This window comes from Terrapene carolina, unplaced genomic scaffold (assembly GCF_002925995.2).
Source record: "Terrapene carolina triunguis isolate 2854851 unplaced genomic scaffold, T_m_triunguis-2.0 Scaffold247, whole genome shotgun sequence".
NCBI lineage: Eukaryota > Metazoa > Chordata > Testudines > Emydidae > Terrapene > Terrapene triunguis.
In genome coordinates, this window is record NW_020664598.1 from 17428673 (window position 1) to 17500524 (window position 71852).

Sequence of the window (71852 nt, forward strand, 5' to 3'; positions counted from 1 at the left end):
TGTTAGGTGGAGAGCTCTTCATGTAGGTTCCTAGATTGTTGGACTGAATTTTTAGAACTTCTTTATTTGACAAGAGAGACTGACAGGCTGAGAAAGCCGATCTCCTTAATAACATCTTCAAAACGCCTTAATTTAAATCCTTATAGAATAACGTTATTAACTTTAATAGGAATGAAAGCAATAGCATTCTGGAGAAATGAATAGATTTCTAGAGAAGCTACTCCAAAGACCTATGAAATGTAGTGGAGATGGGCCTCCTTTCTAGAGAACTTTTAAACAATTTCATAGAATTTAATAGAGAATTATATCCCTGCTGTAGAATCCTAAGGGTTGATTTAAAAATTCTATCAAAAGATTATCATCTATTAAATTCCATAGACCTATTTGTCAGGATGGGTGTAGGTGTGCTCCTTTTTTTTATACCGTGAAACAAATTAGGGGTCCAATCCTGCTTGTGCTTCCTATTAGGTGTAGCACTTATTATTAACCAGCTGAAATCCTGTGCTGTCACACACATGTCATTTGTACAGTCCTATGAAGTGACATGAGAACTTGAAACCTGGATGGTAACAGACTGCAAATCCCAGTGAGAAATGAACTTGATGTTATTCCAAACAAAAAGAGCTCCCAACCGTGCTTGTAGGTGTTTCCATTGTTTCATGCTGACTCAACAGAGATTGTAGGCTTCAGAGTGACAATCCTGGAATCTTCTTATAGAAAGTATTTGTATAGCTGTAGCACCGAGGGGCCCGAGTCATAGACCAGAACCTCATTGTGCTAGGCACTGTACAAACACAGAACAAAAAGACAGTCCCTGCCACAAGGGGCTCCCAATCTAAATATAAGACGAAAGACTACAGATGGCTATAGACAGATGTGGGAGTACAAGTAAACAATGAGATAACATTGGTCAGTATGGTAGGTGGTTTCTTTCTTGTGTAGGGATCATGGAAATGGAGAGTTTTGAAGAGGCATTTGAAGGTAGCTTGGTAGATGTTTATGGGGAGCACCTCCCAAACGTGGGGGGAGGCGCAGCATGGGAGAAAGCACCATGTTTGAAAATGTAACAAGTGGGCAGTGGAGGCTGGCATCACGGGCCAATGGGAGGCGAATATCGACTGCTCAATAGTGAATAAGCAAGAGTTTGCAGGCGCAGGCTCTATGATATTAGTTGCACACAGAGCTAGTTGCTGCATTTGATCCAATCTGCACCAGGGAAGGGTCACTTTTCTTCTAAGACTTGTCAGCTGAAAATATATAATTTTCTGAATGTTAGGTGTACCTAAGTAGCTGGTCCTGCAACCTTTATTAACACGGAACACCCAGTGCTTCTGTGAGTAAGATCTGCTGAATTGATCCCTGGATAAATATTTTCCCAATTAATTACATATCTACTCGAAACTAATGGTTTTTTTCTTTGGAGTTTTAGGTCACTCATCATTTCTTCCTAAAGGAGCCCCAGTTTATTTCTGAATCCTGATCATTTAGCTAATAAAGCAAAACTTTGACTCATTTTATAAACAGTATTTTACAACAAAATCTTCTAACAGCTATCAGATTCTGATTCTGACAACTGCTTTTCACCAGCAATAAATAGCCCATTTGTGTTTGTCTATTCATTAATATCAAGCAATATCTGACAAGATCAGATTTCTAGCTACCATCCTGCCTTGTTGTTTCCTCCGCTGTGATAATTTTGGACAGGCCCCTTCCATCATAGTTTTCATGTCATACATCTTCTATTAAAAAAAATAAAAGTGGTTGGTTCTATTATTGTAACATTGGGACATTTTGGTCTCCCAACCAAAAATAGTAATAAAGGCCCCTATGTACCAGAGCTTTTAAGCACATGCTTAATTGAAACACAGGAGTAGTCTCCTTGGTTTTAACAGGACTCCTCACATACTTTAATTGAAGCATCCTCATTATTTTTTTTCTCTAGGTTATCTGAAATTCTTATCTAGTCCCACATCCTAAATTCATACAGCAACTGACCATCATCTTTATGATTTTATGAAACCCCAGTTGTACTTAGGATTGGGATGGCACCAAGAGCTTTGCAAAACGGAGTTGTAGCACTAACGCTAAATCAGGACTATGAATTGGTTTTATGTTCTGGTTTTTTTCAAATTGAACTCCCACTTTATTCCTTTGGCCTTGTAATTACATTAAGGAACCCCTCCTCCCCATACACCTACAATGGGCCAACTTCTCCTTTCCAGTATATAAAGGCAATTGCCACTAAAGTCAATTGAAGGGATCACGCCAATGCTTGTAGAGTTTGTTCCTCTCACTGCATACTCTTAAATGACCACTTTTGAGGATGATTTTCAGCCCAGCTGTCAGAGTACTTCTGAAAGGTGATCATTTTGCCTAGGGGATGCACAAGATTGTATCAAATGGAAGTTATTGTCAAAGCATGTTCACAGGGGATGATAACCATGGATCCTCATTACAGGAGCTTTATTCTCTCCTATTGATGCAAATGACTCAGTGAAGCTCAGTTACCCATTATCCCTCCCTGGTTTTGTTTGGTTTGCCCACCTATTAGGTATGATCTTAATTTAAGAGCAGAGCCCATTCACATAAATTAAGCACATGGGTAAATGTTTGCAGAATCTGTGAGCTCTTTGACAGACATAATTCATCAGTTCCTCTTCAGTGCATGTTCTCTCATAGGGCTTCATCTGAGGTCTAGGCTAATTTTCAAAACAACACTATTTACATACAGCATGGGTAGCCTCTTGTGATGGTGTCAGGAACACAAGTACTGTATCTCCTCCGTGGTGGTGGTGATAACAACTGCTGTGGCTCAGTAGCTAGATGAAGGCATTTTATTTATTAGCAAGCTAGCCAAAAGTCAGCACCGAAAACTCAAACCACTGTCCTACGAATTGGCTAGCAGTGCAATGTTCTCAGCAAATATCCCAGGGAAGATTGGGACGTTTTAAGAATCAGATTTTTTTTAAGTTTAACTTTAAATTTGACATTTGAACTTTTGTGGATAGGAATTGTTTTCCTTTGGAGGGGTAGGGAGGCCAGAGCTGCTAATTATACAATAGCCAAAGTAATACAGTGGTTGAACATTTGAATCCTCCCTAAGTTACTCCATTAACTTTTAAAGTACTTTCTTTTAAATAAAGGCTTTAATTGCTTTATTATGTTTTGGGGTTTGTATATTACCCCTTTTTAGCGTTAGGTTTTGCAGACATGTTTCAAGTTGGAGGAGTAAGGGTTTGATTTGTACGATGAGCCTAACGAGACACAATCAAAGCTGTGAGGCTTAAAATTAGACAACTGGGCTTTGCTTTGGTTTGTAGGTGACTGAATGTCCCACCATCTGATCAGCTTTGCCTTGGGAAAGGGCAAGTTGTTTGAAATGCAGAAGCATTTTGCTCTTGAGGATTTTGTGCATTCCCCTGTTGGCTCCTAGGGGACCTGAGCAAGACAAGCAGTGCCCTGACAAGTACTGGAGGTAGCCCAGTCTGGGTGGTTGGTCAAAAGAAAAGTCATCATGGGATATTTTAGAGTCAGAGAGAGGAAAAGTAGAGAAATGCCAAAGAATCCCTCTCCCTCAAAATTAACTCACTAAAAAAATAAAATAAAAATGGAGTAGGCATAGTGGAAAGATATAGTAACATGTATGTTATGCAAATACACTGTATTGCCCCAGCTTTATTGCTGATTGGTCACCCAGTTGAGTAGTTATTTTTAGCATGTTGCAATATGCATGGTAAAGGCTGGTAGATTCTCCAGCCCTTCTTTCCCTCAACCTGGTAGAAATTTAAATGTTTTGAAGGTAAACTTGACATTAGTCAAACTTGAGTGTCCCTTTTAAGTTCTAAAACCATTGTGTTGAACTAGCTTTGGAATTAAATGATTAGAATAAAAGGACACGGACATGGAATATTGGTCATTTAAAAAATTCTTGCTTATTGATAAATAACCCCTGAGAAACCTAAAACTGAAATCTCCTTACAAAAAATGTTCCCTTTCCTTGTGCACAAGCTGTTTTGTTATTGTAGGGTCACATTTGTTTTTATGGGGGAAATGGCATCATAGAATTATCAAGACTTTGCAAATGGATGTAGAAAGACAGGCCATTGCACTGATGTAAAGAATGCACACACAAAGAAGAAGAATGTTAGGTCTTCCCAGTGTCCCTTTGGAGGTCTAATCCTGCTCGCATTTAAATCAGTTGAAGTTTTGCCATTGTCCTCAATAGGAGCAGGGGTAAGCCCCAGTTCAACAAAACACTTAAGTATATACTTAACTTAAAGTGTGTGCTTAAATTATTTGCTAAATGGAGGCCTCAATTATAATTATATTTAAAATGTCACTGGCAGGTTAAAATATATTTGTTAAAAATCCTCATTTCCTTACTAGTGTTAATAATATTAGATCATTAAAAGCAAAAGAATTTTAAAAATCCAAATTACTTTTCAGATGTTTGAAGTTCCTGTACTTCATCTTGGACAAAAAAACAGGCTAGTCACTTTCACTTTTGGATCTTATTTTTGGTTCCTGTGCACTGTAATTAACACAATTCTGTCGTGTTTGGGTTGAAAATATTGGAGGAGCGTACTTAAATCCAAATTAAAAATGGTTTTCAGTGAAATAAAAAAATCATACATTCCATATTAGGTTTTGTAATTTTAGTTTGAACAAAGCACAACTTTTGGGCCTAAAATATATGCATATATTTTTGTAATATTCATTGTGTCAGGATGCCTACAGCTTGGTATAGATTTCCCCCCATTATTTAAATAAAATAAAGTAAATAAATAAAACGTTCAGTATTAGGGTTTGATTCAAAGGTAAGATTTTAAGGGAGTAGTTTATAGTTGTATTTCTAATTTTATGTAATCATTTCGCAAAGTGGTATATGCTGGTCACTCTCTAAATGGCACATAGAGCTTTCTGACATCATAGCTATTTTAAAAATTAAATCGATTTCAACACAACTCTGCAGATGTTGTAACATGGGGCAGCTGCTCCTGAGCTGTGCTAACAATGTGAAGGAGGAAGATTGCAAAAAAGTGAGTTTTTAAGTGTCTCATTGAAAGGTAAAATTGTTTTAGCTATATTATTACTTTTTTAAAATACATTAAAGTGAATCGCACATGCAAAAGTCTTTCCTCCTCCTTCTGCCAAAGGGCATAATCTTTCACCAGTGAATTTGTGAGTTTTATCACTGGTGTCAAAGGTGCAGAATCAGTCAGAAATGAGTGAGAGACTTGAGGGAACAAACCTGGGTTACATTTTGCAAAAGGCAAAATGAGGAATAATCATCCATGCTGCTATTTTTAAATGGCAAAACATGCACGTCAGAAATTTAATATTTAAAAAAGGAAAAAGAGCACAAAAGGTGCTGGAACTAGGGGTGCCGAGGATGCTGCTGCACCCCCTGGCTTGAAGTGGTTTCCATCATATACAGGGTTAACAGTTTAGTTCAATAGCTCTCAGCACCCCCACTATACAAATTGTTCCAGCACCCCGCATAGCACACACTTTTTAAATGTAATATTAATACGTTTGCCCTGAGAAATGATGAGAAAAGTCATGCTCTAGCTATAGAAAAAAGACAAAGGTCACAAATATATAAACGAAAAAGGGAAAGTAATTTAAAACAAAATATCTATTATTTTACCAAAAAAGCTTTAAGCCATATAATAATTATTTACTAATAGTTTAAACCCATTAAAAACTTCACACTCCTGTGCTATGACTAGGGCTCTATGATACAAGTAATAATAACAACAACTGGACAATTGTAAAGCCACATTTGTAGTAAAAGCCATGAAGGAATGGAGTCCTTTTGTCGAATCTGTCTCAGCCATGGGCTCACCTGTCTGACAAAGACCATGGCTTTTAATGGAAGCCAAACCTCTAAATTCCCCAGAATGTTTATCACGGAAGTTGGAGCCAGAACAAACCTACTGCCAGACCTTACCAACTTCCGACTTTTGGACTGAGATTTTGGCATGTGGGGAATTTCTCAAAACTGTCTCCAAAATCTTGGACTTTTGGTAGTGGTGCTGAGGTTACAGGTGCTGGGCAGAGGATGTATCCAGATCCAAATGTGAAATAGACTAAAGCAGAGGTTCCCAAAGTGTGGATCTGAGAAAACCAAGTGATCACAGAGTATTTACTTAACTTTCCTATGATTACTTTCTAATGTAAGCAATTGCTTGTAACAATCTCTATTAAAATGTGGTCCATTTTGCACAAAAGTTTGGGAACCCTGGGCCAGAGGTGCAAGAAGACAGCTGAGTTCCTGTCTAGCCAGGCCCAAAGGGGACAGACCTCACTATTGTCCTTTTTAAAAAAAGGGGCAGGTATTGTTTTAGACCGTTCAAAAAGTTCTGACGTCAATTCTTTTTCAAAGGATAGTGAGCAAACTGGGAGTAGCCAGCCAAGGGGTAGTAGTGGTGGCTGGTTCCTCAAGGGGAAAACCTCAGGCTTTTCAGTTTCTCATTGTAGGCAGGTATCCACAGAGCCTCGGCAATCCCAAGTATTTCACTTGAAAGATAAGCAAAATCCTCCCGCACAGGCAGCAGTGAGATTCTTTTACCCCACAAACACAAAAACCCACCCTGAAGTGAGTCGTGAGTGAGCGTGACATTTGGCAGACGGTCTCCTAAGTAACTTGCAAAGGAAAGATTTGCAGCACCTGGCACCGTTCCCCCCACCAGGTACTGCACAACAGCAGCAGCAGCACTCATTGTTGTGATTCCATTTGCTACAATCTCCTCCTACTCCATTGAGAGGGGGCGGGGAGTGGGTTGTTTGTGTGAAGTCATCGCTACCGTCACAATGGGCCGCACCACCCCCTCCTCCCAGGCTTCCCGCGCGGGCCTTTCTCCCTTAAAAGGACAATGGGGCGCGTATGCAAAAGAACTCGATTGAGTAGAATTGAGTCGTGGGAACGACGCTTGCGCAGAGAGAGGGGGAGGAAAGCGAGCTATGCAAATGAGAATTGACTCTAGGAGCAGTTGCATGAAGACCCGGGGAGCTACACAACGAGGTTGCGCACTCCGTAGAGGAGGGGGGAGCTCATCGCACACAACACACCACGCTATTGATTTGTTGGGGGCTGCAGTTCAGAGGTAAGTGATTTCATGTTTTTCTCCACTTGTGAATTTTTTTTACTAAACCAAAAAGTGAGAAACCCTCTTTGATAAAAGCAAAAAACCTGAAACCAATCAGCCGTTCTAGTCAATGAAACAAGTTATTTTTGGAGGCGGCCTTTTGCTGCAGGGAAAACACTTTCCTGTCCGAAACAGTTTTGACACCCACTGCCCTGTGTGCGGCATCGATTTTTCGTTCATTTTTTGAAAGAATAACTTGAGAACTATTATTTCAAAAGCTAACAGTGCAGTGAACATGCCGATTGCATTGTTCCAGATCCAGCTTCGTACTGGGACTTTCTTAAAGTGAAATCAAAATGTTCTCTTCCAAAGAGAGGGCGAGTTAATTCCTGAAGATATCACTGGAAAAGTGATCCCAGGCAATTCTGTTGGTTAGAGAAACTGTGTGCCCAGTTCAAGGTGTTCCCGGGAAATATCAGTTTAAGGGACATTCTTCCAGGAGCCGTAGTAAGGGGGAGTGTATCAAACCGTCGCTTAGTGAATGTTTTGAGTGGCTCGAGTGCTCTTTGTAATGAGGTGGAAGCTGGAAGATGTAATGTTCCTTCCAGTTTGTAAATTCAAGTTAAGTGATTTTGAAAGAAGAACGTGGGCTTGTTTGGTTTATTTGGGGTGGGGGAGTCAGTGGGGCTGAGATTAGCTTGGCCTGTTGGTGCTGCTTCCCAGGTCTGTTGCGGCCCGTTACTGTATGCACGCGGTTTGGCATTATTTGCTCAGCTTGGGCGAGAGATGCGGATGTGATAACGAGAAAAAGAAGGAATCCGGACGCCTAAATCGCTCGGGATTCCAGAACCCGTTTGGGCTTTGGAATAGTTACGAGAGAAAAGTTCCATTTTCGAACGTTCTCCGGGACCTTGTACATTTATGTTACTAATTATACACCTGTAGCTTTATTTTTGAGCGCACAGAAGTTGTTGCGTCGTGAGTGGCAGGAGGCAATCATTGCAGTGTCAATGTACGTTTTCTCTCTTTTTTTGTCGGGGGAGAGGAATGGGGAAATTGTTATCTTGACTTGGCTTGTTTTTAGAAGGGATGTCGGATTTAGCATTCAAGTGACCTGAAATGGACAGAAATTGTGTGTGTGCAATCTGACATGACACGTGCTACTAGGTGCGCAGGTTGCAGGCTTGCTTTAGTTTTTAACCTTTTCTATTGCAAATGCCTTGTTATCGATCAGAGTGGTGTCCTCTTAGCGTCAGGACAGTGTGACTTTATGGTGATGGCGTCCTACCACTTTCAAAGCAGAGTGCGAGTGAAAGTAACTGCTTTTCTTGTCTCCTCTTTGTAGTTAAACTGTTTCCATGTAGAACGCAACGAAGTTTAACTTGTAGTTACAGTCTCCATTTCGTGGGGGCTTGTTTTTTCTGGTCGATCAGGAATCTTACTAGTTAGCACGATCTTTAAATCTCTTGATGCATTTCGCAAAACAGTCGACATATCCTTGATACCGCACGTAGGCAAAACCAGGCTGAAAGGAAAACAAAGGGCTTGCATGTGCTGCAGGCAGTGCTAGCTCTACAACTGCGTGTCTGCAATCCAGTCTGCTCACCGAAACACGGACTGTTATTAAACAACAGGGAGAGGACGGCTGGCGGGGGAGTTAGGGGGGGGATTGATGCGACAGATTCGTGTCTTGGGGAAGTTTTGAGCTTGACTTTTTGTGTCTGGAAGACTTTTGGGGGAGTTAAAGTTTAGGTGCACGCACGCTCCGGTAAGGTTCCCATGCTGTGTGCAGGGAGGAGGCGGCGTGTTTGTGTGTCTAAAAGCCTGCAGGAGAGGAAGCGCCTTTCACTTTTCTGTGTAAAAACTGCAGATTATTCCAAGCATGGAATTGCCGCTGCGCCGGTACCGAACGCTGCTTAATGCTGGGGGTTGGTGCGGACGCTTTAAAGGGCTCTTTGCAGCGGTTCCTCGGCTGTGTGTGCGTGTGTTTATGGGAGGTCTGTAGGTTTCCCTTTGAAGTCGAACTGTTGCCATGTTTGAATTACGTCAGGGTGAAGCCATGAGGAACCAGCTCCAGCCTCTCAGTAGCAGCAAGCGGCAGCAGCTCAGTGTAGGATGAGGTGAGTGAAGGGCCCTGTTGGGCACCACGAGCTCTATGCTTGTGTGTGCGAGGGTGCAATATTCAGGAAGTGCTGTCGAGCTAGATGGTGGCGCGCGCGGGGGGGGGGGGGGGCGTTTTCGCCCCTTTTGTTCTGGCAGAAAACGCTGTGGAGTAACTTTCACTCGGGGGCTTGGCCGGCGGGTGCAATCTTGCCCGCTGCCGTCACGCACCTTTCCCTTGCTAAGGGCGCAGCCGCTAATGCATCTTTTCCACGCAGCCCGCGCCGTGGAAGACCGCAGCAAAGTAGCGTGAGAGAGGAAAGTGCGTGACTGCATCTTACGTGTCACTTTTCCGTGCGTGTGTGTGGCTGGCTTCGGAAAATCAGTGCCGGCGACTGTGACCCGATTTCTCCCCACCTAGACTGCAGCCAGCACTCGGGAGATTAGGAGCTGGCTCGTGGAAATGTCCCCTTTCCCAAACCGCTTTGCCATAGCAATCCTTCCCCCCGCTCCCTGCCTCCAAACACTGCTAGTCCTGGGGGAGGGAAGATTTTGCTTTTAAAGCATAATTTAAATTGCATTTACCGACTTTGCAGATAAAGAGTTAAAAGGTTGGGGCTGCCTGTTTAAATATCCAGCAAACGTTGCTGGGGTCTGATTCTAGTTTCCGTGCTTGCCTACTAGGGACTCTCCTGTGTTTCTAATGGCTCCTGCGTTAAATTTTGCCCGTCCTGAATAGTTCTGAATGGTGCCTCTCCCTTATTAAATGGCAAGCCTAGGCATTTTCGCTGAGTCCTCGTGACAGTGATTGTGTTTTGCAATGTGCTCTGAGGAACAGACGTCTCTTCCCTTAGCACACTTGATTTTCTCCTTTTTTAAAATCCTCTTGTTTACCTCTGAAAAGGACTTGGTCACGCTGGGGATTCCTATGCCAGTGTGTGCCTGTGACCCTCATGTTTGTTGTCTACCTGATCATCATGGCCTCTTTGAAAAGTAGGTCGTCCTTGCTGAGGTGACTGGGGGTGGCTGGTCTTTGTTCCAGCAGGCAGTGCTTGTAGAGAGCTGCTGTGCACTGGTGCTGAATGTCCTGCTGATATTCTCCCCCCCCCCCTTTCACCTTAACTCTAGTTTCTCCCTGGTTGGGGCATGGATGAAAGACAAAACTTTGCCTGGGTGTTCCTTTTGGTAGGCAGGCTGCAGATAAAACATCTGCAGTGAAATCCTGGCCTCTGTGAGATCAGTGGGAGGTCTGCCATTGACTTCAGTGGAACTAGGATTTCAGTCCTGATGAAGAATTTTGTTTTTTGGGGGTGTTTTGTTTTTGTTTTGTTTTTGTTTTTTTGGTCAAATTTTGAGGCTAAGTCCTCTTCAAATTATGAGTTTCAGTATTCTGTGTTAACTGGCAGTGTTGGTCCAATAACTACATAGTTTTCCATTTTGCCACCTATGTGTTCTATCATCAGATTTGGAGTGTCTCTTTACTGCAAGGGGTTTTTTTAGGCAGAAAAATAACTGTAGAACTCCTTTTTTGTGATACCCCACTTTGTTATCATGCCCATTACAAATATCTTCAGGTGGTTACCAGTTTAGTTGTGGGTTAAAAGCTGAAACAGAACTTCAAATTAAACTGATTTAATACAAAAAATTACAAAAAAGTGTGTTAATAACTTGGACAGGCGGTAGCCTTTCCAGACAAACCTACTTATGTCATTTGGCATAAATGTCTATCTTCTTTTCTTAGTATGTTCATCCCCCAGTTGTATTACTGAAGGGATTTCTGTCATGGCTCTTCTTGTTTACCTTTTTTGCTGTACAGTTCAGAACAGTACACTGGTAGTAAGCAGTGACTAAATCCTGAATTCCTTCTGTATCCAAAGCTTCCCCTGACTGTCTCACTCTCTGTGGGGAGTGTTTTGTTGTCATTGCCCCTACATATATTCTCTCTCTTTTTTCCCCCCCCCCCCCCCCCGACACCTAGATTTTTCCTCTATAGATCGGCAGTCCTCTGGGTGCAAATTAGGTGGTATTTGTTATGACTGCAAATGAAGAAAACGCTGTAGTTTCACTTATTTAACATAGTTTGGCAAGCAGTTGATCCATAACATGATCCAATTGCTTTGAGGATTTTAAACAGTGTAAATCAGCTGATATATGAAGTGTTGGAAGATAGTTGTAAGCGAGTTTATTACATATGCAATATGAGTGGCCTGATCTCAGACTTGTATGTATGTTGTTTTTGCATTTATAGAATGTCTTTCAAATAGTTTCTAGGTGCATTTCCAGTAAATATCTGGGGAGTGGGGGAGAAGAACCATTAAATGTTATGAGGCCAGACTTTCAAAATTGCTCAAGTGTTTAGCATCCACAGCAGGAGCCAAAGAGTATACTAAAAACTATAGTCAGAAATGTGTTTTTTCTTTTCCTTTAATTGAGTGCTGGTGAACAGTTATAAGATAACACCCATGGAGCTTACTGTTTATCTATACCCCAAGCACAGCCCAAGCAGTGGTAGTGCTGCTACATACAGCGCTCCCTTTGAAAGGTGAGAAGCTGTATGTAGAGCATATGCAGAGGTATTGTGGCTTGTGCGTAGCTAGACCTACTGTACAAGATCTTATGGGTTTTTGAAATAGTCTGAGCAGATTTCATGAGATCCAGAGTACAGTGGGTGCATGAAGTTCCTGATTGACTTCAGTAATGTTGACAGGATTTGGGGCCTGATCCAAAGCCCATTGGAGTAAATGGGAGTCTTTTTTATTTATTTTATTTTATATTATTTTTCTCTCTCTGACTTCTGAGAGCACTGGATTCAGTCTTTGCCACATAGATGGGGCCCAATTGTCCTCTTGTTAAAGCCGATGGCAAAACTGCTTTTGAAGTTAGTGGTGCAGGATCAGGCCGTAGGTGACAAGTGGTGGAATTTTCAAAAGCACCTAAAGACATTAGACCCCCCAGCTCCCACTGAAAGTCTGTGGGACTTGTGCTCTGTCACTTCTGAAAATCCCCCCCCCCCCCCAAAGTGTTAGTTGGCAGATGACTGTCATTTGAGAGCCTGGAGCCTAACATTTGTGGGGTTTTACAGATAAAAGTCTGTTATTTACTAGGCGACTGTGTGTGAAAATGTAACTAAAATTCATGTGAATTAAAACAAACTAACAGATAACAAAACCACCTTTAAAACTGTGGCAGTCTGGGGCCTTTTATGGTACATGCTGATGCTGAGCAGTTCTCCCTCTGTCACCAAACTGTTAGCAGGCAGACAAGGGGGTGGGTTCCCATATGCTATATAATCATTCATTTTTATCAGCACTCTGTGACTTAACACATTGTTACACTGGATGAGATTAATAGTTCTTAATATTGCCAGTTTCCTTTAAGTCTGAAGCAACAGTTGTTCGTGAGGCTTTTCACTGTTGGAAAACAGGTGCCAGAAGAAACAAGAAGTATGTGGTTGGAAGAGGTGGTTTGAAAATTGGGGGGATAACCGGAATGGAGGGGCAGGACTCCGTTTCACAACTCTCAAGACTGGCTCTCCGATTACCAGATAATATGTTGGTGTTTGATCTATCAGCTCAAAGTCCAAATGGGGGGGGGGGGGGGAAATTGGTCAGTTTACTCAACTAAAAAGGCGTTTGTATCATAAGTAAAGCTCTTTACACTTTTTAACACAATAAAAAAAATCTTCATTGTTAAAGTGTACTGCTTCTGCTAAAATAGCCACGAGATATTTAACGATCACAAGTGCTCATGACACTGATTTTCAAATCTCATGTAAAAGACTGCACCTCAGAAAGCACGTGGCCCCAGACACAGTGCTGAGCCATTGGTTTGGTACTGACTCAGATGAGCTTCACTAACGGAATCACCAGCACCACTCATACAGTACCGCATGTTTTCCTTGGAGATCTCCCATTCAAGGGTTGACTGGATCTGACCCTGGTTAGGTTATAGGAGGTGATAAGATCATGGCTCAAGTTGGAACGGCTGCAGATGGAACACCCCCACCACCACATTTTTTTCCCCTCTGAAAATCCTGTTGTTTTTGTTCTTTGCCCAGCACACGCCAGCTTTCCTGTAGTGGCAACTTTTTACAAACTCACCAAAGTGAGTTAGGCACTAAGTTGCATTTTCAAAATGGCCTAAATAATTTAAGTGCCTGTGTCCCACTGAAAATCAATGAGATGGAGACATCTAGGTGACTTTTTTGAAAAATTTTACCCATAATAGTTTTGACATAGCTAGTATACTACAAGTGGCTCAACCACCGTAAATAAATGTCAACCATTCTAATTTCATGACCGGGCCGTTGGTCTGCCATTTGTATTTGGTACATGTTAAAGTTTCATTGAGTTCTGTGAAACCTCACAAGCACGGCATTGTTGCAGAGGACTAGCTGCACAGGAGTTAGCATACATGTTCTTGGAGGTAAAAACATTCCAGGTGATCTAGTTTTAACTTTCCCTGGGCCACATTGATCATAAAGTACAACTTTCACAGGGTGAAGTTTCATTATAAAGTGCCGATACAGTACTGACTGCAGAATACCCTCGAAATATTTCTTGATCTTTTCACCAACACATATTGTGGGTTTTTTGTTTTTGTTTTTTTGGGAGGTGTGGTGAGTAGGTAGGTGGGCAGATATTAAGAGAGTGTGTGTGTGTGTGTGTGTGTGTGTGTGTGTGTGTATGGAGTTTCAAGGTTGCACACTTCAGATCCTAGTCTCCTCATTTTGCACTGGAACACTTTTACACTGGTATCTCTCTTTATGTGAAGATGAAAGTAGCATTTTTAGTTGACACTAGTTTTCTTGTTTATTTCCTTGGAGCCTTTCCACTTCAGACACATTAAAATACAATTGGTTAAGGCCCAGTTTTAACTTTATAACTCTGTAGTGAAGGTCTCCTTTTGGACGACACACCCTTTTGGGGTGAGTGATTTCTTTATCAAAGATTCAAAGGCAGATCTTCAGCTGGTGAAAATTGACATAATGCCATTGATTTCAGTGGGACTATACCAGTTTATTCCAGCCAAGGGAGAGGCCTGAAGTGTTTACTAGGGAGACTGGCAACTCCGCTCATGGCATAGGCTGTCTTGGAAGAAGTCATTGTTCTCATGTGCAGGTGTGCATTCCAGGGCTTATGGTCTTTCCTTTATTTCAGTGTCTTTTAAGAAAATACTCTTGGATATTTCTCTGCTTTATCCATGTGCAGTAAAAATCAGCGTTGTGAGATTTTGCTGACAGGAGCAGCCTGCATCAATATGTGTGGGCCAGATCCTCAGCTGGTGCCAACCAGTGTGACTCCACTTACTTCAGGGCAATTACGCTGCTTTACACCAGCCAAGAAGCTAGACCATTGTTGTGGGTCAGAGGAAGAAATCAGGTTAGCAGCATGGTTCCTTCTTACTCCGCTCTGCCCTTCCAAGGGAAGAATTTGGGCTGCGCAAAGGGTGAACGAGTTCAGGGCTGGAGCAGGGAGGCAGGAATCGAGCAGGTGCTGAGTGTTTGGAATGCCATCCTCTGCTTTTCAGATAAGCTGCTTTCTTTGTGAAACAGCCATGGAATGTTTCTCTGCAAGTGTCACAAATTTCAGGTGTATGTTTCTTTTTGTTTGTTTAGGTATAAAAATAGAATTATATACGTCTTTGAGTTTCTTTTCTCTTTTGGAGGTATTTTTCCCTCCAACCTCGGTGGTCAGGAAGAATGCAGAAGGAATCTGGAAAGGCAAAAGGAAATAGCCACCCTTCCCCATTTTTTTTAGAAAGCAACCAACTGAACAATAAATCCCTGAAAGTTAGCTTCTCCTTCCCTTGGAAAGATTAGAGTTCAGGATTCACGGTTTATTTCCAAATTGAGAGGATTTCATGCACATCTGACACAGAGCAAGCATTTCTGTGTTCCTGCTTCTCATGCAGATGTTCGTATTAGCATCAACTTTTGCAGAGGGAACTCTGATCCCCAATTCTTGTCCTGCCTAGTCCATAAAAGAGGAAATAACTTTGTGTGGTGTAGGCTAACTTTGTGCCCAGCCATGCATAGATGTGCAAGGAGTCTTTTCTTCCCACCTTCCCCTATCTCATGGGCTGACCCCAGATCTGTTAGGCAGAAGGGGCTCTGCTTCCTGAAAGTGTTTCTCATGATACTAGCAAAGGGGATGGGGTGTTGGCCCTGTACTCCCCTTATCCCTCCAGGATCACTGGCAAAATTGCAGAGGAGAGTGCACCCTGCATCCTTTCAGATTGTGGCAGAATTGCTGCTGAGCAAGAATTCAAGTAGATGAGTAGGGGGAGTGCAACTCCATCTTCTTTGCTAAAAGCAAAGGGGGAAACTCCCGCAGGTCCCCTTCCTGTGTGGCTGGTACAGTGAGCGCTCCCACACCTGCTTCGGTCTACTTCAACCACTGCTCCTAGAGTACAAGTGTGGTTCCCCCCCCCCCCCCGAGATCCAGGAGGAATCCTGTCTTGCCTCTGCTGGAATTCCCTGCCGCATAGCGTCCCCTTCTGACTCCCACGTGGCTGGTAGTTTAAAAGACGCAATCTAGTGGATTTAAATATAATAGGCCAAATCCTCAGCTGGTGAAAACTGATGTAACTCCCCTGAAGTTAAAGGAGCTACACCCGTTTACAGCAGCCAAATATCTGTCATTCAGAATGGATACATTTCAGTCTGCACGTTCAAGGCCAGATCCTCAGCCAGTGTAGATGCTGTGCTGATTTGCACTAGCTGAAGATCTAACCCAAGGTTTCTGATTTGGGATCTTAAGATACAAAACTTTACAAGATAAATCTTGTAAGGTCCTAGTTATGCAGTCTTTAAGCATGCCTCACTCTGATAGGAACTAGGTGTCAGCAATGATTGGGCACATAATTACGGCTTAGAATGGAAAAGTGTACTGCTTTAAGTATAGCAATGCTGGTCAGCGCCCTTAAACTCCAATGTGATCTATATTAGCTATTGAATTCATCAGCTGACAGTATGTTTAGTGTATAGTTTCAAATGGCAACTGTGTGGATTAAATGTGACTCTGTACTGACGCCTTCCATTTATAACACTGCATTTGGACACAGATGTCAAAGAGAAATCTGTTATACTTGTGGTTTCTCTAGTAACTTTTTCTCAATCCAAGAATGACGTATGGTGATACTGTTGCTGTCCATTCATCAGCTGGGAAACAGATGGCACTAGTTTTTCCTTCTATTGAAATTTGGTGCTGAAAGGCTGTGCCTGTGAGAATGGAAGCAACAATCCCACAACAGAATATTTACTATAAATATCTGATGCCAATCCTTGTTCAAGTGTTAATTGTAAAATGGTGATTCTTGTCCCACTACAGTATAAATACTTGGTAGTAGCTGAGACATCCCACATTTCCTAGTGACTCAAGCTTACAAATGTTCCCCAAGTGAACAATCAAGACAAATTTCCAAGACCAGTTCCATGCCTCTCCTGTAAAGATAAAGGTTTTTGTTACATGGGTTATTAGGTTCACCAGTGGGACAGAAGTACCAGCAGCTAGTACCAGACTTTGTAAAGTGAAGCATACCAAGCTGGAGGCTAAACGTTGAGTTGCCATAAACAAAACCTAAAATAACTGTTATATACTCCCAGGTGAATATGTTCACTGGCCATCTCAAAAGGCTTGGTAAATACCATACTGTCAAGAGACTTTTGAAGGGGCACATTGAATGGTAACAAAATATATAAGCAGACATGCAGAATATATAACTCCTTAGTGCCTGGAGTCATGTGTGTGGTGTGTCTTCCGCCCCCCCCCCCCCAATGCATTTTGTTAATCAGGGGAGACTAATTGGACCTACTTGGACATGTATAATGCCCATTGGCTCTACATTGTCATAGTGGGAAGACAGCCTAAATCTTTATTTGTGTTTGTCTTGCTGCCCTTCTTAGCTTCCTGACTCACATTTTGTGGAACCAGATTTTCCTCCCTTTGCCAGAAATTACCCAGTACTTCAACTGGCTAAATGCAACTGGAGACTTATTTGTGCAAGAACAGAGAAGTAGTTTTGAGCTTAACCAACCCGTGACACGCCATTCAGGTCACTTGTCCAGTTTTCCACAGACCATAATCCAGCGAAGTACTCCTGGATGGCGGATGGCCCTCTTGCAGTCAACCTGGGTGGCTCAGGAGTGGTGGGGTAGGATTTTGGGGAGCCTTCGCTGGCAATGTGCACATCTGTGAATGGCAGAGCCCAGCTCCTCCCAGGGGAGCTCCTGTTGCCAGCACACCAGAATTTGAGGACAAGGCAGGTGGATCAGCTGCTTCTATTCTTCCTTCACAGAAGTGAGTGAATGGCTCAAAGCCAAGTGCAGCCCTGAGGCTAGAGTGATGGCTGTGCAATGGGCTGGGTTGGGTGGAGAGAGCAGTGGAGACTGCTTTTGTTCTAACACTGGAGGAATTCCTCAGCATGCCGGCTTGGGCTGTGAGCAGGAACCAGGATTTGGGCCTTAGGCAATTTCAGGCTGTCTGCCTGCAGAGTCAAGAAGGCAACGCTTTGTAAGTCACATTTGAGGACTTACCTCCTGAGTGTAAGGGCTTGAAACCTCATCTTTGTTGAAAATGAATGCTTGGACTCTGTAGGATCAACTGGTGAAGTCCCTGAGACCTGGCAGGGAGTTTCCCCTTGCCACTGATGAATGGGCAAGTGGTTTTGTCAAACCCAGCTCTTTGGAGCCTAGATTCTGTCTTCTTATGTGTTTGTACAGCACCTATCACAGAGGAGACCTGAGTCTGATTGGTGGCATGGGGTGCTACTGCAGCAGAAATAATTAACTGGTTTTAATGAACTACACCAAAATATAAACCATTTTGTTTGGGTTTAAGCTGCTAAAAATCCAGTTACTGTTTAGGCAGTTTGTGGTGAGAGTGTTTGTTTTATACAAGACTCCAAATCCTGGTCTTCTCCATTGGGGTCTAGAAGAGCTGTTGGTTAGCTTAAACCCTACTGCGATGTCTTCCTCCAGATTCTTTAAAGAGAGAGCCCTAAGAGCCTATGTGGGGCTGGAACTACTTACAGGGGGTGAAATTCATCTGTGTGTAGAGAGCTAACACTAGGCCTAGGCTGACAGCTTGCAGCTCTTCAGCAGCACCTGTTAATTTGCCTGGTTTCTCCCAAACAATCTTCTGGATTATGATGGAGTCTCTGACAATGTAATCACCTGGTCTCTTGGTTTGATGATAAAAAAACAAACTATCAGACCTTGTCTTGTTTGTGTCACCTCTTTCTTTTTTTGGGTCTATACATTGACTTCTGTTCCAGCTGAGAGATCCTGTCTGTTGAACCTTCCTCCTACTAAGCAGCTATTCCTTTTCTGTGTAGTTTGGCTGCTGCTTGTCCTTGATGATAAGCAGCAGAGGGCAAACCTTGCTTACTAAACAGGGTTGTATAAGCCAAAGTTATAACACTATTGGTTTAAAAGAACTCTTTTTGAAATGGTACCTCAGTGTTTATGACATAGACTAGTTACAATTTTTGGATGGCCTGTAAAAACTTGTTTTGCATTAAGGCTCTGAGCCAGATAATAGCTTAAGCATGTGTGTAACTTTTGAGCACTGGAATGGAGCTACTCAAATGTTTAGTCATCATGCATGTTCTTAAGTACTTTGCCAGATCAGGGCCTAAGTACAGTTCCACTCTGGAAAGTAACTGGGGGATGAGGGCAACAACATCTTGGAGCTCCCCTTTTATTGTGTTGTGTTTTTTTTTCCCCAGGGACTTCAAAAATTGAACTTAGACATAAAAAGTTGTTTTCTAACCAGAAGCCAACAAATACCTCCATTGCACATTAACTGCATCTATAATGTACTTCAGGATTACTGGTTGTGGTATGCAAACCAGAGAGCCACAGCTTAGTTTGACGATATGGGCAGTTAGGAAAAACTTGTGAACTGAATATTTGCTATGGAGTCACTGAGCATCAAACAAAGAACCCTCCCCTCCCCCTCCCATGTCGTTTCTAAAGTGGCTCTTAAGTGTTAAAACAATTTTGTAGGTGACCTTGTCACATGTCTGGGTTTGCTTAATACCCTCTGCTTTGGGGTGCAAGAGACATCAACTATTTGTGCTTGACAAAGGTAAGCCTATTCTGAACACCTGTCCTCCTCAGATGCACTATGAAATAGTGACCATGCATACCTTAGCAATTCCCCCCGAGTGGTGTCTGTTCTGGACTGTGATGTAACATCAGTTTGCAAAGTTGCACATGAAGCTGCTCCTCCCTTTAAATTATCCTTGAGCTGTATCTTAAAGTGATAACAATGACTGTTTCTGCTTGTTCTACAGGCTCCAGCAGAGAAGAAAAAATGTTTGGTTTCCATAAACCAAAGATGTACCGGAGTATAGAGGGTTGCTGTATCTGCAGAGCAAAGTCTTCCAGCTCTCGTTTCACTGATAGTAAACGTTATGAAAAAGACTTCCAGAATTGCTTTGGGTAAGATCACCTGCTATTCAAAATTGGGTTTACATTTTAGTTAGTCAGGATTTCTGTCTCCAAGCATGAAAAGTTATCAACCTCACTCAAAGCGAGGTACTGAAGGCTCTGACCAGAATCAGGCCTAGTGTAGTCTTCAGCTTCCTCATACTTCTACCACGAGGGGCAGGCAACATTGGGCCAGATCCTCAGTTGGTGTAAATTAGCACCGTGCCATTGACTTTAGTCAGCCTCGTCTGATGATCTATGCCATCTGGTTCTCTATTGCAAAGTGCTATCAAATCAGAGTGGAAACACTTTGCACTCCCTTTTCTCAGGTGTAATTGCTGTACAAGGTGTAAAAGAATGCAGACATCAGGTCTATGGGAGTTTTTCTGAGGCCTTGGCTACACTGGCGGTGTACAGTGCTGCAACTTGCTGTGCTCAGAGGTGTGAAAAATCACCCCCCCCCCGAGCGCAGCAAGTACAGCGCTGTAAAGCGCTAGTGTAATCAGATCCTGCAGCACTGCACGCTCACTCGCAGCGCTGCAAGCTATTCCCCTCGGAGAGGTGGAGTACATACAGTGCTGCAAGAGCTCTCTCGCAGCGCTGGCAGCGCGACTACACTTGCACTACACAGCGCTGCCGAAGTCCCGAGTGTAGCCAAGGCCTGAGTTGTAAAACCTTAGATAGCTAAATAAATACTTCCCTAATAAATATCTTTAAAAGTCCAAACAGGTTTTGTAAGTAGTTAGGATTATCCAGAACAACATCTGTGGGAATGTTGCCCCTCTCAGTAGACTCCTCCCCTCCACTATCTTAATAGTAGTTTTCCAGCCCAGTGCTGTGTAAAATAAGCCTGAAGAATTAGCTTTCTGATTAAAAAGCATTGGAGATTAAGAAGTTTCAAAGCCCTGGTGAGGGACATTGTATAATTTTTAAAATAATTAATTAAACAGTAGGTTTAACAACTCTCTTTAGCATTTTGGAACTACCTTACAAGACCCTTGAAACTCTTTCAATCTTACTTTGCCTCACCAAATTGTCAAATTTCAGAGTAGCAGCTGTGTTAGTCTGTATCCGCAAAAAGAACAGGAGTACTTGTGGCACCTTAGAGACTAACATTTATTTGAGCATAAGCTTTCGGATGATCCTAAGAAGTGGGCTATAGCCCACGAAAGCTTATGCTCAAATAAATTTGTTAGTCTCTAAGGTGTCACAAGTACTCCTGTTCTTTTTTGCAAATTGTCAAAGATATGAGTTCCTGCTTGACAGCTCCTAATTATTTCTTTCATTACATTTAACACTTTTTTAGTGTTTTACTTTGTAATTAGCCATAGCAATTAGTGCAACAAGATTGAGATTCTAACTTTCCATAAAAGTATGTATTCTGGAGAAATGTCCACTTTCATATTTCTCCAACTTCCCCTTCTCAGCCCAGTTTGCTTAGCTATCATGAGATTTTAGGCCACAATCCTGGGAAGACTTACGACTGTGATTAGTTTTACACACGATTAGTCTCATTGGCAACACTGGCACTACTCACATGTTAAAAATTATTCACTTGAGTGTTTCTTTGTAGGATCAGGCCTCTTTGCCTTTCTTATATTTCTCTTTGTCAAGAAATAATTTTTCCCAATGAGTCTTCATAGTGACTTCTACTGACTGCTGTTTATTTATTTATTTTTTAAATGTAAAAGCTGCTACATATCTGCATGCTTGCTTGCTGCTGACCTTGGCTAAAGGAAGGCTGTGCCACAGTCCATTGCATTTTTATTTAAACTGGAGTTTTGAAGCTTGCAGTATGCTATATGCTTTTATTTTTTATGCTTTATTCAGTATGTTTGGCAAGGTAGAACCTGCAGTCTTGCACTGGGTCATCAAAGAATGACTTATCTAACCCCCCAGACATGTCATTCACTTCTACAGTATTTCAAAGTCCTTTACTTAACTAGCCAAAAAAAAATTCTATAATTTATCTCCTTCTTTCAATCATTCCAAAAAGATTTAACTGTAAGGGAAACATTTTTAACAAGCTTATTGAAAGCAAACCAGTGCAGTCTTCATGCCAATGTTTACAAGTTGTTAGGCTGTGCACAGAGCACCTATAGAGTTCAGCAGGAGTGCAGCACATGGAACTCTTACAGGGTCAGAACTTTTATTTGAAATTATATGAAAAGTTCAAGAGCTGAATGGAGTGTTCATCAGATCAACTGGGATTACTTAAATGAACTTTTAAAGGGATGAGGTTTGTTCTAATACAGTTAGGCCAAGATTCTCCAAAGTGTTGAGCACCTTTCTGTAGGATAAGCACTTTTAAGGTGTCTCAAGTTGGACATTCAAAATAAGTGAGGTACCAAAAATCACTGGACACTTTGGAAAATCTTTGCCTGAGAATCTATTGTCTCTCTTTATATTAATTGGGTTGATTACAAGAGGCTAAATAATAAACAGGGTCTTCTCTTGTCAGGCTCCATGAAGTCCGCTCAGGAGATATCTGCAATGCTTGTGTCCTTTTGGTGAAAAGATGGAAAAAACTGCCAGCAGGATCAAAGAAAAACTGGAATCACGTTAGTTGGCTATTTTTTCTCCTCTCTGTAATTCATGTTCCCCTTCTGTCCACTCCCCTAGAGAGAGACCATCAAGTGTTTTCTCTTCACTCCTCAGCACCTGTAAAAGCTGCTCTGAACTTTCTGAAGTGTGGCTATTCCCTGCCTTCAGATGGCTTATGTGTGCAAGATACAAGTGATTGTTGGAGACAGTTCTCTTTTTACCCCCTCATTTTCACATGCTCATAAATTTCTCCAGAATCCTCCCTTCAGACTAAATATTCCAGACTTGGCCTCAGCCCAAAGATGAATTCTTTTTTTTGGAAAGTTTTTGAACAAGCAAGGTGACTTGCTTAAGTAACATATAAATCAGCTTGGCTTAGTGAAATACTTAAAATGACTGTGTCACAGTTATTCCCACTCTCTGATTTGATATATTAATTTGCTCTGGGCCTGCGGTTGAAAAAAGAGCCAGTTTTGTGTGTGTGTGGGGGGGTGCGGTTTAGTCATCAATCTTTCCAGGAGAGTTTTTGACAGCAACAAGGGAGCTAAACCTGCCATTCATTGCTTAGGGCTTGCCTAAACACAGAAGTTAGCGTAAATTGATTTAAAAACCTGTGCAAACCCAGTGTGGACACTCTTCTGTTGGTTTAAATGGCCTTAATTAAAGGTGCAAGCTAAACTGGAAGCCTTTTATACACAAGAAAGTTGCAGTTGTTTAACTAAAGCTGTTGTTTTAAACCAGTTTTACTTTCTCACGTAGACTAGGGGCATGGCTACGCTTGCAGATGTAGAGCGCTTTGAGTTAAACCAGCCTTTGGAGACCGCACTAGGGAAAGCGCTGCAGTCTGTCCACACTGACAGCGGCAAGCGCACTGGCGTGGCCACATTTGCAGCACTTGCAGCGGCATTGGGAGCGGTGCATTATGGACAGCTATCCCACAGAGCACCTCTTCCCATTCTGGCACCGTGGGTTGTGGGAAGGGGGCGGGGCATTCTGGGTCCTGTCCCAACGCCCTGTGATGCATCGGTTCACATCCCAGCAATCCTTGTGCTTCCGTCCACATTTGGCGCCATCTTTCAACATTTTTTTGTACTGCGCGCACTGTCTTCCCTTTCGGTCTGCGGGAATGAAGCCTGAACTGCTGAGAAGTATGCTGATGAGTCTTGCCAGCATGTCACATTTGGCAGTCGAGTTACTCAAGATCCAAACTGACAGTGAGGACTCTGACGATGATATCGACTCAAATAACGCATACGACACGAGATTGCTTGTGGCATTCACGTACATGCTCACCACTGTGGAACGCCGCTTTTGGTCTCAGGAAACCAGCACTGAGTGGTGGGATCACATCGTCATGCAAGTCTGGGATGACTAGCAGTGGCTGCAGAACTTTCAGATGAGAAAAGCCACTTTCCTGGGACAGTGTGATAAGCTCGCCCCCACCCTGCGGCATAAGGTCTCGAGATTGCAATAGCCACCCGCTTCTCCACTGGCAGGGCAGCTCTCAATCTGGAAGCTGGCAACTCCAGACAGCTACTGATCAGTCATTAACCAGTTTGGAGTGGGAAAGTCGACCGTTGGAATCGTGTTGATGCAAGTGTGCAGGGCCATTAATCGCATCCTGCTCAGAAGAACCGGGACTCTGGGTAACGTGCAGGATATTGTGGATGGCTTTGCACAAATGGGTTTCCCTAATTGCGGAGGGGCGATAGATGGGATGCATATTCCACTTCTGGCACCAGCCCACCTAGCCTCAGAGTACATTAATTGGAAGGGGTATTTCTCTATGGTTCTCCAGGGGCTTGTGGATCACTGTGGGCGTTTCATTGACATTAACGCAGGCTGGCCCGGAAAGGGGCCATGACGCACGCATCTTTTGGAACACTGGCCTTTTCAGGAAGCTGCAAGCCGGGACTTTTTTCGCAGTCTAGAAGATCGCCGTAGGGGAAGTCGAAATGCCCATTGTGATCCTTGGAGACCCCGCTTACCCTTTAATGGCATGGCTTATGAAACCCTACACAGGGAGCCTTGACAGCAGCAAGGAGCGGTTCAACAACAGGCTGAGCTGGTGCAGAATGACTGTGGAGTGTGCTTTTGGCCATTTAAAGGGCTGCTGGCACTCTCTGTATGGGGAAGCTGGACCTGGCCGATGACAACATCCCCACGATTATATCCGCGTGCTGTACCCTCCATAACATTTGTGAAGGGAAGGGTGAACGATTCACTCAGGCATGGAACTCGGAGATTCAACACCTGGAGGCTGAATTTGAACAGCCAGAGAGCAGGGCTATTAGAGGGGCCCTGTGTGGGGCTGCAAGGATTAGGGATGCCTTGAGGGTGCAATTTGAGGCTGAAAGCTCCCTGCACGGGAGTGAAGTGCAGTGGTTCCAATGTTAGTAGGAAGCTGTTTTGCTACGTTGACTTGCAGTGCCTTTTGCTTTCCTTGGCTAAGGTATCTTTTACTTCATGCAATAAAGAATGTTTTCAAAGCCAAAACGTCCATTTATTGAAAAGAAACACAACTGCTTGGGAAACAAAGGGCAAGGGGGTGGGGTGGGGAACAGTACAATCACAGATTTGCATATGTCCTGTTATCATACTTTGCCTTCCTGTCTCGAGTGCTGCACTTCAGGATGGCTATACTGCATGGTGATGGGGACTGAGTGCAGTGGGTAAGGGTCGTAGTTTTCAGGGCTGGGTGGTGAAGCTACAGGTATTGGAGGCAGCTGGTGGCGATAAGAACCTGGATGTTGGGAAAAGTGGGTTGGAGGTGACATGGGGGCACAAGGGAAAGAGTTTTGGGACAAGGGCTGTGAGGGGGAGAGGAGGGAGAGGGGCGCGGTAGTGCTCCACCTGCATGGCTACAAGCGTCTGGATCAAGTCCGCTTGGCACTCCATAATGCTTATCAGCCGCTCCGTGCTTTGCTGCCAGAGCTCCGCGCTTTTGTGCCAGCGCTCCTCATTCTGCTGGCAGATCCTCCTTTAACTCTCCCGCCACTCCTGCACTTTTTGATTTTCATTAAGGGACTGCTGCATGACTTCATGCAGCATGTCTTCTTTGCTTTTATTTGGCTTCTTCCTAATTCGTTGGAGTCTTTCGGCCGGGGATAACACGGACAGCTGAGATCTCAAGGTTGCATCTGTAAAGGCAAAATGAACACTTAACAGAGGCAGCATTGTTCACACCAAACAGAGCAATGATTCCCCCGTACTTAAGGGAAAGCACAGTCTACACAATAGCATAATTTGCCCATCCCAAAGCGAGCGCGCACAACCCACGGGAGCCCCAAAATGGTGAGTAAGCACAGGGTCAACAGGGACTGATTGTTTCACAGCCGTACTGCCCTCTGGGTTTCTGTGCCTTGGGGAGAGCCAACAGCTGCAGGGGGCCCCTATACTGAGCACTCTCCCCACATTTTTCACAGGATGAGTTTGTCCTGGATGATATCTCGCTGCTGAGGGTGACCTGGGAAGCAAGGTCTTCCTCAGTGCGGCTTCTGGCCTGGCCCATGTGCAGCAATGGTTCCCCTGCCCCTCACGGCACAGTGGTGCAGATATGTTAGCCTAACTGGGACAAGGACCACAGTGGCCCTCCCAAGAAATCTGCGCAAGCATATTGCCCAACTTCTGGATGAGACCTTTGAAGAGATCACTGAGGCTGATTACCGCGATGTGAGAGAGTACATCAACGCCCTATCTAGGCATGCATGCAGCCCTAATCCTTCTCGTCCCAAGAGCCTGCACCGAATAACTTCCTTCCCAAAATAAAAGCCGCTTACCAGGAACCTCCTCTGGTGTTTCTCCTTCCCCAAGCACTGGCCGCTGCGACTGGCTAACTTCCTCCTGGCTTGAGAACAGCTCCTGGCTGCATGCATCTAGGGATTCTGGGGTGTCTTCCTCCTCCTCAGCACCCTTGCTCCCGCTTTCCTCCTCCTCCTCCTCCTCCTGCCTTGTTGAACTGGGCTCTGAAGTGTCCATGGTGGTACTTGGAATGGAGGTGGGGTCACCCCCCTGTATCGTGTCTAGCTCTTTGTAGAAACGGCAAGTCGCGGGGTCAGCACTGGAATGGTTGTTTGCCTCGTGGGCTTTGCGGTAGGCATTCCGCAGCTCCTTCACTTTAACCCTGCGCTGCAGTGCGTACCGGTCATGGCCCCTTTCCATCATGTCCCTTGATATCTGCCCGAAGGTATCGTAATTCCTACAGCTGGAGCACAGCTGGGACTGGACAGCTTCCTCCCCCCAAACACTGAGGTCCAGCACCTCGCCATTGCTCCATACTGGGGATCGCCTGGCGCGTGGAGGTGTGGTCACCTGGAAAGATTAGCTGAAAGCACTCCATTCCTGGCTGAACAAACAGGAAGGGGATTTTCAAAATTCCCAGAGAATTTAAAGGGCGGGTCTGACGGTTGGTCACCTGAGGGCAGGGCAGTAGAGTTCAAAGTGATGACCAGAGTGGCTAGAACAGGCATTGTGGAACACTTCTAGAGGACGATCAGAGCGCATTAACAGACCAGGATGTCCACACTGGTGCTGTGGCGCTCCAGGGGGGGCGCATCAAACGTTATTCCACTCGCCAAGGTGGATTACCAGGAGCGCTCTGGCTGCAGAGTCCGGGCGCTTTACATGCCTGGCCAGTGTGGATACGTCATGAGTTAGAGCGCACAGGGCTGCTTTAATGCGCTCTAACTAGCAAGTGTAGCCATGCCCTAGGCCTGATATAAGCCAAGTTGAAATGAGTGTCAACACACAAAGTTGCACAAGTGAACTAAATTGGTTTAAAATATGTTTAATTAGACCAGAGCAGCTCTATCTGTAGATCAGGCCCTAGTTCTGATACAGAATTGTGGGCAGAGGGAATTAAATGTATTCATGCTGTATTTCAGGTGGTGGATGCAAGGGCTGGGCCCAGTCTTAAAACAACACTGAAACCAAAAAAAATGAAAACTCTCTCTGGAAGCAGAATAAAGAGCAATCAAATCAGCAAACTGCAAAAGGAATTCAAACGGCACAGTAAGTGGACACAGAGTTTTAGGAAGGCAGTTTATTGCCAAAGTAGCTAATTGTTAACTGACCTAACTAGATACTGTCCAATACAGTCAGTGTTTGTGTGTGTGGGGTTGTGTTTTTTTTTTTTTTTTTTTTATGAGGAAAATATTTGTTTATGTAACCCTTTTCATCTTTGAATTATTTGAGGGGTGGGAGTGGTGGGAGACATGATGTACATCTGAGCTGGGTGGCTCAGGGTGGGGAAGTTGCAGATGCCAGGTGATGAGTTGAATTGAGGGAGAAAGCACTTTTATTTTAAGTCCCTGATTTCAGTGATTTGCAACTGTCCCAGAAAATAACTTCTTGGGCAGAAGTTTCATAGATGCTAGATACTGAAAAGACCTTGTTAAGGTATCACATTTTTTTTTTTTTTTCTTTAGTGCTTTGTGTAGTGTAATTTTAAGTGTCTCAAAGGATGGACTTCAGCCACTTCTAGGCAACAATCGTGATGTCAGCCCCATTGTGCTATTTACTGTATAGATACAGTCAGAAACAACCCTTGCAGTCCAAGGCCCAAATTGTGCAAAAACTTACCTGCACACCTAACTTTGCGCATTGTGAGTAGTCTCATTGATAAGCGCAAGTCTTTGCAGGATCAGAGTCCAAATAGATAAGAGAAATGCAGGGTGATGGGAAGGAAGTATTCTCCCCATTTTACAGATGGGGAAATTGAGTCACAGAGGGCAAAATCCTGGCCCTGTGAGAAGTCAGTAGTTTTCCCACTGACTGCAGTGGGGCCTGGATCTCACCCAGGAGATTGAAGTGACTTGCCCAGGGTCACACCAGAAATGTGTGGTGGATCTAGGAACTGAATCCAGAGCCTTCTGAGTCCCGCTCTCTTACCCCAAGATCCTCCTCGTCCTTCATGAAACGTTGACAAATGATCATCTCTGAAACCTCTTAAGTGCCAACAGAGAGCACCAATTTTCCCCGCCGTTTTTTTTTTTTTTTTTAATATTCTCACTGGCCAGAATAGTGCTGCTTGTATCCGACTTTTCCACGGTCTGAGGGGAGGAAAGACGCTAGTTACACCCAATGGATTCTTCTGTTTTTTCCCCCCCCCCTGTAGACTCTGATGCCCACAGCACCACCTCAAGTGCCTCCCCAGCTCAGTCGCCCTGTTACAGTAACCAGTCTGATGATGGCTCCGACACTGAGATAAGCCCTGGATCCAGCAGAACACCAGTCTTCTCCTTTTTAGATCTCACATACTGGAAAAGGTAAAAAGCAACCAAACACGCACCTGTGCAGCCAGCAATTCATTTGAATTACAAGGCTTTCTGTTCTGTTTCCTCAGCAATTAAACAGCATTCACAAACAGCTGGTGACAGGCATGGCATTTTAAGGGTGTGGCATAAGTAATTTAACAGTACAGAAGTATGGATTTGGACTTGGAGAGAAATAATTGTTTTGCCTTTTATGTTACTTTTGGTTTCTGCCTACCTAATGTCAGATGCCGTTAGTTCATAATGTCTTGTTGACCGAGAGACATTTTATAACTGACCCATGATCATGGTCAGAAGAAACTTGGGGGGCTGGAGAAACTGTAACATTTTTCCCAGTGTTGCAGAGATTTTTATGTATCAGAGGGGTAGCCGTGTTAGTCTGGATCTGTAAAAAGCGACAGATCCCTGTGGCACCTTATAGACTAACAGAAGTATTGGAGCATAAGCTTTCGTGGGTGAATACCCACTGCGTCAGACGCATCGTCTGATGAACTAGATACTGTAAATGCAGCAATCCCTTGTTCAGCTACCTTTCAAATTAAAATGGCTGTGATTTCATTGCCTAGCTAAATTCATGGAGGCTCGGGCCATCAATGGCTATTAGCCAGCATGAACAGGGATGGTGTCCTTAGCCTCTGTTTGCCAGAAGCTGGGAATGGGCGACAGAGGATGGATCACTTGATGATTACCTGTTCTGTTCATTCCCTCTGGGGCACCTGGCATTGGCCACTGTTGGAAGACAGGATACTGGGCTAGATGGACCTTTGGTCTGACCCAGTATGGCCATTTTTATGTTCTTTAAGTTGGCTTCTTACAGGTACATTTAGTCAAATACAGTTCGGCATAGAGCAGCTGTGTTTGTGTCGCTACTTGAGGTAGCAAAGTGGTAGACCTACACTTAGGCTGAGGTGTGTGTGGTTTTTTTGTTTTTGTTTTTTTAAGCAGTCTAGTGTATTTCGCACTCATGATTTTGTTTGTTTTTCTTAGTGGGCTTTTTACTTTGTGCTTGTAATTCTCCCCTCCCTCCCCCCTTGTTGTTGTTTTGTTTTATGATGGAAGGAAACTTCCCCCAGAACTGAAATGGATCCGAATCTCTTAGGCCCCGTAAAAATGCTTATCACCATGATATTCAAATGGCCCTGGAGGTTGTAAACTGTCGTGTCCTGGTCCTATTACATTAACTTTGTATTTCTGTAACTTACTTCTGGGTGTATATGTATGTTTTGTATCTAAAATAGTGTCTGCATCTCTCTTCCTACCCCACCCTTTCCTTCCCCTAGGCAAAAAGTTTGCTGTGGAATAATTTACAAAGGGCGTTTCGGGGAAGTCCTTATAGACACTCATCTCTTCAAACCTTGCTGTAGCAATAAGAAGTCAGCCACTGAGAAGCCTGAACAACAGGGACCCCAATCTCCAGCCATCTCCAACCAGGAAGAATGGTGACTTCCTTGGCTAACTGAAGGAAGGTGTATACGGAGCCTCTTATTGTGTGGAAAATGCTAGAAAGTGACCCTTTGTTCGCTATGGACACCTGCTATGCTGCCAAAAGACTATTCCTTAGAACTGTTTTGGTGTTTTTACTGCTACAATTCCACAAACGCTCAAGCCGGTTTGTATCTTTTTTCAGAAATACTACATAATATTTAAGATACCATGGAACACTTAGCAAAGCTGAATGCTGCTGCAAGGTTGTCTTTAAGGGTTTTTTGTTTCTTTCCCCTACCTATCCCTTCCATGAACGAACTTTTGAGGGTGGGTTTTCTTGTATAATAAAGTGTATGTAGTTAATATTTCTGTACTGAGAGAAGCAGTGGTTGTTTGGCATTTTTTAAGTTGATAAACCCCCTCCCCAACAGAGAAAATATTTCATTTGATATGTGTGATTCAGTGACATGGACTTATACATAGAAGTTTTTAACTCTTTACAATATTTTCATTTGTATGTATTTTAAAAGGTGTGGAGAGCTAAACCTGTACTACTGACATTTTAACCAAGACATAGTTTCATCATTCCTGTATGGCAAGGCCAGGTAATGGCAGACACCAATAATGTGAACAATGCTAGTGCAAGAAGACCTAAATGTTGAATATTCAAGAAGAGTGGAGAAGGAAGGCACACTCTGTCTAGACACCTGTAGAGACCCTCCCAGTTAAGAACTGAGTACAAGTGACCAGTAAACCAATAAATGGCAACCGAAAAGCAAGCACTGGGGCTTGTGCAGTACTGGCATGTGATTAGATTGAGAGATGAACCATGGAGGCCGCCTGGGGTCCAGGTTAGGTGTAGATTCGGGGTTGAAATCGTTGAATTCTCACAGGATGATCTCATAAATTTTCTGCCATTTCTAGGCCCCTTCCTGGTTTTGAACATGACCCAGAACAAAACCGTAGTGTGGGGGGGCCAGCATTCTGTCCCAGGAATTGAAACCAAACAATCCAAGCATGAAATTCAATGGAGTTACAATTCCTGTTATGGACCCTTCCAGTCTTGTGAACTTTACGCATGTTGATACTGCAATCCCAGGGCGTGATTTAATCCAGCTAGCTCTGCTCCCAGAGCAGTGAAGTTGTGGCAGCGTGACTCCACAGGGCTGTCCAACTGAGTAATTACCACGGATCCTGGGCAGCCTTGTACAGCCCTCGCTGAAGCCCATGCTGCCATGGCTACACTGCTATTGGTACCCGAGTTAGCTAGAGCAAAGCTAGCTGGGTACGTCCATGAGCTGCAGTCACACCCTGCGAGTGTGTTGTTGGCAAAACAAATCCTAGGCACATGCCTGGTAAAAACTTGTGTGCAAATGATTGTGGCATTCCTTTATGCTCCGGCTTTGTCTTTAGGGTAAAAACAGCTTTCTCGATGAGTGTGCTGCAGTTTTAGCTCCTGGTTGTTTCATGTTACCTTTATGAAGATTTAACTTACACAATGTGGGAAGTGGACACTTTTTACTTTAATTGGGGGTATTCTGCAATGGGCTGCTAGAAACTTGAGTTTTCTTCTGTTTGTCTTTACTATTAAATTTTGGTGGGAAGACTGAGGGTTGGTTTTGTAGGCAAATTTCAATGCAAGCTCACTTTCTGAAAGGCAAACAATCAGGGGATGAAAAGAGAGCTACAGAAAGATATTTTTTCCCCCATCCTCCCTCACCCTCAAAGCAGAAAGTTAGTAGTGTTGGGTTTTGGTTTCTTGTTTTTCCCTTCTATTAAATAAATAAAATTTCTTAGTGGGATGTCAGGGAAAATGGAGATTTGTTTTAGTCCCCCTCTTTGTTTTCTTTGTTTTGTTTGTTTTTTGTAAACACATTGACTAAATTCTAAAGGGAGGATAAAACTACCTAGTGTACCTTCACCTGCAATCAAATGGATAGTTAGAATGGCTGCTTTGCTAAGTCTGTCTCCAAAGACTCATGCAAGAGTCTCAGCCAGCTGTATCTACACACCAACTTACATCTGAGTTAGTCTCAATGATTTTCTATACGTATGGCTGCAGTACTGGTGGTAGGATGTGCTATAATGTGGATCATCTCTACTTCTGTATTTATTTATTTATTGCTAGACTTCAACCATAGACTGCTTCCCCTCCTCCTCCCATCTCTTCCTTTCCCTGTAGTAATGCAAGATGAACTGTCTGTAGTCATGCACTTTGTATTAATGTATTAGAAATCTATGGAACCTGTTTTGTACTTTTTTATACTGTCCATACACTTGTAATCCAAACTTTTTTTTTTACTAGGGTAATGAATAAATTTAGACTTATTTAGAAAAATAAAGCATTTTTCTTCTGGATTTGTTTGAACTCTGCCCTGTAATGAGATTTCCTGACACAGCACAGCCAGTGCATGGTTCATTTTAAGCAAGCTTACCGGAAAAGAGACTGAAAGAGAATTCTCTGCTCTGAAACAAGGGAAACTCTTATTGAACTTTAGAAGAAAAAAGTGGGTCAGGGAAAGGATTCAGTGTCTAGACAGGTACAGTTGGCTCAGTGCTTGATTGGCAGAACTTCCCTTCAGGGTCAGGTTTGTACTTAGTAGGAATCCCTGTGCTGGAAACTGGTGGAGTTGATGATGCTTTTGAGTTCCTAGTATGCTTGCAATCTGTATTGCTCACCAGGACTCAGAGGCCAGCTGAAAGGTATTTAGGCACTTAACTCACATAAGTTTCAGTGGGCATTAAGCATCTAAGTACACTTGAGGACCTGGGCCTATTTGCAAAACTCTTGAAACCTGGAATGTGATGCCCACTTGTTTTGTGGGAGGAGACCCTTGGCTAGTATGAATCATCATGGTGCCACTTTCTTCAGTAGATGTACACTGAGGGTCTGGCCATTTGTGTCTTATAAAAAAGAGAATGATGAAAGTGAAACATTTTGAGTGAAAGTTCTTTGGACTTGCTTGGTATCCCTAAGTAATCACTAGGAGATGAAGATCCTTGGGGCATATACATGTGAATTTCAGAAAGGAATAAGTTGATTATCTAAGACTAATTCTTACTAGAACTATATTGTCAAATTAGAATTGGTAGATAAAGGGCCCACAAGCTAATCCCCTAGTGGAGGTGTGTCTGGCAAAGGTAGAAGCCATTTCAGTGAGAAAAAAGGGGAGACAAGGCAGCAATAAAGACACAATGCCAAAGCGGGCCTTTGGAATGAAAGGTGAAGGAGTGAGACCGCATGCAAGACTTGATTTTTTTGTTTAAACGCCCTGGGGAAAGGGCTTTGAGATCTGAACAGTTACAGCTATCACAATGCAAATGGAAAGCCTATTCAAACACTATCCAATACGATGGTTATACAAAACAAAAAGCCCCACAACCCCAAAACACACTTTCAGGAAGTGTTTTTCAAGCCTTTTTTAAATGCATAACTCAGCCAATCGCTATGTCCCAGGGGAAGAGAGTTCCAGACCTAAGAGCCCTTGATTCTTACAAAATAAGGCCCTGCCCCCGGCAGGTATATGTTCTGGGGTAGTTAATGCTATTACTGATTTACAATTCACTACAAATTAACACCCTGCTCTTCTATAGCACTTTTCTCAATAGATCCTTTTTCAAAGGAACTCAGTATCCTTATCCCCATTTTTACAGAGGGGCAAGCTGAGACAGTGAGAGGTGCTGTGACTTGACCGGAGGTCGCCCAGCGACACAATTGGGAATAGAACCCAAGTCTCCTGAGTCTCAGTCCACCCACTGGGCCGCACTGCCAATGGGGGGGGGGGAACCCCCAAGACAAATACATTTTTGTATAATGATGCACATAGAGCTAGTTATTCTGGTTCATATGCTGCAAAGATGTTTAGATGCTAGTTACAGTACTGAGCCTGGAGCGTGCTTTCAGGTTAGAATGCATTTATCGTGGTGTGATCCCATCCACATTGGTTTTAACATGGCGAACTTGTCATTCTATTCAGAAGTGCTTTAAAATCCTATTTCAATATGCGTTAGGAAATGGGTTGAGGGCTCCATATAAATGGGTCCCATGGTGAGTAAATTGATCACTGTATTAAGCGTATCTAAAACGTGCCACTGATAGGCAAGTATCTTACCCAATGTTGTACAGTGCCTATCAGAGTAGCTTTTATTTTTTATTCCAGTTGACTACTTTTATATCAGCAGCAGAACTCAAGGGTGATATACTAGGTAAATCTACTGTTTGCATGGTGTATAAAGAGTAGATGTTAATAGGGGAAATATCCTAATATATAAAGCAGTTGCATTTTTATGAATTTTTTTATATATATACACGTGACAATAACATTTGATACAATTTATAGTGAGTTTTTGAACCCAGTATATTTAATTATGGGGTTTACTTTGGGGATTTTTTTAAAGATATCAACTAGTTGCCATTAATAACAAACTACTAAGAAAATCACCACTCATTGGCACTGTGTGAACTTCGTTGACTGAAACTTTTTATTCCCCACAAAATGCAAGCTTGGGTCAACTGAAACATTTGACAAATTCATGTTGAATTCACTAGATTGTTTACATTGAAAAACACAATATAACCCCCGAAAATCTGAAAAAATCAAATGCTTTGTTTTGACATTTTTGAAACAAATGTTTTGGTTTTACAATTCAAAACAACTTCTGAAATTTACTTCAATGTAAAAAAAAAAAAAAAAAAAAGTTAAAAAACTCAAAGCAGGAGAGATGTTTGACTCAAAGCAATTTTTTTTTAATGTTTCAGTTTGCTGAAGTTTTGAAAAGCATTGTTTCAGATCAACCCAAATTATTTTTTTTGGAACAGCCAACAACCACAAAAATCAGTTATTCTCACAGCTCTGCTCTTTACCCCCTTTCTTTTATTCTCCTGCGCAATAAGAGCTGTGTTGGGATGCAGTGGCAATACCTGCTTATATTTAGCTGTGAATTCTGAATAAAAAAGGCCAAGCAGCCGATACTCATTTACAATAAGGCCCCTTTACACGATCCTAGCAGTACGTTTACACCCAGTTTAAGGCACCCCTATACTATTAGAGCAGTGTAAGTGAGAATCTTTTCCTCTCATCACCTCTACATCAAAACTGAGTAGAGAAATGGTAGAACCTACCTCTGGAATTTCATCCATAGGCTTGGCAAGTTGCACGCTTCTTTTTTTTAAAAACAGAGCAGTTTCTCTTGGCAGGCTTTTCACTGGGACTCAGACATTTTGGATGTTAAGTGTTTCCAAAATGAATGCAATTATTACTGATTTCCACATAATTGGAAGTACTCTTATACTGGAGAAAACTATAACATGTATGGAGAAGATTTTGTGTTTCAGAGTATTTCAGAATATAAGCAAACTGCAGGTTGCCAAATAATTGACATATCAGGTAAGAGCAATAACCTCCCACTGTGAATGGGTGCTCTTGGTGCCATCAATTTTCTCCCTGCAAAAAGTAATTACAAACCTATCCTGGCCTAATATTGTCACCCATTTTCATAGCTTTTAAGTCCAGAAGGGACATTATGATGATCTGGCCTCATCAGCTGCATAACACACACCATAGAACTTCACCCAGTGGTTTCTGCATCAAGCCTAGAATTTCTGGGAACTTTTACTGAAATGGATAAATCAATTCATCCTTTACTGTGTAGTTCTCTGAAGCCAATGTATAGATGTTTTCAATATAAAACCACTTGCTTGGTTGGGAGGTAAACTGATAACTCTTCATTGTATGAACAGTAAATTGGGTGGCTGAGGAACAAAAGTGTGTGTGTGGGGGAAGAGGTGAAGAAGAGGGCTTTAACTACTATGTACATATAGCTACTGTGTATTTTCACTGTTTGAAAATCCCACCCGTGAACATTAAATCCCATAAACTGGTTATCAGTGCAATTCTACTAAAGACCAAAAGGTGGTGCTGTTCTCATAGAATCCCCAAAGTGCACCAGGGCTTTTTTCTTTTTCTTTTCTAATTTCAGCAAATTCTCCCAAGTGATTTGCCACGAGGTTGTTTTTCCCCTAAAAGAGAATGACGTGAAAAGTTTGAAATCAGAGTTTCTCAAACTATTAATTCCTGCACGGAGCTTTAGAAAAATAAATAGGCTCCCTCTGATGCAACACGTCTATACAGGAAAGTGTAGGATAGGGAAGACATGGCATATTTTGGAAGTATATTTTAAACATGGGGACAGGACAGCCAGCCTGTTAATTGTTCTTTCTGGGCCATGACTCATTTGCACTCAGGACTTTGCAAAAGCTGTGAGTCATCTGTTGAATATCCAGTACTATATATTCTGCTTTCAATAAACAGTTCTGCTTCTGAATGAGTGAGAAATAAAACGTTCCTTTTTTCCTGCCTGTCTTTTTCCTGGACTTGCCTCCCAAAGAAGCAGATTGAGCAACATTGTATTAGAGAGAGATATTGCAAGTGACGCACATTTCAAAGTCAGAACTGCATCTTCCTTCTGAATAGTCAGCCAGTCAGTGTCGATGGAGGCAGAGCTATGGCCCCACCTGCTCCTCTCCCCTCTCTGTTGTCTTTCCAGATCTGCTTCCCAAAGGCCCCAATTCCAGATAGCATTCCTATGCAAGAAAGAATTTAAGCACATGCTTAAATCCCATTGAAGTCAAGTGCTTTTCAGAAGAAAGATGGACATAAGCATGTGCTTAAGTGTCTTCCTGAATCAGTGCCAAAGCGATTCACCAGCTGGAAAATGGAAATAAAGCTCCAAGTCTCAATCCTTTTAAAGCCCTTTCCTCAGGGCTTGCTCGTTATCCACCAAACAATCATTTTTTTAAAAACCCCAATCAGCTGACAAACACTGGTAAATAATTCCCAGAAGCCTTCCCTCCACTTTAGCCACCTCACAAAAGAGACGACACACCCTTCTCCTTTGAACTAGCTTCTCCTAACTTTCATACTCCCACCAGTCAGCCAGGTGACCAGCCTGGACCTGTTAACCCTTTCTAGGCTGCAGTGCTTTTCTACTCTTACAGGGTGCAACTTGAGCATAGCCTTCCTCACTTCCCTGAACCCAGGAGTTGTGATTGTGAACAGCCCTTATGCAGGTGGCTCAAGAGGCTGTGGGAGTTGTTCCTCTCTTTCACCCCACCTCTTGCAAGGCCACGTATGGGCTAGCTACAGTCTATCCCTTCAAGTGTGTGAGATCCAGGGATGAAAGACACTGCAAAAATACAAAGGACTATTTTATTTTCATGAAGATGGAAGGGCTAGGGTCATTAGTATAAAATAGTAATGATGGCATTTTTTAGAGCATGTTATCGTATAACATTCCATGTACAGCATCAAGCCATCTCCCCCAGGGCCTGTACATCTCATTAGTAGAGCAGGTCAAAAGTGAGACTGCAGAAGCTGTATTATTATAGCAGTGCCCCATAGCACCACATTAATTAAAGGGCCTTTTGGTGTTTCTATATAAATGCCTACGTTCAGATTTTATAACAGCTGTAAAATTCACCTCTTTGCTGACACTGGGCACTTAAGGTCTGACTAGCAGCACTTATGTCACTCAGCTCTTTGGTTAAAGTAGAATTTTAAAAATCTCCCCATATTTTCTGTTTTAAAAACACTGTTTTAAAGCTTTCAGTGCTTTAAGATGCCGAATGATGGGTGCTCTGTAAAGTGGGAAGTAGTCACATCTTCTGAGTTAAATACAAACCAGCCAAGATATTTGAATTTGAAAATGGCTACAGTGAAAGGAATCAAATATGTTTTGCTTTGTTTGTTACCACTCCAGCATTAAAAAATGTCTTGCTTATGCTCTAATAAATTTGTTAGTCTCTAAGGTGCCACAAGTACTCCTGTTCTTTTTGCAGATACAGACTAACACGGCTGCTACTCTGAAACTTGGTTGATAAAGGGTCAGATCCTGATTGATGATGAGGATCTGCAGCTTCCACTCATTTTTAATGGGTTAGAGGGATATTCCTGGGCCCCCACAGGGTTGCTTTACCCCAGCACAAAGGAGCCATTGAGTAGTAACCAAGAATCAGGCTCACTGAGAGGAAGGGCTAATCAGCAGAGGGTGAAGCATAGCTAGGTAATGATCCATTGCCAAGTCAGGGGGCGTACTCATATTGATTGACAGACCATGACCCTTTGGACAAACCTTTCTGTTCCTGCCCTTTAAGACGCATGCCATACAGTCCTTGCAGCTTCTCAAGGGATCCAGGATTGTGGTGAACATCTTCTACCGTGTGATGCAGAAACCGAGCAGTTATTTCAGCTGTTTTTTTCCAACTTATGGGCAAGACCAGCCAGAATTTGGCTATTGAGTTTATTAACAGAAAGTGAAGAGTTAAAAAAAAAAAAAAGAACAAGGAAGAGCCTGTGTAAGTAACTCCATGTATAGGCCTGCATTCTCAGTTACACTAGGCCTGTTTACACAGTGCCAGATGTAAATTACATGTACACTCACTTTAAGGACCCTGCACATTGCCAGAGTGGTATAAAGCACCGTTAGCGTAACAGTGAATCAGGCCCAGAGCAAATTTATTGCTGCAAGGCAATCATTCCAGATAAACTGGAAATAGTAAATCATCCTAAAATAGCTCATTGTTTTATATATTGTCCCAATCCTGCATTGCTTGACCACAGTGAGACTTTTGGTTGTGCTAGTAATAAAACATTATACTCAAGTATGGCTTTACACACACACACACACACACTTCTATTGCAGTCAATACCAATTTGCACCGGCTGAGGATCTGGCCCACTGAGAATAGTTGGAGACACTGAAAGAGACATTAATGCCAGTAGGAACTTTCAGAAGGGAAGGAGGCTTAGTAGTTGATGCTCGTGCCTGTGTTTTCTAATTCCTGCTAGAGCGTGATAGTGTTGTATGTATGGTAATGGTAACAGAGACCCATGTCATTTTTTGTTCTCAGTCATGGCTCTGGTACAACTTTGCAAAACCAGCAGTTCATTTGGCAGGCCTCTATTGTACGTACAGTAAAATAGCAAACTGTCTGTGATATAGAGGACCATTGGTGAATATGTCAAGCCTGTTAGCAACTCTTGGCAGGCTTGACATATTCATTACACCTAACACACTGTTGTCATGATATATAAGTTGACACGTAATATATCACTGGAAAGTGAATAATTCACTGATCATTAATATACTTGCAAGATGTATATATGGGGTATGTACAAAGAGGTGTTGATATGTATTAAAATTGTGTTCTTAAAATGTATGTAAGCAATGCATAAGCACAGTCTGCCTTAGACAAAAGAATGTCTATTTGTTTGTAGGACCAGCTCGGTCATCACACAGAGACAATGAAGGCACATGTGCATAAAAGGGAAATTAAATCATCAACCTAGTGAATGGAGGAGAAAAACCTCTTAACTATAAAGAAGATCTGAACCTTAAATGATAAGTAATTGAATTAAATGATTGTATTCAATATTACTGTATTATAAAAGTGTATCAAGTAAGGTCTTTTCTTAATATAATTAAGATTAAAATAATCTGAAATGTATGTATTAACACTATCTGAGAAAATATAGATAATCAATTATATTTATGCTTTAAAGTCTGTGACCAAACACAGGGAGAAACAGGTTTTCTTTCAGATAGGAGGGAAGGCAGCTATTTACTTGTCTTCAATGAAATTAAGCAAGGTGTGACCAAAAACAATCGAAGCCCCATTTACTTACAAATCCACAGGCAAGGAAGAACCGTGTGAGGTCATCCTGAGTCTGAGGACAAAACAGTGAGTTTGGGAAGATATAAGGAGAAAGAAGAAGCAGTCTTGGAATCCATGGATAGGCTGAAGGGGACAGATCTCTTGCAAACTGAAAAGGATGGTGTGATGGGGCATTTACCCCACACTGGCAGGGAAGGGTTTAATAGAGCCCTAGGGAGGCTGCATGGGAAGCAGTCAATAGGAGAGAGGCTGCAAGGAGCAGCCAATAAGGGCCCAGTGGGCTCACATAAAAGGAGCTTCAGGGCTAGAGTTACTCAGTTACTGTTAGGTGCTTGAGAAGAGAAAACTGTGTCCTGAGTAGATGGCAACCCTGTAGCACCTTGGACAGAGCAATGTAGGCAGGGATCTGCAGAGTAGAGAAGGTGGGCTGCTGAGAGTAAGTAGGGACCTGTGGCTGTGGGGAAGTGGCCCAGGGAAATGCAGCAGTACTTGAGGCAAAGAAACGTAGTAGGCAACTGGTTCAGAGGGTCCCTGGGCCAGGACCTGGAGCAGTGTACAGGCTGGGTTCTCCCTCTCTCTCTTCTTCCCCCCCCCCCCCACACTTGCTACTGGGGAAGTGGCTGGACAGCTGATGGCAGATCCCCTAAAGGGGGGCAGAGATGGTGACACGGCTGGAGGGCTGCATCATGAAGAGGCTGCTGTGGTCACTGGAGTGATGTGGGTACAAAAACAGATGTGACGGTGGGTGAGGCACTGTCAGGAGAGGGTGTACTGATCTGTGGAGCTAATCCCCAAGACAGCCAGCAGGATATGCCACTGTGGTGAGTCACACCCCATCACAGATGGGCCCTTCAACCGAGGGTGCTGAAGTTTCTGAGAACTGAATATAAGTGGAAAAACCTGCTTAGACAAAGATCTTTCATCCTGGAAGACAAGGGAAACCAGCACCTTGTACTTTTGTGGAAGGTCTTGACTGAGAGACAGTCAGCTGTGGCTGGAAAGAAAAAGATTGGTAAGAAATCTATCTTGAACCAAGGTTGTAGTTTCTTGAATTAATTCTTAACCACTAGAAAGTGTATTTTTACTGTTTGTTACCTGTTCTACTTTCAATCCCTTTTTACTTAGTATCACCTAACCTGTCCTTTTGTTAATAAACTTGTTTTGTTTGTACTCAGTGCTATGTTTGAATTGAAAGGATTGTTAATGCCAGTTAAAGTGATGAGCTGTACTTTTCTCTTTAAAGGAGTGACAAACCTTTATTACTTCCCTGAGTGTTCAGGAGAGGGTTAGACACTTCGGGGCAGATAGTTTGGGGGAAATTTGGGACTGGGGGTGTGATTAAATAAAGTGGATGGATAGCTCCCTTTGATGGACAGCCAGTTAGCTGTAAAATCCTTCTTGGTAGCTGTTCTTTACTTGCTTTACCTGTAAAGGGTTAAAAAGTCCCCTGGGTAAAGAAAGGAAAAAAAGTGGGCACCTGACCAAAAGAGCCAATGGGAAAGCTAGAATTTTTTAAAATGGGGAAAAACTTTCCTTTGGTCTGTTGCCTCTCTAGGAAAGAGGAGAACAGAGGGCAGCAGGAATGCTGTGTAAGGCTTGAACCAGGTATGAAAAATCATCAGATAATACCTAGAATTACTTATTTGAAACTCCCCAAATGTGGAAGTAAATTAGGAATGTTTAGGAAGACGCGATCAGGTTTATTTCTGTTTATTTTTTTTAAGGCCTGTGAATCTCCTCTTTGCTAACCCCAGATGCTTTTGTTTGCTTGTAACCTTTAAGCAGAACCCTCAAGAAAGCTATTTTAGGTGCTTAATTTTTGTAATTGTTTATTTTAAGTTCTAGCAAAAAGCCTAAATTCTAGATGTATTTTTTCCTTTTTGTTTTTAATAAAATTTACCTTTTTTTAAGAACAGGATTTGATTTTTGGTGTCCTAAGGGGTTTGTGCATGTTTAATTAGCTGGTAGCCACAGCTAATTTCGTGTGTGTATTCTCAAGTGCTCCTTTCTGGGTTCAAAGGTGTTTTTTTGCATTTGGGTGGTGGCAGCGTTTGCCAAGACAAGGTCAGAGAAGCTGTAACCTTGGGAGTGTAATACAAGTCTGGAGTGGCAAGGATTCATTTTTAGAATCCTTGTGGGCCACCCACCTTCTGCACTCGAAGTGACAGAGTGGGGATTTGGCCTTGACAGGGGGGGTGTTTCACTTTTTCACTACGAGGGTGGTGAAACACTGGAATGGGTTACCTAGGGACGTGGTGGAATCTCCTTCCTTAGAGGTTTTTAAGGTCAGGCTTGACAAAGCCCTGGCTGGGATGATTTAGTTGGGGATTGGTCCTTGAGCAGGGGGTTGGACTAGATGACCTCCTGAGGTCCCTTCCAACCCTGATATTCTATGTGTTGGGGTCACCCTGCAAATAGTAACCAAGGCTGGTGGAGACCAGGGTGGGGCTGTTGTGTAGTAGGCAGACAGTTGGGGTCAGCATGCTAAAATTGGGCTGCGCTGCACACAGACAGTCCTGGAACTGCATGCTTGTCTGCTGTCTTCTGTGTCTGGGCTGTGAGCCACAGTGGCAGAGCATTTAGGGCAACCAGGGTTACAGCATAGGTGGTGACACAACCCTTCCATGGTCTGGGTTGAACCCCAAAACTTTACACAGTCAAAGCCAGAGCTGCTTTCGGGGGGGGCATAGAAGGGTCAGTTTGCTCTAGGCCCCTTATTTGGGGGCCCACAAAATGATGACAGAGTGGCTGGGCCAAATTTGGGTGAGAGATATTGTGACCTGGCACAAGGGGTCACAACACCATTCATGTTTGGCAGCTGCCATCAATAATATGGGACGCAACTTGTCAGGCCAAGATCCTGCTGCTGTTGGAATAATTGTCCTAGGCCCAGGTGACCTGTGACACTGAGAGCTCGGTAAGAGCAGGGTCAGGGTACCACTCCCACTGGCAGCAGGGGCAGAGCCAGAGCTCAGGGAGATGCAGGACCAGGTCTGACCCCTTAACACATGCTGGGCATAGTCCCTCTTCCCCCTGTGAGGAGAGGGGTGATGCCACAGGCCTGGGCCCTCTCTGACCTCTCCCCGCTTTTTAAATTCTTTAGTCTCTGTAGTAATTTATTTTATTTTTTTGGAAGAGTGGGGTTGTGGTTTGCCCCAGACCCCAAAAATCTCTGTGCAGCCCTGCATAAAAATGTTACACATGTCAGTCAGCTTTCTTGGTAGTTGGCAAAGAGATGTCAGATACGTTTCTGCTGCCAGGTCTGTCCTCAGACGTTTCCTTTGAGACAATGCCTGATATTCTCTCCTAATGAGGGACTGATTTAATGAACTAGAATGTGTGCCGTGTTCTCTATGGGCTCAGTCATGAGATCCTTTCTCACATTACTGAGTTCCTGCTCTTGCAAGGAGTCCCACTGACTTCATCTGTGTAAATGCTCACTGAAATTAGGTAAGGTGGCACAACTGGGCACTAAGCATCCACTTACACTAGAAAAATGACCTGTTGCTGATCGTGGTCTCTGCCCCTTCCAGCCCCCAACTAGTGTGGCACATGGACCATGGTCTCCACTGTGCCTTCAGTAACACGGACAACAACAGTTTTTTGCCCTGTTTTTATTTATAGCCATTTTCAGCTCCACTTCTGGGAGATGTGAGGGGTTACCAGATGATGACAATCAAATAGAACAATGGGTCAGTAGATGCAGGGGGCCTTGTTGCTAGCTGAAAGTATTGAGTTGGGAATATCCTGGCTTCTCCCTAATCTGATCACAGCCAGTGGGTTATTTCCTGATTTTTACTGATGTGTTGATGTGAAGCACACAGACATCTGGATGTGGAGACAGCTGTGGGAGCCTGCAGGAATCATGCTTGCTGGGATCAGCAGGAGCCTGGCCGCAAAGCGAAGGCGAAGACTTTCATGTGGATGTCCCCTGTCTCCTGCAAACCCCTCAAAGATTCAGATCCTGCCCAAGCATGCAGGCCATCTTGTTAACTTCAAAAAGAGTCCCCATACTTGCATCTAAACCGATATTGTGCATGGAATATAGAAGTAGGTTTATCTGGCAGGTTCTTAATGTTCTATAGCTGTTTCTCATGCACTCCAAACTCTGCTCAATGGTATAAATGAATTCTATCATCCAGTGAGAGTGGAATAAATTTAGCTATATCTGAAGATGGGGTGTTTTTGTTTTAAGTCTTCTCTAAATAGGGGAACACAGCTATATTTTGTATAGAATTGGTAATCCCTCTATATGCCTAATAAAATATATTCGCGTCTGAGTTGTAGAATTGTTAGCAAAGGTGAGTAGCTTCACCGGGGCTTGATCCAATCTGTTACTAATGCCTTCTAGTGAGGTTTGCTTTTAACTGCAAGATCAATTTGGGAGGATTTGAAGAGCCCTGAGAAGCCAGGCAAACTCATTAAAAGCATACGTTCAAAAGATCTATTTAATAAAAATGGTAAAGAATAACTTTTCATCACTGATGTTTTTAAAAACAAACAAACACAGATGACTGGTTTTGAATGTACTTCCCTTCTTATTTCCAAATCCTCAGCCACTAAAGTCTGGATGCACTTTACTGCTGTGGTAGCACAGGTGTCATGGAACACATCTGGAAGGAATCAGTGTTTTTTTTTTTTTTTTTTTTTTTTCTCTTAAACCTACTATTTTATATCCTAAAAGGGCATCATATTTGATCATCTTCTCTTAATTTGGAGTAAGATAAAGTCTGAGGTGTAGGAACCTACATTGTTGCTAATGCCTGTTTCCAAAATTTAGGAAGTAATAGTTTTCAATGCTTAGAAACTTAGAAATAAGCACGAGCAGAGGTCTAGATTCTTGAGGGGGAAAAACTGAATCAGCATCATGTTTGAAGGATTAAACTTGTCAAACAGCACTAAAAATAGACATAAGATCACATTTACAAACCTCTTAATGTGCAATAACTAAAATGAACAGTTAATCAATAAGGGCTGTGGGTGGGGTGAAGGATTATGTAGCACGGGGGAACTAGCTGAATCCCTGACTCTTTTATTTATATAATGAATTTTTTGTAAAGAAAATGTAACATTTGACTCCACTGGAAAAAAAAATCCAATCCTAGTTTGTTTGTTTTTTTTGTTTTTTTTGTTTTTTTAAATCTTGATCAAGTTGTTTGTGTGGGTATAAAGTATTAAGCCACTTTTGAAGATTGTTAGCTAACGATTATACACAAGTAAAATTTTGATTTTTCTTCATTGTTGTTCCGACACTTTTTTCATGATCCCTAAATCCACTTAATTTAAACTGTTGTTTTTTAGATTACTTGCCCTAACAATTTATTTCCTAAACAAGATTTTCATTTTCACTTTAACTGGTTCTAGTATCTAGATAACAATAGGAATTTAAAAACTATTCAATGTGCAGTATATTCATACAGCAATTATAGACATCCACTGGTCTAAAGATACTTAAAATAAATTAAATGTACCACTGATAGCCTAGTGACTGTGCAACCAAATAAGCAATTTGCCTACAACTTATGCAATTTCTAAGCATGCACGTTAGTACAATGTTCTCTATCTAGTTAGAAATCACTGTCATAACTCTTATTAATGTATGATGTAGAAAATAAGATTACAATAATTTCAATCAACCCCATAATTTTCAAAAACATTGCTTTTAAGCTCTCTGTTATGTGCAAATTGATAAATGACTCCTCTGCTTAAAAATGGTTTTAGGTGTTACCATCAGCATCATAAATAGTTCATTGTTAAACAGCTCTAAGAATAACAAGCTTGACACCCTTTCCCCATCTCTCTATCCTATCTGCACACTACACATTTCAGACTGCACGGTAATTTGATAAAAGTAGTAAGTAGATACTCCTTGTTAGTACATAGGACTAGCATAGATGGGAAACTGTTTGTCAGTTATCTTCCCATATGGACAATGGGATATGATGGTGAACAGAAAGGGAGACAACACAAAATTAATCAACAAATGATAACGTATATTTTCTTAATGTTGCTCTTTAATCCATGTGATACATTTTGCTCTCCCTACACGTGGGAAACTTCTGTTGACAAGCAGGGGAATTCCATGCAGTTAGGGAGAGAAAAATAACAACGTAAAGATCCACCACATGGATTTTGCTCTTAGAGGCCCCAATTCAGCAAGATTATTAAGCATGTTTGTCTTTTGGCATGTGAGTAGATTGAAGTCAGTGCAACTACTTATGCATGTAAAGTTAGGAACATGTTTAGTAGCTTGCTGAACTGGGGTCATAATAGCTATATAAAACGTGATCTGCCAAGCAACCTACTCATATTTGTTCTTGGTCTACCAATGAAGAGAGTATATGCAAAAAGAAAAACAACATAAACTTAGTCTCAGATTTCCCCGCTCCTGCCCCCCAGAAACTTATGCCCTGTACAGTCCAGCTCTCTGCTGGACAATACAAATCTTTTGAGTTCATTATTGCTCTCAGGGAATAATATGAACATAACTTATCACCCCAAATGGAGTTACCCAGACACTTCAACTTAAACTTGTTTTATCTAATCCAGTATGTTCAAGTAAGTACAAGTAATAAGGCATAAAAGTCAGAAATGATTACAAGAAAAATAAAGCTAAGATGTTTACTAATACCTAACTTAAACTATATCCGATTCAAGCAAAGTTTCTCACCACATGCTTTCAGCAGTCTTACTAGCCAAACCCTGTAGGTCAGGCCCTCTTATCCCAGAGTCCAACAAATGCTTCCTTTGTCACTTCATGTGCAGTGAATGAGAGAGGCAGAGGTAGAGAGTGGGAATTCCTTGGGGTGTTTGCCCCTCCTTTTTATAGTTTCAGTCCCTCTCTTGAGAAACATTTCCAGCTGGGCAGTAGAAGACAATCTATGTGGAAGGATGTTCCCTGCTGCTTTTTTCTCACCTATTTGAGCTTTCTTTGTTTCCCTCCCTGTTTGAGTCTGTTTAGTGCTTAAATGCAAACTAAGCAGAGCACAAATTTCTTTGTTTACGAAAGACCGGTTTTCCAACCTCTGGGTAGGGCTGTGGGTTTTGAAATGTGTGTTAATAACATCATACAGTGGAATCTTATAACGTCACATACAGTGTTGCCACACTCTTTTTTTTTTTTAAGGACTATACTGACCAGCAAATCATGAGTTTTCAAATGATGCCTTACATTAATACCAGGCATGTCTTGTATTACAATAGTGTATAGGGTGTGAACACGAGTATATTTCTGTCATGGGGCAGACCCAGGTTCCCATACTAGTCATTGAGAAAATGACACAGGCCCTGGAGATGTAGAATGGAAGACTGTCTGAGTGTGTCCGGACAGCTTGTCCAGTGTGACTTTGTTACCCCAGAAGGTGGAACTATATAACGACCTGAGGGCCAAGTCACAAAGAGGGCATCATGGAGAGAGAGATTGGGGCCACAGCATGAGCAACCAATGGAAGGGGACTGCAGATGGGTTAAGAGCTAGTTCCCAGACCCAGCTACAAAGAGGCACACCTACCTTGAGTGGACCCTTTAACAAAGTGTTTTACATCTTCATAGTGCTATCTATACACCAATTAATCTTTGATTAGGATATGTAGCTTGAGCTCTGTTTATAACTTTTAAAAATCTATATAATATCAATAGAACAGTACAAAAAACTTCAAAAATCTTAATGAAAGTGTTCTACCACCTTTTTCCAATTAGCATACAGCTGCTACAGTGGGAAGCTGTCAAGGCCCTTGACCCAGCAAAACTCTTAAGCCTGTGTTTAACTTTCTGCACATGAGTGATCTCCTTGAAGCCATAATTTTTTTTTGGGGGGGGGGAGGGGTTTAAAAGCCCTGTTTTCCAAAGAAAAACAGTATTAACTTACCTCTTTACACCATTTTTGTTTTTATGGTATCCTTAATAAAGTCAATAGAATCCCTCAACTGCTTAAAGTTAAACAAATGCTTTGCTGGATCAGGGCCTAGAACAGCAGCCCGTGGGACCAAATGCCATCTATTGTGGCTCCTGAATGCAATGAAATTCCAGCCCTTGTACTCCTCTGAAAATCATCAGTTTAAAAATATTGCATTTCAAGATTGCATACTGTGGCAAAACCAATTAATACTCCAAGAAAAAAAATCAGATTAGTTTCTACTCAAAGAGAGATTGTAAGAGAGCCTTTGAACTTCTTCTCCCCATAGAGGCTGCCAGGAAATGAAAATAGGGGCAGGGGAGGGGAGAAGACAATTAAAATAACATCAATTTAATTTATTTTAATAGCTCAGAAAAATGTAAAGAACCAAGTTCTGCTTTCATGTACTGCAGTTACACAGATCCCATTCACCCCACTGGGAGTTGTGTGTATTGAGGGGCAGAATGCAGCCCTAACAATTTAGAATTGTATTAGTATTTTTATTCATGATAATTTATTTAAATGATTTTTTTAAAGGACATTGTTAGACTAAGTAACAACTTCATTACAGCTTTGATTTTCTTACACCAAGCATTAATGGATATTCCTAGACTAAAAATAGAAAGCCCTTCATACTTTGAATCCTACAATGAGTCTTTGGTGGTCTCAAGAAACACAGGCCCTGATCCTACAAACACATGCATATGCTTAATTTCCTGCATATGAGTAGTACCATTGAACTTCATGGGACTACACTCATGTATAAAGTTGAGCCTAAATGTTTTTAGGATCAAGACCATAGACATCTGTGATCCTATTAAGTAGCTTAATTTGATGTGCATCACATCTGACCTCTTCTCTACTCCTGCTATACCAAACCCAGAACTTTTGGGAACTTCTTGCTAATTTCTTCAGGAATCTTACTTCCAGTGACAAAGATTCAACTAGATAAAGAGGATGGATTGACAGAGGGGAGGGGAAGGATTGGTTTGGAGGCTTTTTAAAATCTCTCTGTACAGATATTGGGAAATAAAAATGAGAGAAGGAGACAAATAAAATATTTTTCAGTGCAATGATAAAATAAAGCTCAGAATATGGCCTCATATTTTAAAAGCTTAAATAGTTGAAAGCAAGCAGGAAGGTGAATGATAATTCTAAAACTCTGGTTATGTTCAGGAGGGGAGTATTGTCCTTTTAGTAAAAAATTACAACCTCAAAGGACTCACAACTCCATAAATTTCATTGCAGTTGTCAAAGGACTGCAGAGATCTGTTTTATTGTTTTGCCTATGACCAGTAGCTTACTCACTGGTCCTTTATTTTAGATTCACATTTAGCTCTGTCCCACATATAGTGCTATTTCATGTGTATTGTTATAAATTATTTAAATGATAAATAGTCATGAAACAGATTGTAGAAGATGCTCTTTATAATAAAAACCCTGCATTGTTCAAGCTTTCTGCACTAATAATTTTGCTTTTCTCCCTCCCAGATTAAATCTCTCATTAGGACTTTGAGGTCACAAGATCTGACAATGTATTCACTATCTTAAACTGGTTTCCTTTATACAGTAGGTATTTGAGTGGTTTATCACACTTTGCACCTGGAATCACTTGGATATTCATTAAAGCAATGGCCTTGCACACACCATTGCGTGTGATTTAGTTTAGATGCATGCATGTGCATAAAATTACTCAGGTGTGCAACTGTTTGCAGGATTGTGGGTATCTGGAATTGTGATAACACAGTATTTCAACTAGCTGTGTCAAGTTTTCGTTTATCATCCTATGGAGATGGGAGGGGGCAGGGAACATTGAGTGGGTTCTCAACCTGGGAGTCACAAGCAGGTCCAGAGCATGGCAACCACCCTCCCTTTCTTTGTGGTTAGATGGGAAGAGAGGGTTCTGGATTTTTTTCAGTTGTAGCATTGGGTGATAGTATGGAAAAAGGTTCATGGACTACAGAGATGACTGAGGTATGGTCTGGAAGAATCACTGTTAAAATGAATCAGAACTGAGTCTGAGAGGGTAGCTGGGACCTCACTTAGATTGAAGGGGGGGACACAAGCAAGGATACTTTCTCCAGGTCCATATGAAGGTCCCAGAAGATCCAAGCTGAGTGGGTAGTAATAAAAAGGAAAATGGATGTGACATTAGCATTTTCCCTGGGAGTAATAAAAATCCTATCCTCTTCTTTGGAGGAGAGAGAATAGTGCCTGGTCCTAGGATGCATGTCATGGCAGCATCTAGGTCTTAATCCTTACAGACAATATCTAAGATAGCCAAGTGGAGAGGGAAAGCGACCTCAGTTGTCATAGTGGAAGGTTTCTTTTGACTTTCACGTTCTTTGGGCTGTGCTTTAGGAGCTTCCATACCCATGGCAATGAGGATATGGAGAGTCCAGACTGGGAGATACTGGAAGATCATCTATAGGGATCAGTTCCACAGGGGGATCAGGATTGTGAATCTGGTCATATAGAAGAGCATTTGAACCCTGGATATCCTCCTTAAATCAGACTCTCAGAGGGAAAAGAAATGTTTAAGTAGGGGCTGCACTGGGGAAGATGGGGTAGAATGGGTCCCAGCCAGGGCAACCCCTCATCTGCCCTCAGTCTTTTCATTTCAGCTTTACTCCACACCTGCCCCTCCTACTCGCTCCTCTCCTGTCCTATCCCTCTCACTTCCTTCCCTTTTCTTTCCATCTAGCTGATACCCTCCTAACTGAACCCACCCCCAAAATAAATATATATGAAAATAAATCATAGTTCTAACATGCCCTTTGCTGCCATAATACTGTTCACTCTGCTTGTTTGTTCTACCCCTTCCTTCATCCTGTGTCTGTCTTGTCGATTTAGATTGGAAGCTGCTTGGGGCAGGGACCATTTACTATTCTGTGTTTGTACAGTGCCTTGCACAGTGGAGCCCCATTCTTGGCTGGCCCTTAGGCAGTGCCATAATAAATATGATTAATAATAATGAGGCCCAAAGGTAAGGAACTTGAAGCTTAGGGATATAGTAGTTAATGCTGCTTTAATGGAGGTCTCCAGATAGCCCTGAGAGAGAAAGGGGGAAGCATCGGGATCCCCATGGAAGGGGAGAAGGAAGGAGGGTCCACATGTGCAGTGGTTGCAGGAGCCTGCCAGGGAAGCTGGAAATAGTGAAGGAGAAATCAGAGAGGAAGGAGGGGCTGCCAGAGTGGGTCTTTCCACAGTCAGAAGAGGAGCTGTGGAGCAAACTCAGTCTCAGGCACTTTGCATCTGGTGATATTGCTATAAAGCATTGGAAGTGGAGGCAGGGAGATGCTCGCTGGGCAGTGAGACAGGCTATTTCATCTTCTCCTGTTCTTTACCTTTTTGTTTCAACCTTGTACTTTGTCCTTTTATCTTTTTTCTAGTGTGGTTTTTTTTTTTTTTTTTTTTTTAAGGAGGCGAGCTGCTGTGAGCAAGGTGAGCCTCCCCACCTAGTAGTAAGAGTCTGTGGCAGTGGCACCGGCACCACCTAGTGGTCTGGGAACCTGAGAACTCCCACTCCACTGGGTTCTGACCCAGCGGCCCTCATGAGCACCATAATGCAGGTGTCTGCTACCTGGGGGTCCAGCTAATGTTTTCCCTGGGTCTCCTCCTACTGTTCTGTCTCTCACTCCCCAGACATATCATGGCTTGCAGTTGTCCTTAGCAATCTGCTCTATGGGTCTCAGCAAGTTAGGGGGTCCTGGATCTGTGCTACAGACCCCACTCCTGGTGTAGTCCCTTTGCAGCAATGAGTGCAGGTCTGTATCTCTCTCCACCCACCACCCTGCTATGCTGGAGACACCCTTTTAAATCCCTCCTCCAACTGGAGCATGCCCAGCAGGCTTGTGGGGTTAGGGCTTCCCAGGCCCAGAATTGTTCCTGCACTCTTAACTCCTCAGTATGGGGTTTGTCCACCCTTTCACACAGGGACAGCAGAGGGACTGAAGCAAAGGTCCATGCTTCTGAGCAAAACAAAACTGGAGAAGGACAGGGGATGGACGCAAGCCTACACAAATAGGGCCAGGGTGTCTCAATTCTTTTGCCTCCTTGCTTCTCAAAAGGTGGCAGTATAATGCTGACTGTCCTGTCTTCTCTGCGATATGGTGGAAGAAGAGGGATGAATGACAATACTTACCATGCCTGCCTCGCTGCAGTGTTGTGAGAAAAATTTAGCTAACAGCTGTATGGAATTTTGAACACGTGAAGCACTAACATTGTTATTAGTACTAAACTCTTCAGGGTAGGGACTGTGCCTTCTTTTATATTTTGGAAGAACCTAGCACATTTTGGGCAGTACCAAAATTTAATTAATAAATAATTAATAACATAAATAAAGATGTGATGTGGAAAGAAATTAGTTGGTTTATATTGTTTCAATAAATAAACTGGGCAGTTTATTGAACTACACACAAAAGCTATGTTTAAAAAAAAAATAAGGATGCAAAGTCAAGCATTTTATAGATGGGGAACTGAGGCACAGAGAGGTCAAGAGTCCACTTTAGGTGTCTAATTTGATATGCTTAGGTCCTGATTTTTCAGAATATGTTCAATTGCATACCAATTTATATGTTCAAAGTACAGGTCCTATCAACTTCAATTGCAACTGAGTGCTCAGCACTTGTGCAGATCAGACCCCAAGGTCTCAGGGGGCCAGCGGGGGCGGGGGGTGTCACCTTGAAAATGAGGAACACACAATTAACCACCTGTGACAAGTTTGGTTTAAGGGATTTACCAAACATCACACAGGAATGCTGTGGTGTGTATATATAGGGATAAATCCAGTCCCCTAGGGCAGCATTCAACTGCTTTAAACATGAGACCGTCTTTTGTCTTCCTGAAATGACCTGTCTCACTCACTACAGCCTTCCAACTTCTGCAGCAAATGAGGAAGGGATCATACAGACAACAGCCTCCTTCACTGCATAACCTTGTTCAACCCTGGGGCAGGTCTCTCCTGTGCACTGAATGACACAGGGATCTTGTGGGAAAATAACATAAGATCATGTAGTTAAAAGCTGTATAATAATGCATATGCACTAGAGAGCTGAATAAGGTTGGTTGCACAAGCAATTTTTTGAATGTTTTGGCAAATTTCAGCCAAAATATGTTTTTGCCTGTGGTAAAATTTCCAGAAGTTTTCTTTGAAATACTCTAGCACCACTATACTTGGGAGCAGGGATCTGAAATTTGGCAGGGGGTTGGCCCTTGTACTAAGGATGTACCCTTTTCTGTCCCCATGAAAATCTGCCTAAATCTTGCCAAGTTATAAACTTTGAAAAAAAAAAAATCACAGTTTGCACAAGTAGACATAGACACTTTGATTTCAGCTAAAATCTCTGAAGAGTGCATCGGGTTAGAAGATTGCTCCATCCCTGCACTGCTATGTGACCAAACTGCATGTGCTCTCCCTACAGAGTGACGGAGCATGCTTCTTCCAGCCCAGTGCTACAGGGGTGAAGGTGGATGTGACCGGAGTCCCAGGGGCACCAACTGAGGTCACTCAATTAGGGTGAACTGCAAAGAATGGGGCAGACAATCCCCAAAGCTGGTCGATATTCCAGTACTTAGATTTACCAAGCCAGCACAAAGCAGCTTCTATAGTACCTCTCTGGTTACCCAGAACCCAACAACACTGTTTCCTTAAAGCAACCCAGCCTTAGGCCTCCACTCAGACCCCCAAGTCAAATATGATGAGGATTACTGAATATCTTATTCATCATATAAAAAAAGTTCTACCAAACCCAAAGGATCAGACACATTACCTCCCAGGTTAATGAATATTCCAGATCTTACCCAAATACAAGCTTACTGCCAATTCTTATTAATTAAACAAAAAATTATTTAAAAAGAAAAGAGAGAGTATTGGTTAAAAGATCACTATACATACAGACATGAGTATAGTTCTTAGTAGAGATGGTAAGCTTTGTAGTTGCAAAGAATTCTTCCAGAATTAGTTCATAGGTTATAATCCAATGTTCATATTCAGGGTGATTCCAGATTAGGACTGGAGATCTCAATTTTGGGCTTAAACTTCCCCTGCACGAAGCATCAAGCAGATCTGAGATAAAAAGGATCAGGACCCCAGACATTCTTATACAGTTGCAGGTCTTCTTTGACAGTTTGAAGTCCTCAGGCGAATAATAGGCAATTATGGAGTCTTGAAATAGATCTATTTCCTAAGCCTTGCCAGTAATTATCTACAGATTAACATAAGGCAATTGCCCGGTTTCCATCATTCTCAGGTAATTTGCTATATATTTCAAAGAGAGACAAACACAGCGACATCCTATGTTTACAGTTCATCTAAATGTTAATGTGTTCTTTTGATCGCTGAATCAATAGCTAGTGACAGACAGGAACTGTCTGTTTACATGGCTAACATTTAACAAGATATAAGTACACACATACAATTAACATCACCTCCAATTTTCTAACAATACAGGTTTGCATTCTAGCATGGAGTGGCCCTAATTACCATTCACATACTTTTCTAACTCTCCAATGGTTGACTTTGAGTCATTTATCCTGCAGGATGCTTAACCCTTTCTGGCCACGCATCACACTTTGTACAAGATTTGTTGCAATTATAGAACAGTGGTAGCCACAATGATTTGCATGGTCATATTTTAATCAGATAACATCACAGTGGACTTTTCCTATAATGACTGGTCTCAACTATTCTGGGCTGGTGGTGGTGGTGGGGTTGGGTATTGGAATTGAGAGCAGGAAGTCTATCTCTCCTGTGCACTCTATGACCTCCCTGCTGGCACCCAGGCAGCATGGAGAAGGAAGTTATCTGGTTTGGATGTAGAGGGGAGAAAAGCAGGTCTGGAGGAAGGGAAAGGAATAGCTTGGAAGTCTGGTGAGATGGGGACTGGACGGGTGAGGGGAGAGAACTGTGACTGAGAGATGGAGGGGAGGGACTGAAACAGGCTGCAGAAGGAGATTGGGAGCTAAGGGGAAGTGCAGGCTGGGACTGGGAGCTGCAGGGGGGAGACTGCGAATAGGAAATGGGGGACTGGAAGGCAATTAGCTGGGGGGGGGGGCATTGAGATTGGATGAGTAGGTGAGGGACCGGGGAAGACTGGGACTAGGAACCAATAGAGAGAGGGGTGCAGTAGATTGGATGAGAGGGGGACTGCGACTGGCTGAATATGATGACTAGGCTAGGTCTGGGGAGGAGGCCAGACAGACAATCAGAGGTGGAGTGAGACTCAGACAGTGAGCCCAGAGCGGGAGGCTGGGGCCAGGTCTACACTACAGACCTACATCAGTATAACTATGTAGCTCAGGGGTGTGAAAAATCCACAACCCTGAGCTTCTCCCATTGACATAGCTACTGCCTCTCAGGGAAGTGGATTAACTATGCCAACGGGAGTAGCATCTTCACTAAAGTGCTACAACGGTGCTGCTACTGGCCAACAGGGCCCGGGCCCAGGGCCCCAGCCAATTGGGGGGCCCCAGGAAAATGGGCACCTCTGCACCCCAACCCGCTCTGCCCGCCCGGTGCTCCTGCCGGGGAGAGGGTGGGGGGGGACTGCAGGTGGAAGGGGTGGGGAGGGGCCCCCCCACTTGCTCTGGCCCAGGGGCCCCATAAAACCCTAATCCGCTCCTGGCTGTAGTGCTGTATGTGAAGACAAGCCCTAAGACAGGCTGGGGAAGGAGACTGGAATGAGAAGCCTGAGAAGTGGAGACTAGGGATGGGTAGGCAAGGAGAATAGGACTGGGAAAAGGAGCCAGGGGCACGGAAGAGACAGGACTGGGACAGGCAGGTTGGAAGGGATAGGTTAGATGGCATCAAGCTTGGAAGGAAATGGGCAGAACAGCCTGTGTCCAATGGAGCACACTCCCCTCCAGAGCCTGGAATGGAATCCAAGACTCTTGAGTCTTGTGCACTGAATGAGGTGGGAGTCTTGTGAAACAAATAGCATGCAATTATGTAATTAAAGGCTGTATCATAATATATACATACCAAGGGTCCCAATTAAGGTCGCCGAGGCAATTCTGACATTTCCTAACATTTGAGTACTTGACTTGGCAACCTTAATAATGTTCTTGTAATACAGTTTTTTTTTGTGCTCAATATTATAAAGACTAAATATATGCACTTTAACTTCACAAAGAGTCTCAACCTCAAACAACCTGTTTGCTTTCCATTCATTTCAGAATGAAGTTCAAAACGTATCATTGGTTTTAAAATCCGGCATGGACTTATACCAGTCTTCCTCACAGATCTTTTTTCTCTTTTGTGCAATTTCCCAACTTCAAAGGTTCATTATAGGGTATTTTTTCCACCCATCCTTACCATTTCTAGGCTAATTCCAGTTGCCTTCCTCTGTATTAATTATTATTGTTATTGTATTATTTGAGAATTAATTTTATAATTACATTGCAGGGATTTGGACCCTTTGTGCTAGATTCTGTATAAACATATGCAAAGAGGTAGTCTCTGCCCTAAAGAGATTGCAATCTAAAGCCTAGCTTACATTTAAAACTTAGTTTGACATAACCTATGGTACTCAGGGAGTGTGCACCCCTGAGTTCTGTAGGAATGCCGCCTTAACGTCTGGTGTAGATGCAGCTAGCTTGATGGAAGAATGCTTAGGGAGGTGGTATTCCTACAGCAACAGAAAACCTCCTTCCATCACTTTAGGCTGCATCATCATAGTTATGCCACTATAGCCCCCATAGTGTAGACATGGCGTAAGTCTCTGAGCCTAGAAAGATGTGCCAGCTCATTTTTGTGCACCCTACATGAAATCCTGGCCCCATTGAAGTCAACAGCTAAACTCCTATTGACTGCAGTGGGGCCAGATTTCACCCTGTGCATAGTTAAGACTAATCATGGTGTAAAAACTTAAGCATGCCTGTAATTCTTTGCAAGACCAAGAAAATCATATAGTGCTCACTGCCAGAGGGAACAAGACTGAACATTGGTCTTATCCAGAAAGGAAAATCTTAAGGCATGGATCCAGTATTGCCAACCCCAAACATTCAAAAATCTTGAGTCAGGCTCCCCAAAATAATGAGATTGACTTAAAAATCATGAGATTTCTAACAATGAAAAAAAGGGGATCTTTTTATGGGTCGGGTCATATTTTCAAGCTTTTCTCCACAACCATGAAGGATAGATATTTGCTTTTTATTTAAATGACCGCTGAGATTCTCATGTAATCATTTGACTCCAGGAGCTTGGGTTCTAAGAAAAAACACCAAATATACAAGATGTGTGATAAAAGAGCTGGCAACTCTGCAGATCCTGCCATTGGATCTGTGTGAGCGGACCTCTTTCCAGGATTGGGGTCTATGTTTTCTATTCTCCTACTCTCTCTCTGATCATCCAGCACCAACCTCCTACTTCTCTACACAATCTCTCAGTTGTGTGATAGCCTCCTTTTCTGCAGTTCCTCTATATTAGAGAAACAAAGTGGCACCTGTCCAACATAATATCTGAAAGACCGGTCTGGAAAAACCTTCTTGAATCCTTATTGACTCTCCATCTTTTTTAAACAAATCTCTTGTTTATACCTCTTTATTTCACCCTCTCTCTCTGTACTATTCATTACTTTTTCAGGTGGTGCCGACAAAAAGTGAACCACAGAGAATGTAACTTCAGCTTATCCCTCTGGGCTTCCTGGAGTGTTCTGTCTTCTTCATTTTTCCTTGTCTATTCCATTGCAAGATTGCAAACTATATGAGGTAGAGGTTGGATTTTTATCCATTGTACAGCCCCGATCACATTGTCAGAGATTAACAAATGAATGTTATTTAACTTTGTGACTTTTATTATTTATTTTCAATTTTAATTTACTTGGTGGGGCTACTCACAATAATAAGCACTGCTCCAGCTAATTAGTGCTTGTATGATTGGGTCCTATGTATATAAGACACATCTATCCTTCCCATACAGATGATCAGCAACAGTAAAAGTTTCACTATGAGGCTCCATTCTGACCTGGATGAATCTCTCCTTGGTAGGAAAGCAATTTAGCTGCCATTAGAAATGGGCATGAGGCAAAATCCCAAATTCAAAGGCCCTCAGAGAGGAACTTTGTGCCTGGTCCCATCACTGTAATAGGCTGAACTTGTGTAGAAAGGACACCTCCATTTCATATTTGAGCCTTTATAGAATAGAATTGGAGTATATGTCATAATCTCCTGAGGTAAGTTGCTCATGCACATGGACTGTGCTATAGGGAAGGAGCCACTTGGACTCACACAAGAGTCATGAGTCCTAGTCATTGCATGACATTCAATTGTTACTTTTCTTCCCTGTGGAGGATGTCATGGAGCTAAGGTCCTTTTCTGCACTGCACAGTCCCTCTGTCCTGGGCGCTCTGCTGAGGCTGCTGCCAGCTAAGGGGCCATGCGTGCTGATTTGTGCAATACTGGGCAGCAGGCTGAGACCCACCCAACTCATTACACCCAGCTCCCACCAGCTGGCAGGGAGCAGAGCCAAGAGCTGTAGCCCCGCCCCCCACTACCCCATAGGAGATGCAGGGGAATGAAAAAGGTGGTGGGTGCCATGCCCCTCCCTCCGCCCCCCAATAACGGTCCACCCGTCACGTGGGGGGCGAGGAGGGCGCGTGGTGGGGGCCGGAGGGACGGGGCAGATGGGCGGGCGAGAGGAGCCGGCGATTGGAAGGAGGGCGGTGACCTCACATGTAGGCTCCGCCCCTTCCCTCGTTTCTCCCGGCCGGCGGGGCGGGAGGAGGGTATATAAGGGGAGAGGCGGGCAGCAGGGCGGGCCGGAGCCTGTTCGGCTAGTGAGGTGAGGGGGCGCGGGGAGGGGCTTATAGCGCCGGCTCCGGCGTCGCCGCAGCAGCAGCGTCCGCCTCAGCCCCGCGGTGGCAGCAGCGGACTCAGGCGGCGGCGCTGCTGAATCCCGGAGCCAGCTGCAGCGGCCGGTGCCTGGCGCTATGGGTGGGGATGGCGGCGGCGGCTGCAGAAGCATCTTCTCCCCGCGCCCCCCCCCCCCCCGGCGATCCCGGGGCTCCTGTCCCCGGACCCCCGCGCGCTCCTTCGCAGCCCCCCGAGCGTTGGGTGTCGCCCGCCCCGCGCGCACAGGGGCTGCTGGAGCTCGGCTCTGCCCGCCCCGCACCAGGGATGCGGTGGGGCGTCCTGCAGCTGTGCCTTGCGCTCAAGTTTCCCGTTCCAGGGGAAGGGCTCCGTGGGGTCCCGTGTGTTGATGATGAGGGGGGTGGCGGCACCGGCTATCGAGGCTTCCTCTCTCCTCCCCCTCTAGTGTTGTGGGATGGGTGTGAGCCCAGGGCTGGGGGGGACAAAGCAGCCCCCCTTTAAACTGCCCCCCCTTGGCACCCTTTTGTGGCAGGCGCTGACAACAAGCGCATGTACGATTGCAAGTTTCCCTCTTAGCCCTGTAGATCGTCATGGGGGGAGCAGTGGTGCTTAATATCAGCTGGTACTTTGCACCCCCCAACTCTGTTGCAGGTGGCTTGAGAAAGGAATGATAAGGGAAGGGAAATCTGCTGCTTTCCCTATAAATTCAGTTTGGGCTTCCTGTGTGAGCCCCTTCCCTTACCAGGGCTTGGCCTGGTGGTTACAGGCAAAGTTAAGAATGAGCGTGATCGGTCATTACTAAAGACCTGTAGGTTGCGAATGTTGTATAGAAATGCCTACTGCTTTCAAGGTTAAATCCCTTTTCCTCCCCCCAAACTTGTTTTCTTGTTGCAGCCTAAAGATATTCTTGGGCTGTGGATGTAGGCTGATTCTTTCTCAAGGATGTTGCTGCTGCTTTGGCTTTAGGGCTAAAGCTTTCCTTTTATTAGGCAACTCCTCTGCCTCTAATCATTTGGCTTTTAAAATGTGCATTGTTTTATCCAAATGTTTTCTTGGGTTGCTTATAAGGTCATGAAGGTAAGGCGAGAACTGCATCAAACCACTTTAATAGGAGTTGGGAGGGAGGAGACTGAATCCTCAGTTACACCAGTTAAATGCATGTTTGTGTTGGCAGGTGGGAGTGGAATCTGCAGTTGCTTACTTGCAGTTTTTCCCTCTGTGATGAGTGCAGGGAACTGGCCTAGTTTTTACATGGCCACTCGTGTTTCTGGAATCATCCCCGGGCACTGCCTAATACTGCCTGTGTGAAAGATTTCTGTTATCTGGATGGGTGGGGAGATCTATACCATGTAAAGTTTTCCTTGGTTTGGAATTCCTGCTTCTGATATTCTCAAGGGAATGAGGGAGAAGAGATGGGGAAGATTCTATGCTGATTTTTATATGGGTCTTTATTTCATGTTTTAAGGTTTTATTAGTGTAAATACTTACTAATACAAATGCTATAGCCCTAGGAAAGAGGAAGAGAGCTAAACAACCCACTTTTTTTTGGCAGGCCCATCCGTTTCAATGGTGCAGCTTTCCCAATCCCCTCTCCGTTGCCCGTCGCCTTCAGGCCACTCGGAAGGGGGGGAGGACAAAAGCATGAAGCCGGCCAAGCAGCAGGTGACCTCTGGTCAACCTGGGGAGAATCAGCCCCCCCTGAGCCCCCTGCAGTCTTCTCTGAACTCTGCTGCCACTCCTTCCCAGGCATATGAGACTTACATTGATAATGGATTTATCTGTCTCAAACACAAGATCAGGAATATTGAGAAAAAGAAGGTAACTTATTTCTTTGCTATGCTGAAGAAATTGATAATTAAATATCAAGTTTAAGTTACAGCTCCTCAATAGTAAACTTTAAATCCTGCTATAAGAATCTATTTTGCATACCTGTAGAGTATATAACATAATGGGTTTGTTGCAGCTAGTATAAAAAGATCAATAAAACCAGTTCATATTCAGCAGCAGTTCTCAATAAGGTATCCTCTGTTTGGGATTTTATCAGAGTAATATAGAGCACTGTTGATTTTTGTACATTTTGGGTTTTGTTTAGATATATTTGAAAAGAGGTATCAGATTAGTTGTGTTTAAAATTGCATATGTTTGTGTCTCAAATATGGAAGCAGAGTAAATGTATGTAGATGGCTGGATAAGTCAACTTCAAACCTCATTTGTTTTCTGCAGTAGTTGGTTTTGCTGTACAGCTGTTGTAGTTTTCAAAGCTTGACTAGTGTGCAAGAGAATACCCCTTTAATGGATGAAATTGGATTTACAAATAGAATTAGTTTAGTTAAAATCTAACCCATAATCAGACTTGTGGAAAACTTCGTATTCTACTTGTATTGATTATAGGCATCTAATATTAAAATCCAGTGATGCATGTAAAAGAACAGATTAATAAAATTGCTTCCTCTGACTCATAAGTGCAAGGTCATATTAAATATGTATTGCACTTCAGTTTTTATAGAGTTTGAGGTCTGGACTTTAGAGGCATGTAGAATCTTGCAAAAAATTATTCAGCTTTTCATCTGTCATTTTGATTTTAAAAATTTTGAAGGCTCTATTAAAAAGCTTAGCAGTCTGTAAAGGAGCTGTCACTTTGAAGGACTCAAGAGGTGCACTTTTTTGTGGCTTAGTGTAGGTGAATGTCAGACAAATCTTAAATTAGGAATTCAGACAACTGGATAATTCATAGCAACTGAAATGTTTGATTGAGATGGCACTTGCATTCTCAAACTGTTTTCAAACACTTGGGAAGAATCTTTTTCTATAAGTTCATTGAAAATCAGCTTGATGTTTGGGTTTTTTTGCACCAGAGTTCAAACTTTTCATATTTTTGTGCTCTAAAATACCTTTTACTTCAAACCTGTATTTGGCTAAATAACATGGGATATGCGTAGCTCATGCGTTAGGCATCAACCTAGTGCTCTTCCTTTCTGTTGGAGTTTTTCCTCCAGTAGCTTTAATTTCTTTAAAGCAATTCCACATACTTTACAGTGGTATTCCAGCTGCACAAATAAATTTAACCTTGGTATTTCCCTGGTATCCTTGATTCTTCCCTTGCATGTACATTACAGTAGGGCCTCTCACAGTTGTGCAAAAATCAGTATAAATTAATATTCAAATAGTTAAGAGGATGCATTCTTTTCCTTAGCTGCTTATGCTCATAGTAGGTACATATAAGTAGTTAATGTTTTATTTGGCTGCATACCCTCAAGGGGTAGTATTCATTACTGTGGTTCGTATTGCTGAATTTCTTAACTTGTGCAAGTCTAAGTTTGCAAAAATTAATGAGGCTAATGAAAAAGTAATTCATTATATACTAAAAGCTACAAAGATTAGTCAGGAATGTAGCAGAAATAACGCGTAGTCCCTGCACTGAATATCTTTCTAAGCTAAACTAGATACAAGGTAATCATGAGGGAGGAAAGGGCAGGATGAGGATTATAAAAGCTAAGATTCTAAATATACTGCATATAGCACCTTGAAAGACCTTTGGGTTTTTTGGTCTGAGAATAAGGTAGTCAGAATAGGAGCCTGTACTGGAGTGTAGTTCAGCTATGGAGAGCTAGACAAAAGTAGCACTCTGAAAGGAGGGATTTGAAGGAGTCAAGGTACCTATGTTACAGATAAAGGAAGCTAGTTAAAGGCCTAGGAAGCAATATGAAAGGCATGACCATGCAAGTGAGACCAAAGAGACAAGACAAGAAGAAATGGCAGGCCATAAAGTAGGTAGTAATGGCTTAAATATAGGCAGAGTTGTGCAGTGCCTTGAAAGAGAAGCTTGAATTTGATGGGGAAAAATGGACAGAACCAGTGACATTATTTTTAGCTGCAGCATGTCAGCTTAAGCCCAGGATATACATGGGAAAGCTGAATTTCTTTCCATGATGTATGTATAATGGTAAATCTTTTCTTCATAGCTCAAACTTGAAGACTACAGGGATCGCCTGAAGAAGGGAGAAGCCCTCAATCAGGACCAGTTGGTGAGTTTGCTTACCTGTCTTGGTAAATAGTTTTGTGTAGGGTAACATTTGAAAGCTTCAAACATGTTGAAGATGAGGGTGAAGTTGCTGAGGAATCCTATTGCAGAACTGTTGTGGCAACTTCTATAAAGCTAGCATTGCTAAGCACCACCAGAAAGCTTGCATAATGGTATTCATAAAGCAAAATGAAATAGGCTTTCTTGTTGTAGACAAGCTGAAAAGTGACATTTGTGGGTTGCCCTAAAAATTTATCCTGTTTTAACTTTCAAATTGTGTATTGAAGTAAACAAAGATCATTCCAGAGCAGGTGCCAAGTTCCATTTCTTTAAGCACATGATCTCCACCTGTCACTAAGTGCCTGTTATGCTTTCAACCTGTCATCTGCAATCTTTGGGGTGGTATCCATAAAAGGGTTTGTCTACCTTGGGGAAATTACATCATGTTAAAACATAACCCTCAGTTGTGGTAACTAAAACATAAGTATCAGGGGGTAGCCGTGTTAGTCTGTATCTAAGGTGCCACCAGACTCCTTGTTGTTTTTGTAAAGACGGATGCATCCGAAGAAGTGAGGTTTTTACCCACAAAAGCTTATGCCCAAATAAATCTGTTAGTCTATAAGGTGCCACCAGACTCCTTGTTGTTTTTCTAAAACATGATAAATATGGCTTAGCACTTGGTGTAGACAGGGTCAGTGATTTTAACTGTGATCCAACCGATATTAGCTGGTCATGGCTAACCTTAAATTAAGCCTAGTGTTAAAGTAATCCTAATGTCTTGTTTTCTGATCTCTTCAAGGTTGTGTTCTAACATGGTATAACTTCAGTGTAGACAAGTCCCCTGAGGCATCAAAGCATTCCTGAGGCAGTCCATATAGCCTTGGCAGCAGAATTATCCCAAGGTAGCCTATTGGCCTAAAGGTCAGGAGCAGAGTTATGGGTGGTTGTCCCAGTGTGATCAGTGAATATCTTCCATTGGGAGAAAGGAGTCCAGGTGGAGCCTTCATTGATGCCACTGGACTCTTGTTGTGCCACAACAGTTAACGCCTTTATATAGGAAGCCAGCTGAGTTACTGGTCTAATGGAGGACATAGATACTGCTGCAAAGGGAAACCGGACACAATCCGTAGAAGGCTGAGAAATACAACCCTTGGCATATATATTTTTTTTTAACTGTCCCATGTTAAATGCTGTTGGTATTTTTCTGATCAAAATAGGTGGCAGCATGCTGACATGTAGAATGTCAGATCAAAAGTTACACTAAGAAATGTAATGGGAACACTGCGAGTTAGTTATAGGTGACCTAGTTCAGGAAACTAGCTTTAATTTATTTAGTAGAAATATCATGTTGCCTCTTTTAAAAGGCAAACATCATTCTTTGGTTAGTGTCTAGTGCCATTTTCACTGCTCTGCCCTCAATAAGATTGATTCTAGAACTTGTGTAACTAGTTCAAAAATTCCTAAAGGCATGCATTCTTTTGTTAATCTCCTTAACTGGCTAGTTCAATCTTCTATGATATGGGGAGTGTAGACCAGTAAAGGGAGGGAGAAAAAATCAAAATTGAGGGCTTGTTAAACTAGACCCTTTGGTTTATCACTTTCACCATCTGAATGGTCAATTTAGAATTATGTAGTAAATAACAATCCCTCTTTAAAATTATGGCTAAAAGATATTTAGCAAACTGGTGACAAAGGTACCAGAATTGTCATTCTTCATGGCAGTGCTTATTAAATTTCTGCTTCTTGGGTTATGTATCAAATACCACATCTAACTCTTAGCCCTAGTGTCTCAGTGCAGCAGCTTCAGATAAACAATACTTGTATTTCAGTAATGCTTACTATATTCTGTCAACAAAAAGTTCCTGTCCTGAATTGCTTATAATTGAAAACAAGTGATGGACAAAACATACAATGTTTCTTTTAAGTCAGTGGTTTTGAAACTGTGGGACCTGGGCAGGGCTGGCTCTAGGATTTTTGCTGCCCAAAGCAAAAACAATTTTGGCCGCCCCCCCCCCCGTTTTTTAATTACCCCACCCCCGGCCCCGCCTCAACTCCGCCCCTTCCCCAAATCCCCATCCCTGCCTCCTTCCCCAGGCTCTCAAGCCTAGGAGGGAGTGAGGGAGGGGGAGAAGCGGTGCCCACGCCGCGGCCACTCGGAGTCTCCCCCTCCCTCCCAGGTTTGAGAGCCTGGGAGGGAGGGGGAGACCCCGAGCGGCCGCGGCGCGCAAAACAGCTGATTTGCGCGCCGTGGCAGCAGCAGCGGAGGTGAGCTAAGGCGGCCGGGGCACATTTTTAGGGGCAGCATTCTGGCGCCGGCCATGCTGCCTCTAAAAATGTGCCGCCCCAAGCACCAGCTTGTTTTGCTGGTGCCTAGAGCCAGCTCTGGGACTGGGTTGTGTCAGCACTGCTGACCGGGCCATTAAAAGTCCTATCGGCAGTGCTGCCCAGCTAAGGCAGGCTAGTCCCTACCTGTTCCGACATTGTGCTGTGCCCCGGAAGGGGCCAGCAGCCAGTCTGGCTCCTAGGTGAGGGGGCCATGGGGCTCCACACATTGCCCCCACCCTGAACACCGGGTCTGCACTCCCATTGGCTGGTTCCCAACCAATGGGAGCAGCGTGGGGGGGGGGGGCAGTGCCTGCAGGCAAGAGCCGCCTTCACCTAGAAGCCACTTCTGGTCTGTGGTTCCAGGACAGGAGGGAAGCCTGCCTCTGCACCCTAGCTGCGCCACTGACTGGGAGCTGCCGGAGGTAACCCTGTGCCCCAATCCCCTGCCCCAGCCGTGAGCCCCCCAAACCCAGAGCTCTTTCCTGTACCCCAAACCCCTCATCCCTGGCCCCACTCCAGAGCCTGCACCCTCAGCCCAGAGCCCTGGCCACCTCCTGCACCCCAACCCCCTGCCCAGAGCCCCCTCCCACACTCCAAACCCTTCATCCCCCAGCTCTGTTGGGTTACGGGCATCAACAATTTTCTTCAACTGGGTCGCCAGAAAAAAAGTTTGAAAACCACTGTTTTAAGTAATATATACATGCAAATAATTTTATGGTACAAAGCCTGCTAGAATGAAGACCATTCCGCAATTAATAATCATTACCAAATGCATTTAATCTTGTCTTTCTAACCTTTTTTATTCTAAAAACATACTAGAAATGGAATAGATGAGATTTCATTGTCTGAAGTGAAAAATAGACCTCTTATGTCTATCAAATTGTTTCAGTTACACTTGGAGTTGTGTGGGCTAGAGCCTGCTGTTAATGCAAGATTAGAGTTGCTGAGCACTGTTTCCATTGAGATTAATTGGAGTTGAGGCTATTGAGCAGGACTGGGCTCTTGAGGAACCGCTTCTACTCTTCCTGTTTTCTTCTTTAGGATTCAGTAGCCAGATATATTTTGAGGGTGGTCCTGGAAACACTTTTAAGGGGTTTCAGAGTAGCAGCCGTATTAGTCTGTATCCGCAAAAAGAACAGGAGTACTTGTGGCACCTTAAGGGGCTGTATCTAGATAGAAAATTTAGGCTGTGGAATGAGGAAGGGAACATATAGCGCTCCTAGTAATACTACTAATATGTAAATAATCCCCTTGCATTATTTGCAACTTGCACATTACAACACTGAATCTGAAAATGACTAGACAAGTGAAACTAAAACCACTGACTTTCATTTTTCAATCTGAGATGCAAATATAGTGATGTCAACATTTTAAGTTACACTGTTAACCTAATGTTAGTTTAGAAGTGGCCTTTTTAACACTTTCAGTAATTTAAAAATGAGAATTAAAAAAAATTCAGTCTCACTATAGGTCTTTAATAGACAACTAAAAACCAGAAGACTAAGATGACTGAAGTACTGGGAAAGCCTGTATCAAATATGACAGAGCATTTTGTGTAACAAGCTTTAACCATAGTATAACTTTTTATATTAAATGTAAAAAGCTGTCCTACACCAACCTCATGCTAACATTCCCTTTCAGGGAAAATTTCCTCTTCCCCTGCAGCAAGAGGATTGAGAGAAGCTCACATCTGAGTTTCTTGGATGGAATTTTCATAAATACTAATATTGTGTGTGATGAGTGCTCCCCTTTCATCCTGGCTACTCCACCTCTGGAGGAGGGCAGCTTTTACAGTCAGCCATGCATCACCCCAATATTGTATACCCTAAGGGACCAATCAGGCTCATTTAAGGATCTGTCATGCTCCCCACTTTCTGAACAAGTGTGCATATGATAATCAGCTTGCTTCACCAGGGACTGTTACTTTCAAATTAATCTCTTCTGTTATTCATGGGCCAAGTCTGTCATTTCTGAAATGAAACATGCATTTAGTATTCACTAGCTTGGGAAGACTGAGCCCTAATTTGTGGGGAAAATTCACTCCAGGTGGTGATCTGTAGCTCCCTATGGATCAAAAGAGTTTGTGGTTGCCTGTACCTTAACTGCTCTGCAGGCTGAACAGACTTTCAATGCTGCCACTCTAGCTCTTTATCTCTTAAATACGCAGATTACATTTAATCTAGTTTTCAAGAGACCTCAAATGTTAGCTCCCAGTATATTACACAAGAAATTATCAATGTTAAACTTACTTTTCTAATGACTCTAGTATGATTTCTCAAAAAGGAAGATGAGGAGCCACTTATTGACTACAAATTAGCCCGAAGTACTGTAAGCCATTCAGCCTGGTGTCTTGTACACTTCTACGTGACTAGGGCTCCAAGGTGCTATTGTAATAAATAAGATTAACATTTCAGTTTCTTGTATTTAAATTTATTGTGCAACCTATAATAAAACTTGTTTCCTTCTTGCTTATAGTTAATGTGTTTGCATGTGCCTCTAATGTATTAGATTAGGGCAGGAGGTACAGTTTACATTGCAACTTCTACTATGTTCAAATTCTACTATTTGTTCCGAGATTAATTTTAGAGACAGTCATGATGGCGGCTAGTTTCAAAACAAACTGTCTCAAACTTGAGTTCGAGAACTCTACTTCATGCTGAGTGGAAACCAAGTAGGGGCATCAGTGTTAAATTAACTGGTATTTGCTTGGAGAACTCATTTCTGTCAAAGGCAAGTACTATAGTGTTGTAGTAGTACAGGTCTGTCGCATCTTATGTGCATTTAACATGCGCGATTTCAACTTTACATGGCCGACAAAAACAAAAAGAGAAGAGAAAAACAGTTTTAATATTATACCTGTAGTGCAGGCGATTCCGCCCGCCATTAAACTCAATGGGGTTTTGGCTATACGCGGTTTTCGCTTTACGTGCTAACCGCGGCACGGAACCCCCACGTAAGATGAGACAGACCTGTAGCATCTTTTTGAAAAGATTAAGTGATTAAGGATCCACTTAAAATCATATTTCTAATTGGAAATTGGCTATTACATATGAGCATGACATTGATATAATATGATCAAATTTGGCCTATTAGGGCCTGGTCTTAAAATTCTTGCCTTAAGTGAAGTCGTCAGAATTAAACAGTTGGTTTAAAAAGTGACATCTCTTAAAATTATGGGCAGAAATTCAAATTGAAGCTAAAGTAAAATTTCCCAGATATTTTCTGTGCTCTGTTTTAAATTGTTGAACACAATTAAACTGGTGCCTAAAAGGAAAGGACTGCTTACTTTTATGCAAGTACAATTGATGGCTATATACTAGCTCTTCTAATTCAAAATGCTTCTTGCCTTGGTAAATATCTGACCCAAGTCTAACCAACACTTAATCTTTTACTCTTCTACATATTTTCTTGGAGGAGTTAACTGAACTGAGATTGTAAAGAATACAAAGAACACAGGCTCCAAGTTGAGGTGCTCTACAACTGACTTGACAGCATCCCTTTAATCCAACTTTAAAGCTTCACATTATATATTACCAATAGTCTAGACCAGGGGTAGGCAACCTATGGCACATGTGCCAAAGGCGGCACGCAAGCTGATTTTCAGTGGCACTCACGTTGCCTGGATCCTGGCCACAGGTCCGGGGGGCCCTGCATTTTAATTTAATTTTAAATGAAGCTTCTTAAACATTTTAAAAACCTTATTTACTTTACATACAACAATAGTTTAGTTATATATTATAGACTTGTAGAAAGAGACATTTTAATGTTTTTAGAAGGTATTACTGGCACATGAAACTTTAAATTAGGGTACGTCTACACTTACCGGAGGGTCCGGCGGCAGGCAATCGATGTTCTGGGATCGATTTATCGCGTCTGGTTAAGACGTGATAAATCGACCCCGGATCGATCCCGGAAGTGTCCTGGATCGATCCCGGAAGTGCTCGCCGTCGACGCCGGTACTCCAGCTCGGCGAGCGGAGTACGCGGCATCGACAGGGGAGCCTTCCTGCCCCGTCTGGACCCCCGGTAAGTTCGGACTAAGGTACTTCGAATTCAGCTACGTTATTAACGTAGCTGAATTTGCGTACCTTAGTCCGAAGTGGGGGGGTAGTGTAGACCAGGCCTTAGAGTGAATAAATGAAGACTCAGCACACCACTTCTGAAAGGTTGCCGACCCCTGGTCTAGACTAACTGTTTTCACTCTGGGTCTCATGTAATAGCAAAATGCTGTCATGTTTAATTTAGAAATATTGCAGGTATTACTATCTCCAAAGCACTTATGAAACTTAATAAAACTTCACAATTCATACTATTGGGGTTGCAGTAAACAAGTTTCATGAAACATAGACTTGGGAGTTCAACAACCAGACAGTGTACCTTAAAAGTGATTATTTCAGAGAAGCTCCATTATCTAGTCTCGAATGAGAACTAAACTTTGGTTAGAGGTGTTAGAGAAGCAGACAGGAATTCCTTTTCCAGGTGTGACTTCTATAAGTAGACTAATTTCCAAAAGCATTCTATGAACATGAAGTTAGCTGTATTGTACACCTTTTTAAAGGGACATAACGTGAGTTAATTTGAAGAAGTTAAAAGTAGCTTCAGATACTGTTCCCTTGTGAGCTTCTGTGGGTATGAAATTGCTTTTGTATCTTGATGCATTTTTCTCTCACTGTGGCTCTGACGTAAACTAAAGGGAAAGATGAATAATACAAATTTGATAGTGCCCAAACTTCCCAGTCAGGATAACGTAGCATCGCACTAAGCGTCCTACAAACCTGTATGAAGGGACAGCCCCTGCCCTGGAGAGTTTACAGTTAAGAATATGGGGAAATGGTGAGTGTCTATACAATAGCCAATCCAAAAAATGAGTTTCTTACTAACCTCAGGTATGGTAATCTTGGATGTTACTTGTAACAATAGGAAACATTTTCATGTGAAGTTACTTAAAAGGTGATGTTCTTATAAACAAAATTGAACCTGTAATAAAAGCTGTATAATTTAGCCTAACAGTTGAAATAAAGTTTACTATGAGAATTGTTATATGTTTAGTCTGTGGCTAAATCCTATGATAAATGCACTGCTAGTTTGATATCTGCTTATTGCAGGAGGCAGTGGAGAAATATGATGAAGTGCTACACAACTTGGAGTTTGCCAAGGAGCTTCAAAAGACTTTTTCTGGACTTAGCCAAGATGTAAGTAAAACCTACTCTTTTGTGCTCTAAACCTCTAAAACAATCAGATACATGGTTACACAAAGCTTCTGAACTTTTGTCTAAGGTACTAATCTAAAAAGATGGAGCTGGTAGTCATGACTTACAGATAGTCTTCATTTTCTAGAATGCAAAGCTTGTATTTCTAGCTTTTTAATTTTGATTTTATGGCTAGGTAACATTAACATGTAGAACAGCAGGATAGCCTCAATCTAATAAGTAACTGTAAAGCAGAAATTTTGTCTTGAGGGGTGAAAATGTGGTCAAGGTATAGGATCACTTTAGATATTTCTATATACTGTAGCTAGAACATGAAGGCCAGTGATTTAAGAGCATCTAGTCTCATAAAACTACTGCTCAAATATGTACCCCAAGTGCAGTCAACTTTAGATGACTCCAGGATGTTCTGGTTCAAGTGGACCAGGATCAACTTGTACAATAACCACCCTTTTTGGCAGTCTGAGTTTCAGGACTGAATTCTCAATTCTTAGTGGGCCAAGTGCAGAAGTTCACTGCAGAAGCTAGATTCTACTTCACCCGTATGCAAAAGGCAAAGAACTCAGTTTCCACTCCTGCCAGTCGACTTAGCTTCAGGCACAAAATAAACAGAAAAGTGATGGAAATATTGGGTATGAAGAGCCAAAAACACTAACTCAAAATTACTCCGTATTTGGGGCTCGTACACAATGCTCACATTCCAGAACTGGGACTGTTACTTCACTTTACAAAGCCTTTGCCCATTAGGTGAGACTTTGAGGTTCTCTTGAGTAGAAGTTAGCCTACTGGTGTTCTGGCAGATGTTCTCCTCTTCAAAAATTCTAATCCAGGGCTGTGAGATAAGGATACTACACTTCATTAGTCATTGCACTGCTATCTCCCTGCCTTATCTGGGATATGAAAGGTTCCATAAAACAGGTCTTGTCATTGTCTGGGTCTAAGCAGTCTTTCTAGAGGTCTTTCCTCTTGCATTTGTATTGGTTTCAGGTACACCTTAATCCTTAGGCTAGTGAGAGAGAACAGTGAATGGTAAGCAGAGGGTTAAAAGACTGTTTCTAGAGTACTTGAGTCTTGGAAGTTGCTACATGCATCAGTTGGGTTCTTATAGTCATTATTAGTTTCTTAAACTTCTGGATGTAACTTGTACTCCTCTGTATATTTCACTCAAATTGAACTTGTACTGTTTTTAAGAGCCTTTCCTGTTTTTTAAGAATATTTACTTCTCCATGTTGCTGTTGCATGTAATTGTATGTTCTTCCCTGGGGTATATTAGATTACAAGATGTTTACATGGAAGAGTTAAAAGCTATAATAGCTAATTATTCCCTTATATTGAAGCATAATCACTGGATTCTCATGTTTTCCTTCTATTTTCTTTTTACTAAGTCTGGGTTCTGCAAAAATCTGCTAAGGCTTAATGTTCCAGAAGTGAGCACTAGGCAAAATAACTCCTTGTAGCCCTTCCATGTTAAGTGATGGTCCTTTATTACACTGCTGCAAATCAAAGTCTTCAAATATTACTGCTCAATAGTTAAATAGAGCAACTTTGGTGTATTTTTACGTAGTTCTGGAATGATTTGGAAATCACTAAATTTTTTTGCTGCAGAACTTGATACAGGTGTGCCATAAAGTGTTGGAGGGTACTTGTCACAGAATGCACTGGGGAACTACATGTTACCTAAATGACTTCTGCTATGACTCTTGCAATTAAATGTTTGTTTTGTGTCAATACAGGAAAATCAAGCGAGTATTTGTGGATTTCTGGTGTATTATGACAACTAGGAACTTCTGTACTGAAGTATTCTTTCAGTAGTAAATAGGAGTAATATGATTTACAATATGAAACCTTTCCTTGCATTTTTGACCATTTTTGCATTCACTGTATAGCATATTCATAATTACATATTTTAACATGTAATTACAGTAATGTAAAATCTAGCTGAGAAGGGCAAAATGCCACTGTTTCATGATGTAATTTCCCATAGCAGAATATATGGAATTCATGATACAATTGAAATCATGTTTTTGATTAGCACTCAGAGTAATTTAACTTCATAG

At 42.6% G+C, this 71852-nt stretch overlaps 2 protein-coding genes across 5 annotated transcripts in view; both read left to right on the forward strand.

The window, feature by feature from the left end:
• The first annotated feature begins 6959 nt into the window (after positions 1–6959).
• On the forward strand, positions 6960–31716 carry SINHCAF (SIN3-HDAC complex associated factor). The gene is made up of 6 exons (XM_024202595.3): positions 6960–7109; positions 19491–19638; positions 22088–22187; positions 27054–27180; positions 28286–28436; positions 29723–31716. Exons 2-6 carry the CDS (start codon positions 19511–19513, stop codon positions 29883–29885), a joined length of 669 nt encoding a protein of 222 aa, XP_024058363.1. The 5' UTR covers positions 6960–7109; positions 19491–19510; the 3' UTR covers positions 29886–31716.
• Positions 31717–58322: 26606 nt separating this feature from the next.
• The window catches only part of CAPRIN2 (caprin family member 2), a 63258-nt gene continuing 49728 nt past the window's right edge, over positions 58323–71852 (forward strand). For all 4 annotated transcript variants that reach the window (XM_026657532.2, XM_026657533.2, XM_026657534.2 and 1 more), the window contains exons 1-4: positions 58323–58366; positions 59796–60061; positions 62206–62268; positions 69694–69780. In XM_026657532.2, the coding sequence (XP_026513317.1) occupies positions 58363–58366; positions 59796–60061; positions 62206–62268; positions 69694–69780 (420 nt within the window). In that variant the 5' untranslated portion in view covers positions 58323–58362. The remainder of the gene's footprint in view (positions 58367–59795; positions 60062–62205; positions 62269–69693; positions 69781–71852) is intronic.

Excerpts from the sequence above, each read along its gene's own strand:
- SINHCAF (XM_024202595.3), top strand. The coding sequence starts at position 19,511 with ATGTTTGGTTTCCATAAACCAAAGATGTACCGGAGTATAGAGGGTTGC. Across the intron at positions 19,639-22,087 it reads GACTTCCAGAATTGCTTTGG|GCTCCATGAAGTCCGCTCAG; the intron begins GTAAGATCACCT and ends TTCTCTTGTCAG. Across the intron at positions 28,437-29,722 it reads GATCTCACATACTGGAAAAG|GCAAAAAGTTTGCTGTGGAA; the intron begins GTAAAAAGCAAC and ends TCCTTCCCCTAG.